The sequence below is a fragment of the Pelmatolapia mariae genome, linkage group LG5, assembly GCF_036321145.2.
Source record: "Pelmatolapia mariae isolate MD_Pm_ZW linkage group LG5, Pm_UMD_F_2, whole genome shotgun sequence".
In the NCBI taxonomy this organism is placed as follows: domain Eukaryota; kingdom Metazoa; phylum Chordata; class Actinopteri; order Cichliformes; family Cichlidae; genus Pelmatolapia; species Pelmatolapia mariae.
This window is the reverse complement of record NC_086231.1, coordinates 19,282,341-19,354,429: the sequence shown is the minus strand read 5'-3', so window position 1 is coordinate 19,354,429 and position 72,089 is coordinate 19,282,341. Positions and strand designations below refer to the sequence as shown.

Here is a 72,089-nt window from a genome sequence, read left to right as displayed (position 1 = left end):
TGTGCTGGATTGTCTCTGGGGCATCTTTACACAGCCTGCACCTGGGGTCTTGCCTGGTGTGATAGACCCCAGCCTCTATGGATCTTGTACTCAGAGCTTGTTCTTGTGTTGCCATGATTAGTGCCTCTGTGCTGTCTTTCAGTCCAGTATATATATATATATATATATATACAAAGTTTTCACCCAGTTATAGTGTTTTCTCTAAAAGTACCTCCTTACTGGTCAGTTCATGTTTTGATCTTTTACTATCTTTTTCCAGTTCAAGAGCCAGTAGTTTACGAGGAGGTACATCAAGTTCCTGTCACAAAGCTAACAATTAAAAACCAGGAGATAGATGTTACAAGGTAAATATTTCATATTTATGTCTTCACTTTCACCATATAAAAAGCTAATTTGTTTAAGATTTCCATAATTACTCCTAAACACAAAGGTGTATCAACTTTTTTGGTGTCTCTTTTGCAGTGACAGCATTGTTGACTATAGCTTTGTCTCTCCTCTCACAATGACCTGCTGGCTTATGTCTGCTGAATCTGCCCTGCAGAGACCACTGACTGATTTTTATGTTGCACAACTTTGATTTGTATGATGGAAAATGTAATTTCATGCGTTCTATCAGTTTTACCAATAATTAAAAAGTCAAAGTGTCTTCATGTATCTTTATCAGCACACTGTGGCTTATCACAAATGAAAAGATTGTTGTGCTAACAAAGTCCTAGTAAATTGCACAGGTTTGACCCGCAATGTCAACATTAAAGCTCACAAAACTGCAGGAAAATTTTTGTGTTGGAGGAGTGTTTTGTGTGTGGGGGTGTTTGTTATTGCTGGCAAAAGAGGACAGAAAGTAGAGTTTGCTCTTTAAATAATAATAAAAAAAATAATAATTACACAGCAATGCTGTCCTTGTTTGAGTTCAAAAGGCAGTTTCAGCTGCCTTGGTTGCACTCTGGTAGGAGGCATAATGGAGAGAACTGTGGTGCAAATCAATCTCTTTGGACTGCTGCTGTCTTTGGCCTCCACACTGCCAAACAAGATAAGATCATAATACTTAAAAAGGGGCACAGAACCACTTCAAGGATCCAAAATCTAAAGTAAAGGTAAAGTCTTTAGCTAGCTAATATACAGTAAGATTGCATAATGTCACATGAATTGAAGGAATTCAATGTCTGTTTGCATATTTACTTTATTCTTGCTCTGGGTCAAAGTCAAAAGTAAATTTGAGCAAACTTTAATATGTTTGTGTGTTGCTAAAACTAGATGAAAAATAAAAAGAATGGGGTGTTGCTGCAGTTAAACCAATTAGATTTCACTGATGTCATCCACCAACACATTCTTTTTCAACTACATCTTACCTTTGGTCAACCAATAAGATCAGCCAAGCCATTTAAAAAAAATGTGCCTCCTGTGTTTGCTCGGGATGACTGGGACATCTACAGTTTTCACATAAACTCCACCGTGACCAGTCGTTATGCCACCACTGTCATCACAAGCCGTGTGGTAAGCCATGACTAGATCTTATATTTACTGTACTTAATACCAGGTGGATGTGCACATTCAAGAGGAAGCCGGCATCAGTTTCATTGATGTGAAAGGAGGCCTGAGCACCAAAGCCCTCGCTAATGCCATCACTAAAACCCATACTCCAACCACACACCCATATTTTGCTCCATTGAGGTTTATTTCACACCTCAAACATTTAGTAAACAATTAAGCAAATACAAGTAATCTGCAATAAATTACAGGTAGTAAGAAAATAAACTGCTAACTCTTTTACGCTACGTCCGCACCATTTTTGAAAACGCAGCTGTTTCGTCCACACGTAAACGACGTTTGGAATCACCGAAAACTGAGATTTTTTTAAAACTCCTTTTTTGCGTTTACGTGTGGACAAGGAATACAGAGTTCGTCACGCAATGTCAAAGGTATGTGCCTTTTTTCACGTCACGCTGTGGCGCACGTTATTGTTTACATGAGATGAATTGCAGAATGGCAGATAGAGACAAAATAGTGTTAATCTGACTATCTTCAGGTTTTACACGCTTACATATACACACGCAGTTACTGTCCCTCTATTTAGAAAGTCAGAGGCGTCATGGTGTAATTATTTTACGTGTAGTTGTTTTTTTCCTGTGTAATAATATTCAACATTGCTATCAATACATTTTTCAAAAAATGCCTCTCTGTGCAAAATGGGTTCAAAAACATAAACAACTGTGGGATACTGTTTATACGTGATTTGAACCGGGGGAACAAATCGTGGCAGGATCAGCCTGATATTATTTGTATCCCACTGTAACTTTACTGTATAAAGAGCTAACATCTCCAAAATGTCAGGAGTAGTTAGTCATTACTAGAAGTGTTTGTGAACTAAAAATCAAGAATGTGGGATACTGTTTGTCCGTGATTTGAAGAGCCCAGCGTGTGCTCCCCACGAAGGGAAAACCAATGCTGCAGGGGAGACCTAACTTGGCACTTGTGCAGGTGAAGCCAAAGGGAAGATATGCTTCACCATATTTTCTATTCTTTGGCTTAGAATGAAGTTGATTTGGAAACATATTCTTCTCCTGCTTTGTGTTTGTGTGGGCGCCCCGAGCTAGCAGTGTCCAAGGGTTTTTTTTTTTGGTTTTTTTTCCCTTTTCATACTGCGCCCCCCCTGCAATGGCTCTGCGCCCCCCCCTAGGGGGCGGGCCCCACACTTTGGGAAGCTCTGCATTAAGTGAACCTAAGTCCTGTCACAACAGACAATAAAATAGATACTATCAGGATAGGATGGTAGGTTGTAGGATGCCTTTGAAAATCAGGAAGAGGAAGCGAGGGAAGGAAGAGGCAAGGATTAAATGGTGGAAGCTACACAGAAATATACAAACATACAAGTTATCCATGTCATGTGTACATGACAGTTGCATTTCTTATCACTTCAGTCCACATTTAATAAGTTTAGGCCTAAAGGAATAAGTGTTTCACAATCCTCTTGATGTTTCTTTTTCTTTTCTTTTTTTTTTGTGTATACAACAACAAACCATATTAGCTGACAATGGTTTTCTCAAGTGTTCCTGAGCTCATGCAGTGATTGCTACTACAAAGTCTCGTCTATTTTAGATGTGGTGCCAATTGAATGGACAATGATAAAATATTGATTCAAACATTTGGTCCTTGAGTAAAAACATATGTCTCTATATTCTGAATCTTTTAATATGTCATATTATAACTGTCTAGTTTCCTAGACAGTCTTTGAGAAAGTGGTGAGACCATCTTTACTGCTGAAATTCCCCGCTTCTCTTTTTATGCCCAGTCAGACCTATTGCAAATATTTTTTAGTGTAATTAGTCTTGACTGAGGCATTTTTAACGTGCCTGACATGCTTAAGAAAATAAAGAAACAAAAACTGAATTTTAAGCTGGTGACTTTTATTCTTTAATAAGGAGTTTAAGTTCTTTGAAAGTTTTGTTTATATTAAGATCTTACACATTGTGCAGAATATTTTTGAAATTGAGCTTGTACATTCTTGCCTTTCAGATTAATGCAATCAAAGGTTTGGAAGCAAAGGACACAATTTTCTGATCAAGTAAACAGAAATTAAAATCACTGACCTCTCTGTCTCTCATGAGTCTAAAGAATTAAATTCATTCTGTTTCCAGGCGTGGGTGTATTTCTATCCAACGGTTGACCAATAGAAGATGTGTGACAGCTGTAGTGATCAGGGTATGAATGGAGATCTAGTTATTGTTTATGATGTCAACAGGGACAATGAACTAGGACACATCAAGGTAAAACCTGGTCAATTATCAGTGTACACACAAGCAGATACTGTATGTGCCAAAAAAGTTTGTTGAAAAAAGATTATATCCTTTAATTATCGTTTGACCAAAGAACCTTCTTCTCACTGCTCCTTAGAAATCTGACGGATTCATCACTTTGCTCCATCTGATCTTCCTCGAGTGCCAAAAAATGTCCTCTTTGTTATTGATCAGAGTGGCTCAATGGGGGGCAGAAAAATAATCCAGGTAAATTCTTTGAAGGGTCTATATTTGCCCTCCCCCCTGATTTTTGCATCTTTATCACACCAACATGCTTTAGATTGATCAGATTTTAATATTAGATAATGATAACCCAAGTAAATACAAAATACTGTTTTTAAAATGATGATGATTTTATTTATTATGGGAAAAAGTTTTAACAAACCTACCACCTGTTAGGGTACCTGGGTGGTTGACCCAGTGTTTTGTTTTTACTGTGTTTTGAAGTCTTGTTTTATCTTCTCTGAATCATATATTTCCTAGTTTAATATGCTTATGCTCCTGAGTTTATTTAGTATTTCTAGTTTTGGTTGTCTGTTTGTGTGTGTGTGTGTGTGTGTGTGTGTGTGTGTGTGTGTGTGTGTGTGTGTGTGTGTGTGCTTCTCTCCTGTCTTGTCTGCTAGTTGCCAGCTGTGTTTCTCAGGTGTTTCCTCTTTGCCCTTTTTCTCTCTTGTATTTAGTGTCTGTGTTTCCCTCTGTTCAGTGTCACATTCTCCCTCCTTTCTTGCTGTGTGTTCGAACTGCCTGCTTAGTTCATGTTGTTTTCCAGTTTGTTTTGTTATCCTGGATTCCAGCAATTAAGCTGAGGGTTTGAGTTTAGTTTTGTCTGTCGAGTCTGCACACAGCATATGACACTGGCTGTATGTGAAAAAAACTGGCAATGAGTCTTTAACATTGCTGGGGACCATTCTTCTTTGCAGAATTCTTTCAGCCACACTCGAGTGTTTACAGCGGGCGGTTTAAGGCCATGCCAAAGTGTCTTAACAAGATTAAAGTCCTGACTTGGATTGTTTATTTATTTTACTTATTTATTTCTATCTTTAGTCATTCAAAGGTGAACTTGCTGCATAATTTTAGTATGCTTGAGCTTCAATATATATATACATATATATATATATATATACATATATATATATATATATATATATATATATATATATATATACATAATGTCACAAGAAAAACAATGGTGTGCTTGGTTTCAACGTAACTTTATTCTTTCATGAGTTATTTACAAGTTTCTCTTTGTTCACAGCCATTGGCATGTCGAAGAGGTTAACACGTGAGGAACGGATTGAAATTGTGTTGATATCTGGTGAACGCAGTAACCGGGTCACTGCAGCAGATTTCAATGCAAGACACCCTACGAGACCACCCATCTCCCATGCTACAGTTAGCAAACTGCTTGCTAAGTTTCGTGAAACTGGTTCAGTGTTGGATTTGCCAAAATGTGGACGCAAGAAAACTGTCACTAATAAAGAAACATCAGTGGCCATCCTAGCTTCATTCAGCAAGAGCCCACAGCGTAGCACTCGCCGCATGTCACTGGAGAGCGGCATTAGTCAAACATCCCTTAGGCGGATATTAGCTACTCACAAATGGCACCCTTACAAACTCCAGCTACTGCAGCATACTACCGGGGCACTCGGGCCCCGAGTGCCCTGGAGGGACTTTCCCTGCCGGATACACGATGGACGGGTGGCAGAAATGGAGGATCGTGTGCCTGGCGGGACTGTCGATCGAGGACGCTGAAGATATCTACCTATTCGGAACCATGATAACAGGGTTCTTGCTGATCGGAGCTGGCTTGGCCCTGGCTTATCGGAGAATTAAGAAAGCGGAACCGGCTGTTCAAACCCCCCCCAAGGCTGCCCGCTGGGATTCAAATGATGGGACGAGGCGCGAGTCCTCAGAAAGGGCTCATGGAGTGCAGCGTGGTTAACACCTTGGACAAGCTGACGGCTGCTGTGAATACTCAGAATACCACCTCTGAGCGTATATTGGGATACATCAAGGAGAGGTCTGCTCAGTATAACAGCTCTGAGCGAAAGTTGGATCACATCGTGGAACAGCTCACAGCAGTCGCGAGTTCTCAGAATCGACTCTCTGAGCAAAAGAATGACAAGACCATGGATCGAAAGTTTGACAACATCATAGAGAGGCTCGCAGTTCTCCAACAGGAGATTGAGAGACCAGTGTCGGAGTGTTAAAGAACGGCTTTGAAATTCTCATGAGCTGCTCGCATAAAAGAAAAATCAACGATATCAACATCATAATGTGGATACCTCCTCGGCGCCAGCTGAGGGCTCAAGGCTGGAGCCGAACAAAAACTCCCTGATAATGACTGTGTGTTGACTGTTCTCCCCATTCCATGCAAGGCCACCTGGGTTGGCTGGCAGACTGTTTACTTAGCCTGGCGGGGCGAAGGACACTGTCTCAGCTGAACTCTGGACACACACACACACACACACATACACTGATATGCACTTACTCATCCCCCCTCCCTTTCCAAACGCCTTCGATGCTTGTCCCCTGCCGGAGAACACGACGGGTCTGGGCCCGCACTGGAATGGTAGCGCTGGGCAGGATGACTGCTGTGTTTCCCTCGGCCTACTCCTCACCCCCTACCCAACCCTGTGGCTTGTCACGTGCTCCATAATGTTGTACTGTGGACATTTATGTGCTCTCTGTGCAGAGGAGTTTTTTTGTTTCCTGTTCTCATGCTGTCCTCCCACAGGAGCCCAGCGCGAGTAGAGGTCTCTTTTTCCTCTTCTACTTTCCCATTGTCGTGTACTTTTCCACTGTTTTTCTGTAATGCTGCCGATCTCCGACTTGTATTCCCATGTGATGTCTGTGTTGTGTGTGTAAGGTCGGGGGGGGGGGGTTCTATTCCACTGCAGGGTAACCTGCATGTGGCCAATAAAGCCTTCATTCATTCATTCATCTCAACGAGGATGACCCAGATCGGCGCACAGAATTTGCAGAATGGGCAAAACTAAAATTGGAACAGGACCCTCAGTTCACGCAGAAGATTTTGTTCAGTGATGAGGCAAACTTTTATGTGAATGGTGAAGTTAACAAACAAAACCACCGCTATTGGTCTGACACTAACCCACATTGGATAGATCCCTCCAAGACTGTTGGAACAACAAAAGTGATGGTTTGGTGTGCTATATGGGGTACAACGATAGTGGGTCCATTCTTCATTAATGGAAACCTCAAGGCCACTGGATATTTGAAATTGCTACATGATGATGTGTTTCCCTCTTTGTGCACTGAAGCTGGCACGTTCCCTGAGTTTTTCCAGCAAGATGGTGCACCACCACATTATGGGTGCCAGGTCCAAGCATTCCTAGATGAACAGTTTCCTGGAAAGTGGATTGGTCGTCATGGGCCAGTTGAATGGCCCCCAAGGTCTCCCGACCTGACCCCCTTAGACTTTTATCTTTGGGGTCATCTGAAGGCAATTGTCTATGGTGTGGAGATACGAGATGTGCAGCACCTGAAACTACGGATACTGGATGCCTGTGCTGGCATTTTTCCTGCGGTGTTGCTATCAGTGTGTGAAGAGTGAGAGAAGAGGGTTGCATTGACAATCCAACACAATGGGCAGCACATTGAACACATTTTATGAGTGGTCAGAAACGTGTAAATAACTCATGAAAGAATAAAGTTACGTTGAAACCAAGCACACCATTGTTTTTCTTGTGACATTACCAATAAGTTTGATGTGTCACATGGCCCTCTTCCTATTGAAAAAACAAAAGTTGTATCCAGGATGGCCGACTTCTAAATGGCCACCATGGTCACCACCCATCTTGAGGAGTTTGCCCCCTCACATATACTAATGTGCCACAAACAGGACTTTAATATCACCAACCATTCCCATGTTATTACGGTGTATCCATATAAATGGCCCACCCTGTACTTCCAGGTCATACTTTCTTTTGTTAATACCCGAAACAGTGGCAGATGTTACATTATTTGTAAAATCATTTGTACATATATATTCTAATTGACTTGTCATGATCCAATGGTATCTATATACCATTAAATCCTTCTAAAGAGTTTGAAATGTAGCCGATACATTAGACACACATCCTGACTTTTCAGGTCCCCACGCAACTATTCCCCTCCCCCACTCCAACCATCTCTCTCAGGTAGAGTAGGCTCTGTAGTTTGCACACATCTGCCACCATGTTAATGCTAGCTAAAAAGATTCTTCTTCCTAAGTATGATGGAAATTAACTAAGGTAACCCCACAGAACCTGACATTTCAGGTCCCCACGATGACTACGTCTCCTCCTAAACAGTGGCGTGTCTAGAAAATTTTTGTTGGGGGGGCCAGGTAGGGGCACAGATTTAGAGAAGGGTGGCAGATGTAACTGGCAGATAATGTTAAAAAAAAATTCTACCAACCATTAACCATAATTCAATAACCCTATAAACCTAATAACCGAATGCGCTTTTAACTCTTATTAGAATGAGATTTTAACCACTACGGTGCAAAGTTTTTAGATGCTGCGTTGATAAAGTACAAGAGATACAATCAGTGCTTTGTCAGCGTTTATTCAGCATTCAAGGACAGCAATATTTGCATAGTATTTTTACTGACATATAGTGCACATATGTTTTGGGCAAAAACATTTTTGAATACTAAAATACGAACATTTTTAACATACAATTGGCAAATTAGCCAATGCCAATGCAAAACTTTATCTGCCTATTAATTAAAAAAAGAAGATAATCTTCTCACAAACTGGTGTTTGATTTTGAAACAGGAAAAAAGTGGGGAAACAAATGAAAAGACTAACATTTGAATGAAACCTGAAAGCAAGTAAATACTTTCTATGCTGCCTTATGGTAAACTTTGGTAATATTGATGTATAAAGAACAACACTGGCTGATGATGAAATACAGTCAGCTGGCATGGTGACACTGCCAGTATTAACCTGCAGGGCTGGACTGGGACAAAAAATCGGGCATTTTGACTACAGACCAGCCCACCAGGTATTAAAGCCATAAAGCCTTTGAATGAAAACAAACGCTGTTGTGACAGTGATGTACACTGTCTTGTTGGTATATGTATGATTTCTATACATTTTACATCAGATAAAAACTTTGTTCGCAAGATTCAGATAATTATTTAATAAAAGCTAGATATTTTAAATGAGAATAAGAAAGAAAAGTATTTCTTTGTGCCCCCCTCTCCCTGTTAATGCCCTACCTGCCCCCCCTAGCAAAACTTTGCTAGACCCGCCCCTGCACAGTTACCATCTGTCAGCTACTTAGAAAAGGATCCTGGTGTTATTTGTCTTTCAGAAACAGTTCATAACTTCCCTTCAACTCATTCATGTCACCTAAAAGGTAAACCTGTTTCTCCATCACCTGTTCAACTCTGATGATTCAGTAAGGACATCTCCTGGTTTCATCTGCATGTTTCCCTCTCACCACATATCCAAACCGATATCATGACCAGTAGCTTTTACAGCTGTGGCTCCAGCAAACATCAGCTGATACTAGAAATTAATATTAAATAAATTCTAACAACAGCTGATCAAGCTTAAACGTGCTGCTGTTGTTTAGCGCGACATCCGCTGGTTTCCTCTTTCTGGCGCAAAGTGGGCGATAAATAAACAAGAGAGAAAAGCCGATCAGCTGATTATTGATCAGTTTCATGATTGAAGTAGGAACAGGAGAGGGAGGGGAGAGAATGAGAGAAGAAGAGGCAGCTGACAGCATAAAGACACAGAATAACTCCAGCTTTGTGTCTTTTTTTCATTATAGCTAAAGTACGGGACAAACTCCGTCTCTTCTCAGCTCAATACGAAACGTGTAATATTTTCTCTGAATGAGGGTCTATTCCATTTTTTAAGGAGCCGTTGGCAACTCTACTAACTAACCTTATGAATAAAATAAAGTTCACTATCAGTAACATCAAAGCACCCACCCAGCTGTATAGAAACTCCGTCATGCTAGCTAGTACACAGTACGAGTTATTGTAACTGACTGTAAAAAGTCAGCACAACGAAAATAAACTCCACCTAAACTTGGTTTATATCTGACCCAGATAGACTGCAGGTCATAACTTCTTACCTGAAGTTCAGTTCACCTGACACTCAGACCGGCGGCCGCCTCGGGTCTCTCCTCCTCCTGCCTCCCCTTCCCTCATCCACCTGCTGGCCTCTGTGGAAGCTCCGCCATAGCCACCAGCAAACAACTGAGTTATTCTTACACATCGGCCAGCATCTGGCTAATCCACCACCTCTCACTGTTCATGCCGTTACAAAAAAAAAAAAAAAAAAAAGTCATCTGCCCACCGGGCAAATGCCCGGTATGCCCGATAGCCAGTTCAGCTATGTTAACCTGCAACCAAATCTGCAGCTCCATACAGCAATGTTATGACTTGGATTATATCTTATAACTCATAACTCTTATGTTAGCGCCCCCCAGTAGCCTACTGTCTGAAATATTCGACGGTTGCAATAATTCTTTAAGTGTTATTTTTTCCTTGGTATTAATTTCACCGAAGTTTACTAAACTCAACAAACTTAATATTACTTACCGGGACATTTATTCTCTCCTCATTTTCTTTCGCCAAAAAATTGTTTTCTGTGGTGCCGTCTTTCGTGCTTGGCTCTCCTTCCTTTGCTAACGTGATGCTCATAGTAGTGATGTGCGGATCGATACTGAAATATCGATTCCTCCGATACCAGTCATTTATGTTCTAGAATCGATTCTCATATTAAAATATCAATATTTTAGTAATTATGGGTAAATTTGTAGTTTATCATTAACAGGAACACAGTGGAAAGAAACTATATCATTCAGATTGTCTACATTGGAAGGAACTACTTCCTCTTCCGCCTTTCATAGTCATATGCGAACACGGCTGTATAAATGTGTTGCAGCCCCTTGGCCTGCGCACTCACAGCAATGACTGATCGTAAATCGAGTCATGTGCGGACGTATTTTACCTCCACAAACAGCCGAGACATGGCTTGCGATACATGTGGCAAGACAGTGAGGTGTTGTGGCAACACCACTAACCTCACAGTAAATCATATCACAGAATATGACGAGCATTTGTTGAGGTGAACTGAAGAGGAGGAGACGGACAGGTGCTGCTAGGGCGAGACAGACGTCTCTCACGGAGTCCTTAAGTGCTGCAGGCAGGAAACGTGTTCAAATTGCGCACAACTTCAGTTTTTTTATTTCTATATGATAATTCTGCATTGTCAAGCGATAAGAACAAGTAGTCTAATGTCCTGTAATCATTATGAAGCTACAATTTGAGATACAAGAAACGATACAATAAATAAAATATGTTTTGTACAAAGTATCGGTATCAGATCAGTATCGTCGATACCACCCTGAATTTTACTTGGCATCGGATCGGAAAGGAAATCAGTGGTATCGCACATCACTAGCTCATAGTGCACAAGCCGATGCTGCATTCACTTACACTCGGATATCTGACCTTCACTGTCAAAACATAATCGTACATTTGATATTTGATTGACTTTTATTGTTTTAGCTTCGGGGTGGCACTTGGGCTGGCCAGTCTGGTTGGGGGGGTGGCCTGTGCCCCCCCAGGCCACCCCGCTGGACACACCACTGACCCAGAGAAAGTGAGAATATGGTGGTGAGACGTCTCACTCTTTAGCAACAGGAAAGAAAAAGAATCCAACAAAATCAGTTCTGGATGCAACAGCAACCCTTCAATATTGGAATATTGTAAGGCAAATATACCAGGATAAAAGAGGTTTTGGATGGGAAAAGCTAGGAACAACTTGCAGAAAGGCCAAAAATTTGATTCCGTTCATCCAATTCAATTCAGTTTTATTTATACAGCGCCAAATTGTAAGGTAGACCCTACAATAGATACTTTTCATCATCAGCGTTTTCAGTGGCAGAAACGTTTTTCACTCGTCTAAGTCACTTTTTCAGTCTCAGTTGACTGCAGGTATCCCAAACCCCATAAACAGTACATTTGCACAATGACTGAAACTAGCACCACTGAATGAACAATGGGCTGTGAGGTCAGTTTCTTGATCTTAATATGATCTTGATCTTGATATGCAAATTGTCCTGACAATTGATCAACAGCCACCGATCGAAGCATCACCTTAAAATGGCCTGCGGAGACAAATGGGATCAGCTTCTTTAGCCATACAACACATGATATCCTTCCATCACCTGTCCCATCCTGTCCCCACGGTTCAGTTCCAGTCAGTCTCAAGCACATACTAGCTGTTTCCCAATTCAGAGACTGCATCCTCCGACGCACTCAGCCTTCGCTGTCCATGTAGGCCGGGTCCTTCGAAGACCGAGAAGTCCAGAGGTCTGAGGCTGTTAAATGGGATTGTTCAGCCTTAGTCACACTGCTCAGGTTGCCCAGCAACCATGCTTCTAGCCGCTAGAAACATTTTATAGAGGAATGTTTTAAATGAAGGCGAATAATTATCTTTTTTTGTTTGTTTGTTTTTTCATGAGGTTTTTTATTTGTTAAGTATCTCAGGTAGGGACCACAGGACTGTAAAAACATGATTGTTGGGCTTCATTTCTATACTGAACAATAATCTTAACATTAGGTAATAAATAACAATTTGTAACAATTTGTAATAACAACTAATGTTGTTCATGAGACTATTTTCATCTCACTTTGGTCATGTAAATATAATATAGTCAATATTAAATTTATTGTATTTAATTAAAAACTTACAGCACTGAACTTAAACTCAGTTTCAAATACTGAGCTTCAATAAAAATTCAAGTTGCATTAATTTATATTTCCTATCACTCTATATCTTCATCTCAAACAAAATACATCTTTTATAGTGTGAATATAGATGTATATAAGAGAGATGAACATTGTTTTTAACATATGTTGGCATTATTAAATTTGTTTGAATGCTTACATATATGGGTAAAAAGAAAATTTACGAGCTGGGATAACTGTCTGTTTGTGATAAAATGAAGAATAGACTGATATATTAAATATTCCCTAATGTAAAAAGGTTTAACTGCCTTTCATAGTTTTTAACTTGAAGGCCCTGAGTAATCTTTCTGACACTGAAAACACTTAAATGATAAAATCATTTTATTATGTAATATTCATATTCCAGGTATTCCTCATAAAATATGTTTGTAACATGAGGCCATTTGCATTTTTATTTATTTTTTCATTAATTAAAAAAAAAAATGCAGTTTTTGTATCACTACCCCACTCTTCCACAAGTGGGGTCAAAAATGACCCCAAGCAGTTCCTATGGAATCTTCTATGAAACTTTCATTCTTAGCAACTCTGACTGTCTCACTTACACTTCTGATGGATCAGGAATTAATTTTTACACAGTAACATACATGATTTATAGTCAGGGCTACACATAAGTGGTCTGCAGGTGCGCATTAGTTGTCAAAATAAACGTATTCCCAGAAATTCAGAGAATATGCGCTTCTTTTGCAGTGGAGGAACACTAAAGTAATTGCTTACGGCGCTTGCTTCTTCGACATCTTTAAGAGTTCTGATCAAATGTCTGTCCTCCTCCAGATTATCTTATGTACGCAAACACACGTTCCAACTTCTTATCTGGTGCGTGTCTTTTATTTTGACAGTGAATGCGCACCTGCAGACCATTTATGTGCAGCCCTGTTTATAGTTTTCTGTGCATTTCAAACATTGTACTTTCTGATGTTTTTTTTAAATATCTAAAGTAACATCGCTGCTATGAGGCCAGCTAGGATCCCTGTGGACCTTGACCTACAAATGATCCAGGATGGATGGGATGAAGAGCCTATCGGAGGCATTGACTCAGAATCGGACATCTGAGATATAGAGGACCCAGACTATTGTCCCGTCTGTCCCTCACAAAGAGGGAACACTCGCTCTCAGCTGGTGCTGGCTCTTCCTCCTCCTCTTCCTCAGACACTGCTTAGTTTGTCCTGGTGGACCATCAGGGGTGCAAAACCTCACAGATGATGCTGCAGTGGGGTCCGTCTATCCTGACTCTAAAACTTGGAAATCAAATATGCAATAAGCTGTAGGATTCAAACACAAGTGTAACTTATGCTTATACTTTTATTTAACAATCAGAGAGAAAGAAAAAGAGAGAGAAGGGAAAATTGCAGGACAGACACAAAGGTGAATGTCTCAGGTGGCAAACACTATTAAAGAAAAGTAACAGAGAATGAGTATTTTCTGTTTGTTATATAAGGAGTACTAAATAAGATGAGTTCCCAGTTGGTACATTGGTCACATGTTAGACTCCTATGATTAAAGCACCTTTTTTTAGCTTAATGAGTGAACCGTCGGCACTAACATCACTAATGTCACGTGACATTGCCAACATGTGGCCAACAGTAATGTTTTAATGTTCTTCGTTGTTAAAACATTTGCATAAATAAGTGATATAAAACTCAGTACCTACTACTTACTTCGGTCACCCCACTTGAGCCGTCTGCCATTTTTTCAAAAAAACTATCCACAGCAGTGCTATGAATCCTGGGATATGTTGGGCCACGAAGGATCCACCTGGCCCATCCTTCAAATCCGGGGAAAAGGAGGACGCATTTGTGGGCCGCATTTGGAGCAGCCTTCCATTTGGGACAGCCTTCGTCACCAGGGTTGTGATCTAATTGTCCTTTAAATGCGGCCTCCGAGGGATGCAGCCCCTGTATTTGGACACGGCTACTGATTCCTTGTAATACACGTCTAACACATAGCAGATACAACTTGATACACCACCAAGTATTGAGATGCCGTGCAGCTGTAGAGCACTAGAGCACATGCACATGCAGATTTCCCAGAGGTTTAGAGAACAGGCCTGTAGAACAATCATCAGTCAGGGATGCATGCATGTATGCAGATCTATACAGAAGCACCCAGGTAAAGATACATAAGTGAAGATTATCAATATTCCATTGAGTAGCAGGAAATCCAAAAGTGTGTGCTGATATTTTGGGATTGTGATATGTATAAAGTTGTCACTAATTTCATGAAATTCTTTTTACAACCAATTTTTGAATAAAAGGCCCTGCACACCCATGGTAAGCTTTCTCAAGTTTAGAAAAGTGTCAATTACGGGTATTATATATTGCATTCTATATTAAATTCTCATTTTCTTTTGTCAAGCTTTGTTGAACCTTCCAGGTAGAAGCAAGTTTGTTGGATTACATGGAGTTGTGACATCGTGAAATGTCTATTACAGCCCTCAGTCGGACAGTAGTCAGCCAAGACTAGTAAAATGATCTGTGAAGGTCATTAAAATATTCAAAGAGCTTTAAAATATTCATATAAAGTCCATATTTTTCCAGTGTGACAGTGACTGTGCGCGACACTGAAATTCACATTGCAGCTGAAGACATTCTCCTGGTCATCTCACAACATGAGAAAAATGGCCAAAGACTCCTTTGGCCTGTTTAAAGACAGCAACCCTCAACCAACAACACCGAAGGACTTTTAGGTGAGTGAAAAGACATGCGTGCACATACTTTGTTCATTGCTTAAGAAATAAATGAATTTGTCAGTGTCATGTTAAGAATATAAACAAAGTTTGCACCGAGCATAGGTGGTTTCTGTAAAAGTATCTTGTTGCTGTGTCTGTTTTAGTATCTGGTTTTCAGTGTCCGCTTTTGTTTCATTGTTTACTTACTTTTTTCCAGCTGTAAAGCCAGCAGTGTATGAGGTGGTGCAGCAGGTTCCTGTCACATATGGCGTTATTTGAGTGCCACTATTCTGAGCGCACGTAAAAAAAAATTGAGCGCATGTAAAAATAAAATTGCAGGTGCAAGTGTTGCATTTTGAGGAGAAATTTATTTTGAGCGTACAAAAGCTGAATTTGAGTGAACAAAATTCATTGCTGCGTGCAAAAAATGTATTTCAGTGTTTGCGCTTATCCATATACACACACAATAGCACCCCCTCTCGCTCAGTTTTTTCATTTGCGCTTGCTCGCAATGTGTTGCTTGCGCTCACAACATTCTCTGCTGCGTGCGCTCAACTCTCTGTACACCGTTATAAGTGTGCCACAAAACCAACCAATCACAGACTTGGTTTCAAAAATTCTGATTGGCTCTTACGGTCTCCAATCAGCTCGCTAGCTACTGCCTTCTGGAAACACTGTCCACTCAGACTCGCTTCTTGCAGATAGAGGGATTTTTGATTTACTCTGCAGCCAAAGAAGAGATGGCAGAATCAAACAATGGCTCCAATAATACTACACCACAGTATCAGGTGAGTTTAATTTTTTTTTGTGAATTTAGTAATTTGCTGTCCTTTCTGTTTAATATGCTGTGAAACTGTAGTTACAGATGCAGCTGTAGAGTTTAAGCTAGCCTTATGGGTAATTACCAGCGTAGTTGTCTTACTGTGGCAGTGTATCCTAATCATGTTTTTTAGGGTAATGGTGCAGTTGAGTCAGCAGTAAGAAATCTGGTGTCTTTGCTGCTTAACAACATATCCACAAATCCTTCAGGGAGGCCAATCTGACTATCCAGCAAGAGAGGACAAGGTTTTTGCTTTTTTTGTGTGGTTTTTTTTTCTTCTAAACTTTTTGCAATCTTTTCTGTTAAAGTTATTTGGTTTGTCGATTTATCAACATTGATTTTTAAATTAAAATGTGCTATTAAGGACTGATGTCATATTTAATAACTTTATTAAACAATAACCCTTATGTTATGCAACACTGTATTTTTTAAACTCATGCATTTTCATCCCACAGATCATTTCCAGGATATTTCAAATCAAACTTGAGCCGTGGTAAAAAGAGATGTTTAACATCTACTAACATCTACTAACTACTGCTGAACACTTCATAGACACCTCACCCTCACTACTGGAACTTCAACATTATGCACTCCATACTGTATATAAATACCACTGTTTTGCACATACCAACCTCTGTATATTTTATATATCTTATTTTATTGTTTACTTTATTTCATTTGTAAAACATGTATATACATACTATATACACACTCAAACACACACACGTAGAAAAACATATTTAGTATACACATTCAGTAATGTATATACCTTTACATATTGTACATATATTTATTACTTTTTAGATTAGCCATTTTTATATTTTGCTTGTTTTACATTATTGTATTTTGCACAACTCTGTTGCTTGTGAAGCTCGCACACAAGAATTTCACTCACATGTACTGTACCAGTGTACCTGCACATGTGATGTGACAATAAAAGTGATTTGATTTGATTTGATTTGATTTGAGCAGCTTGTTAAGGCAGGCAGTAAGACCACAGGCCTCAGTTTTTATTTGCTGTCCAAAAACACATCCTACACACCTTTGCCAGCTGAGGAGCTTGAATTCCTACAAGCTGGCATGGGGAGACAAACAGTGTCTCTTCCAGAAGATGGTGACCATGCAGAGGTAAGTTTGTATAGTCAGTATTAAAATAAGTCATTGGCAGACGCATTTAGCCTGAATCATATGCCACAGTCCATTTAGTGTTCCATTCTGCTTAACTGTGTTTTTAACTAAGATTTCTAGACTTCTGGAAGAAACCTTTCCAAAAATGGAATATCTTTGTGGAGGATGGCTCTTGCATAAGGCAACCGGTTTGTTGTTAATTCAGTTTTTATGTGTGTTTTTGGCATTCTTGCATGCTCATACTGCATTATGATTATGTAGTTGATACTTTTGCTGCTTGATCGTTTGTGCTATCTTTCTGTCAATAAAGGTGGCAGTGGTCGACGAAAGCTCACTGTAATTCCACCTGAAACAGAAGGATAATCTGTCAAAACACTGAAAGCTGTGTCAGGAGGTGGCAAATCCACTTTTTACATTGTACCTCTTTAGGAAACATTAGACACATCTCCTCTACCTCCCGAATCACAGCACTTTTCAAAGATGCCAAAGAAGATATGCTACCAGTTAGAGCTGGGCGATATAAGATTTTTTCATATCACGATATGTTTTTTCATTTCTGGCGATAACGATATATATCACGATATAAGCCAAATAACTATATTTGTAAGATTTAAATGTGCTGTTGCTCACAAGTAAAATGTGAAATAATTAGCAGCTTGTTTTAATTTAAATATTTATTTCCCATAATAAGTTCAACAGGGTAGATGTACTTAAGGAACATGAGACTTCAGTTTCAGATAAATAAAGGCAAATATTGCAAACTACACAAAACGCAGCCGCTAAAGCGTTTAAGTTTCAAAATAAAACAAACAAAACAGACTACTAAATTGTCAATTCCACTTAGAAACAAAATTTTAATTCTAAAAATAAATCTTAGTTTGTTTTACAGAAGAACAGACAAAATTGACTAACTTTTGTCAATATCAAATAAACTGAGAACTAAAAGGAAATTCTCAATCTCTCCTTTTTGTATAGCTTAGCTTTTCAAACAGTTTTAACCGTTACTTTAGTCTGACAAAAGCCAAATGACGAATTAGCGCTTTCAGTCAGAGATTGAGCATGCACCGGTTTATTGTATTTCCAGACTTGCTTTCGGCACAATTTACAGTGCACGTTACTCTGTTTTTTGTCAGACTTGAAATAGCCGAAATACCTTCACACTACGGAACTTCTATGGCCCTTCCGTTCGACAATCTCTCCGGCATTGGAACCATCATCAGTTTTTTCTTCGGTAACCTTCGCTCACGCTCTCGGTTGATTTTTCTTTAGTCGGCAAACTCATTTCCTTCATTACCTGGGCAGCCCGGCTGGATGCTTCCCAAACAAATACACATGTGCGCCTTGGCACTTGTGCTGTACGTAACAAGTCACGTGACGTGACACTGCGGCTGTGATTGGTTCGGCTCTGCGCTACTTAATTTGGATTGGCTGTTCTTTCTTTTCTTTTTTTTAAGAGGACAAGAGAGATGAGGCCTATCGCAATAGTTTAATTTTTCTATCGAGAAAAAGTTATTTCGCAATACATATCGTTATCGTTCTATCGCCCAGCTCTACTACCAGTGTAATGAAGTTATGCCTCTGCAGATGCTTGCAGTACACATCAATACGTGCAAAGGAAAATTCTCTCCTGATGAGACTGATGATGAGGTGAGACAATTTTGATGAAATCAAAATGAGCAATTTTGATTAAATAATATAGTATCACAATTACTGTTTTTTAATTCTGCAGGAATCTGAGTTATGCATTGTGAAAAGCAAATGCAAGGTAAACCTAGCACATTACTAAAAACCATAGTAACTACAATGAATTTTGTATCGGTAATGATCTTTTTCCCACTATGCATAACATGTACCCTTTTTTTGAAACTGTAGGTTATTTGTCCAATATGCGCTAAGGACTTTCCTGAAGATGAGATCACAGTCTACGCGAGTCTGTGTGGGGATAGGTAATCTTTTTTAAGAATAAGAATAAGAACAACTTTATTAATCCCGAGGGAAATTCTTTTGTCATGTACATGCTCAAAGCAGCAGGAGAGACAGAGGAACAGATGAATAAGATATAAGATATACAATATATACAATAAAAATAGTAGTGTACAGTAATATACAGTAGGATAGTGCAAGACATAGTATCGGATAACTCTAACGAAGTAATATACATAACTATATCCTGGTGAATAAATAACTTAACTATCAGTGCAGGCGATTCTAGAAAGTGACAAAGTATTGTGCAATAGAATAAAGGGAGTAGCAGCGTATGATGGGGGGATGAAACAAATATTCAATAAGTACTCTTGGGTAATATTGCACGGTCTGGGAGGGAACAGAATAACATTGGTAATAGTCTCAGGAAAATCACCTACAGAGTGAGGAAGAGTTAAACAGTCTTATAGCCACCGGTACAAAGGATTTACTGTGGCGGTCAATTCTGCATTTCGGGGCAATGAGTCTTTTGCTGCGTTTGCTCCGATGGTCCATCATGGGGGCGTGCATGGGGTGGGAGGGGTTGTCCATGATAGAAAGAAGCTTTTTTAGCATTCTCCTCTCAGACACCTCCTCCAGGTTCTCAAGTCTGACACCCAGGACAGAACCAGCCTTTCTGATCAGTTTGTTCAGCCTGTTGGCTTCAGCTGTCTTCACCCCACTTCCCCAGCACACAGCTGCAAAGAACACGACGCTCTCCAACACCGAGTGATAGAACATGGTCAGCATTTTCCTACCAACATTGAAGGACCTGAGCCGCCTCAGTAGGAAAAGCCGACTCTGCCCTTTTTTGAAGATAGCATTGGTGTTCTTGGTCCAGGCCAGTTTACAGTCCAAGTGTACCCCCAGGTACCGGTAGTCCTCAACGATCTCCCCATCAGCCCCTCTGATGGTGACAGGGGTAGGAGGAGGAGCCTGCTTCCTAAAGTCCATAATCAGTTCCTTTGTCTTTGTGATGTTAAGTTGTAGATGGTTTAGCTCACACCACTCGACAAAGCTGTCCACCACACTCCTGTATTCCTCCTCCTGTCCATCCCTGATACAGCCCACAATGGCAGAGTCATCCGAGAATTTCTGCAGATGACATGACTGAGACTTGTACCTGAAGTCAGATGTGTAGAGAGTGAAGAGGAAGGGTGATAGGACTGTCCCCTGCGGCGCCCCTGTGCTGCTCAGGATGTTATCTGAGCAGCAGCTCTTCAGTCGGACATGCTGTGGTCGACTTGTTAAATAGTCCGTAATCCAACCTACCAGTGGGGCGTCCACCTGCATTTCCGTGAGCTTATTCCCCAGCAGTGATGGTCTGATCATGTTAAAAGCACTGGAGAAGTCAAAGAACATGACCCTCACAGTGCTCCCAACAATGTCCAGATGAGAATAAGCCTGGTCCAGCAGGTAGATGATGGCATCCTCCACATCGATACGAGGTTGATAAGCAAACTGCAGGGGGTCCAGCCAAGGCTCCACCAGCAGACGCAGATGTTTCAGGATGAGTCTCTCCAGCGTCTTCATGACATGTGAGGTCAGAGCCACTGGCCTGTAGTCACCGAGGGTCGATGGGTTGATCTTTTTAGGGACAGGAACCAGGCAGGATGTCTTCCAGAGTGATGGGACTCTCTGCATTTCCAGGCTCATGTTGTAGATCCGTTGTAGAACTCCAGACAGCTGGGAAGCACAGCACCTGAGGGCCCTGGGACTGACACCATCAGGGCCAGCAGCTTTACTGGAGTGGAGTCTGCCCAATTCTTTTTTGATGTCATCTGCTGAGAGGGACAGGGTGAGACAGTCTGAGGGGGCAGGAGAGGGGGGAGGCGAAAGGAGAAGATGGGAAGAGCTGGGTGTGGAGACAGGAGACGCAGGGCAGTCAAACCTATTGAAGTGCAGATTAAGGTTGTTAGCACTTTCGACATCCCCATCCATCCCAACACCCAACACATTTTTTCAGCCGTTTATGAAAAAATTGTTAATCAGTAACAGTCCACGCAAACATATGTAGTTTTTTTTTTTTTTTAAACTTTGTTTCGTCAACAGCTTTCAATGCATGGTGCCTGAAGAAAATGACCAAACTACAGGGACACCAGCTCAAACTTCAGTATGCACAACAGACAGGTACTTTTTGCTCTATTATAGTTCATATACACACTATTATGCAGAACCATTTGTTAAAATTATGTGTAAGATCTTTTACACAATAGCTGGGGTTTAATTTCATATAAAACATTTAATGATCACACTACTTTAAATTATTGTTAAAGATTGTTGCACAGAACATGCTGCAATAATTTCTAATCACGCTTAATGTGGTAGCCTCTTTTAATCTAAAGATGATTATTTTTCTTTGAGAACTTAGGATGTTTTCTACCCTGTTTTTGTTAAGCGTGGAAGATGTATTGCGTTGCCTTGAACAACAAGTCGACACCACAACAGAATTTAAGTTGTGTGTGGACAGAGAAGACCTTCCAGACAGAGGCATTCTCCAGTGGCATAGAAAAAAATCTGCATCTCCCACCAGTGTTCTTAGGGTGGTTTTCATTGGAGAGGCAGGCGTGGATACAGGAGCACTTAGGAAAGAGTTTTTGAGTGGTGAGTTGCCTATTACCTGTTTTGTCCTAGTGTCAATAAATAATGGATAACTTAAAAATGCGGATATTTTTTGTATGAAAGACATGATTTCAAGTATTGAATGCAGATTCTTTGAAGGACCTGAGAACAAGGGCAAAAACCCCCAAGTATTCTCTAACCGATCTTGATAATGAAAACTTCAGGTTGGTTACATACGAGCTTTGTGTGTTACATTTAATACGCATCCGATATTTTTGTTAATGTTACCTGAAAATGAATTATAATCATTTGTCTACACAGAACTGTTGGTGAAATAATTGCAGTCAGCCTCGCCCAAGGAGGCCCATCTCCTGCCTTTTTCAAAGAATGGTGCTACAATTTCCTCTGCTCAGGAGAGGTTGATTTCAGCTGTCTAAGGAGGATGTTGCAGATGTGGAATCTTCCCTGCTCATCAGCAAAGTGAGCACCTGGTTTAGCTCTGGCACATGATATATTATGAGTATGGTGTTTTTAAACACTTTTAACCTTCTGTATTTCCTCTTTCATATTATACATTTCCAGGTTGAAGATGCAGCAGACATAGATTCTCTGATGATGTGGGCTGATGAAATTGTCAGCTGTGGATACACAAACCAGATAAAGATGGATAGTAAGGAAAGCATGATCCGGTAAGGGAGAAAAAGTCAGAGAGATCATTAACCCATCCCCCCATCCCCAACTAGTTTTTCATTTTGTTTTTTTTAAGTGCCATTGTCTTACACTCTACAACAAGACTGATTCCAATGCTACAGCAGCTCAGAAAGGGCATGGAACTGTATGGTCTTGTGAACCTGATGGCTGTAAATCCTGAAGCTTGCCACAGTTTGTTTGTTCCTGGGAAAATCCTCAAAGTAAGTATTAACATAGCAGCTTCAGTCTGATCCGAAGACAGTCCACTTATCTGTACTGTAGTTATCCTGTATTTATTTATTAGTTTTGAATGAACAATATATCTATAATATAATCTACTTTATTTCCTTATTTACAGCCAGACGCTGATTTCATTATGATGAGCTGCCAACCACATTTCAGTGAAAAGGGGACATCTAGGGAGAGAACTGAGAGGAAGATCATAAATTTTTTGCAAGATTTCTTGCAGGAGATTGAAGCATCAGGTACTATATAGTATTAGCTGTATATACCTATAGTATTGTATATATACCGTATGCATCTGTTAAATATTTTTGCTTTAACATGCAGGGCACTAGGAAGTATTCTTAGTTGTTAATTTAAAACATTGTAATCCAGATTGCTTTTTTTTTTAGAAAAGACTTCAGAAACATTTTCAAACATCACAGATGCAGGTGGTGAAAAATCAGAGTCTCTTGCTGTCCAGCATGTGCTCCAGTGGATGACCGGCCAGTCCCATGTTCCCATTGTGGAATCGAAGAAATTATTTTACGGCTATAATATATCCTGCATCGTTACCAATATAATTTACAGCATTGATACTGCATTGAGATGTTCATTAAAAACCTGTTGGTCTCACATTAACCTTTGTATTACAGGAGCAGCCGTGATCATTGTATACACACATTACATTAAGGTTAACACAGCATACATGCTTACAAAACACATATAATACATATAATCTAGGAACAGGCCTGAGCAAAGGCCCGAATCTATTCAGCTTCTTGTTGCAACCTGTCGCAGTGGGGTTTGCTTGGTAACAGGTGACAGAAGATGTGCTAAAGAGGAAGTCGAGTCCAGGGGGACTTTCAGGGCCCAAAGTCATCGCCATATTTGGAAAGAAGATGCCAGAAAGAGGAACTTCTGTGTCTGCAATTAGCTCTAAAAATATTGATCATTGTCTGTACAAGATGCAAATGATGTTCTTAGAAATACAAATTATGTTCTTAGAACGCAAGAGGAGGCGTTATACTCCGACGCTATAAAAACCATTCTCTGTGTATTTTTGGGGAAGAACCCCGCAGATGTGATGCTGTGTGCTTCTTCCCACGCGTGTGTTCAATAAACCCATCTGTTTGATTGCATCTTTCTGGGCCTCTGGTATTTTGTTTTGGTTCTCAATATCTTGAATCAGGACACCATCCTTCCTGATGAAAAGAGACATTTCAAAATAACGTGCAAGTTTGACCACGAATGTAAGGAGCGGCTGGGAGATCACTCAATTTGTTACCCAGTTGTGAGTGCATGCACTTGTACTGTGACTTTTCCAGTGCAGCATCTGGACACTTACACAGTGTTTAAAACCATAATGACTGCAGCAGTTAGATATGGTGGTGAATTCCACAGAGTTTAACACATTGTTGTCTTGTAATTTGGAAACTAAATGAGTAAAAATGTTTCTAAACATTAGCTGTTAAGATGTTCGTAGCTGTTTCATGAAAATGACAAGACTTCAAAACTTTGTGTAGGGTCCTACGTTGATAGATAATAAGCAAGTGCTTTGTTTGCTTGTCTACTTGTAATCTGAATGTTTTAGCAAAGAAATCCAGTATTTGAGAACTTAAAAGAGCGTTGACTTTCACGTCCATGTTAAGTGTCACTGTTGGTTTGACACATGTAGCAAGAATTGTATGTACAGGTCACGACCGTGTGACTCAGAATGTTCCAAGGGATTAATTGTTCTCTGAAGTCCCTCCAGGGTTTCCTCATCCAGTGGCCATTCAACTTCAGGAACCACAACTGTGCTGTTAGATTCTTCTTGCAGTACAGCACTCTCCCAGTCAATGCCTGGATCCTGAAGCTCCTTCAAATCCACAAACATATATAATAGTCATTATTCCAGAATAGGTACTTTTGGGAGTAATGTTATTTTATGTAAGCGTTTTTTCCATTAAATACAACAATTTAAAAAGAATGCCTTTGTTTTCATGTTCTTCTTGCTGTAATTTAGATTAGTGGTAATTAATAAGCAAGAATGTATAAAATCACCAGAAGCATCTCCCGGATGTGCTACAAGTGTTTAATTTGTTAATTTCAGAAGAGCAGAGTTAACTGCTAACTAAAATTTTGTTACTGTGTTACACAGTTACTGTGAATTTACAGCAGTTACACAGTGATTGGTAATAAACAGTCCCCAAAACTTGCATATGATCTTCAATTTGGAATCCATCTACTGACTATCACATAGCAGCTGGAGCAGTCTCCAATGGAGGTGAGTCCACTGCTGCCACCTGTGGCCAAGAACCATAGCCTACTACTAGATTAACTTGTGACACACATCTGCACGTGCTTCTATGATCACATTGAGTAGAGGCTGAGTGGCTGCACTTACACCTGGTGCATTCAAATCCACCTACAAACATGTTGAAAGATGCAATGCCAGCAATGTGGATTGACAACACTAAAAACAATCATTAAGCAAAGACAACAGGGATCTCTTTTTTCATGTTTATTTGGCATGCACAACATTTGTAGTCGCCTTCTTTACAGGTGAAGTCCACGAACACTGTATGGTACCAATTTGCACAGAAGGTACATTCAATCTGCAGGAAAAATTAGATCAGAGTCAGAATCATTCATCTGACGTCAGGCTGTTGAGTGAAGCAATTAAACATGTTCAGATGTGCAGGTACTGTAGATTTCTGTGCAAAAGCCTTATCTGTGAGTCTGTCAATGTTTTCATGTGTCCTTTAGGTGCTCCAGTCTCTTTAAAGTGCAAAGGCATGCAGGTTACGTGAACTACAAGTTTTCTGTTGGTGCATCAAAGTGACATTTCACCCAGTGATGTTTAAGTAACCCATTCAAGGTGTTTCCGTCTTAGGTATCGATTTGGTGATCTTACACACTGATCAGTTTCTGCACCTGAGCTTCTCTCACCACTGGCACAACATACCTGGGAAAGGTCATTGAAAATATATTCCACAATAGGGATAGACATGCTGACTGTGCTGACAGAATGTGTTGTGAGAACAGTAGTCAAACATTAATGTGTAATATATTTGTTGAATACATAAGTCTTTGCTGTGAAATGATATAAACAAAAGGAGCGCTGATTTCAGAATCTTCAAGTGTATGATAAGCTCAAAATAAGCAAAACTGCATGTCATGTAGTTGAACGTTTTTTTGGAAAGGATGGAAAACAATGACAGTTACAAATGTATTGTGCATAAAACGAATTCAAATGTGGTGATAGAGCCAGCTACAGATGTGTGTCACAAGTTAATCTGGCTGGATAATAAACAGAAACAATTGATCCCTGTTCTCTTTGCTTACTGATTGTTTTTAGTGTTGACAATCCACATTGCTGGCATGTTGTCTTTCAACATGTTGGTGGGTAGATTTGGATGCACCAGGTGTAAGTGCAGCCACTCAGCCTCTACTCAATGTGATCATAGAAGCACGTGCAGATGTGTGTCACAAGTTAATCTAGTAGTAGCCTTAAACATAATTAATACTAATCACTAAATCTCCTAATTTTAATAATTCTGATTTTATAAATAATTTATTTGTATGTTCTCTATATTTAACGTTATGTAACTGCTGTAAATTCACAGTAACTGCCATCTCCTTACAAATGTTTATTGGATTAACCACACTTATACAGACTGTATATAACTACCACCTCTAAAATGTTTGTTTGCAGAGAAAAGACACAGACAGACTCTGCTTACAGGATGTGATGTGACAACACTAATGAAATATTGATGTGTCATTTTTGTTCAAGACGTTTTTCTTATGGGCAAAAATATTAAGATCATGATGAACAGGGGTGGTGATTCCTATGACTTTGTGTATACAATTTGGAATTTTTTACAAATGTGGTCCAAAATAGATACATGATATCATTTCCTTCATTTCAAAGGTTTATTTGCATGACGCACAAACAGACACAATTGAAAAGGTACAAATGTGTTGTGCATGAAACGAATTCAAACGTGGTGCAGATTGTTGATCTGGCTGTAGGCTGTGGCACTTGGCCAGAGGTGGCGCTGGTTGATTCGAGTCCATGTTAGTGCACACAAAGTAAACTGCACGCTTTAGTTGTGAAACAAAAACGCTGAAACCGGAGAAATAAAACGTGCGAGGGGGACGATAACGACGGCAAGAGGCTCCCGATCGTTTACTCTTGCTGTCCTGTGAACAACATCGGCGTGGTGTTAATTGTTTGCTGTTTTCGCGATCGCGTTGCGCATGAGGATATCACCAGGTAAACTCGCGACATTTTTAAACATTTTGTTGTTCAACAGCATCAAGACTGACGGAGTGTGTTTGAGATAACCTCACAAGTGTCACAAATGACACATTTGGCGGGTTTTTTTGCTGGTTTGTCGGCAGCAGCTTTGAAACGCAAGTCTGCCACACATCTGTTCGACCAACGCCAGTTGATCTAAACGCCAGTTGATCTGGAACACCGGCTACCGGTGAAAATAACGGAGGAAATCTGGACAGTAAGCCAATTTCTGTCTTAGCGCATTAGCGCCGCTGTGTGCTTTTGTGGTCTTCTTTTGCGGCTCATTCAGTGAATTTTGGTCAGAGTGTGGTGAAACTTGGTGTTTGGAATTGGTGATAGCTCTGGAAGATAACCAGCTTTTCTTTAGCCGGTTACATGAAGTCTGGAGAATTTCTGGTTCGCCTTGTTTGTTTAGCGGACTTGTGCGCATTTACATAACTGCTCGTTTAATCATGGCTTGTTTTCGTTGAGTTTGGTGGTTGTAGAAATTGTTTATATGACATTTTAGCTGAGATTCAGAGGTTTCTGTGGATACCACACATGTTTGGACCAGAGGCGGAGCTAGACATTTGAAACACCTGGGGCTTAGCCCTAAAGGGTAGTATGCACGTGGGACTTTTTTTTTTTTTTGGGGGGGGGGGGGGGGGGAGTTAGAAATGACTGAAAGATTAATAGGCTCTGTTTTGAGTTTTGTTCAAAAAAGAATGACTTCATATAGGGAAAAATATATATGACATATGCAGGACACCTTAAACTACTTTTTTAATTAAGCAGCAAGGCAGAACAAAATCAGTGCTGTATCAAGACACGAGGACTAAACCCCAATTCAACCAGACCCAGAACTGATCCGGAATTAAACCAGGACTACAACAGTTCAAAATCAGGACTACTTAGGACTTAACCAAGACAGAACAAGAATCAGAACTAGATGATAGTAGCACTAAAAATCATCATAGACCTGCACTACACTGCACTACTAATTCTACCAAAGTCCACTATTTAGATTCAGAAAAGTTTATATAATTACTTAGCCTTGTTGTGCAAACAAGCCTGCATAACTTAATAAATATATAACTTGAAAAATAACAAACCTAAAAAGAAACACTAGGTATGAGATACATGAGTACCTATGATACGGTGATACTTTTGGTAAACAACCATTTGACTAACATGTGAGTCTCACCTGCTCTTGTTCCATCTCTGTTCTGTCCTCATTCTCTCTCTCCCTCTCTGTTCCTCTCGCTCCCTCTGTGCTGACAATCATCAAATATGCAGTTGAAACCAGATATTTAAACACTCTTCAGATAAAAACACAAACACTTTTTTAATTGTAACATCAAATCAGACTAAATGTTTATTTTTTTAGATTGATAAATATAAAAAACATATTTGTTAACTTTAAGAGTAAAGAGAGAAACTACCTGTATTTCTTAATTGTAAATGGCACCAAATTGTATTCAAAACTGAGCCACACTTATGGAGCTCCACAGTTCTTTTCCTGGTGTTTTGGTTGACATCTCTTGATTTTCCCATTTCAAAGAAACAGGCTCTGTGTTTTGCCTTATATGCATCCACAGGTGTGCCACCAATTTACTCACATGGACTCTACTAACCTATCAGAAGCTTCTTAAGCTCAGAATGGAATCGTCTGGAGTTCTCTTATTAATTAACAATAAACTTAGTGTATATGTACTCCTAAATTTGATGAATGTGATTTAAAAAAAATAGACAGCTCTCTCTCTCTTTATTCTGACATTTAACTAATTCAAAATATATTTCAATATTTATCTAAAACAAAAGTTTACTCTAAATTGATGTTGTACAGTAAAAATGTTTTATGTTTTCTCCCTAAAGTGTATGTAAATATCTGGTTACAAATGTGAATATACTGCTGTGTATTGAAATTCCTCTTGTTTTGCATAGAAATATACTGAACAACATACAAAGCATAATATATAAAATAACATTTACCTGACTTTTTTCTTTGAAAGAACCCTCTGATGTCCATTCTTATATTTCAGTACATAACTGAAACCGATTTAGTCGGGGAGGGTAACAACTGAAAATATGAAATAAACACACGTAAGCTAAGACTCTAAAAAAATAGCATTTGTTCGGCTTTTCATTTCGCCATTTGTTGATTCACTTGAAGAGCAAGTAACGTAATATTGGTCAAGTGATCAGTTTGATATCAATCTTTCGTGATACACCGTCATATTTACATTATTTGTACAGTACGAATGATTTGCTTTGGTACCTGGTCGAACTTAAGCTCTCCTTGGTATGGCTGGCTCCGTTTCTCCAACAGCGCACTCACAGGCAGCAGCTGCCCCGCCCCCTCGCTCAGTCGCTTAGTGCCTGAGCTCGGATCATACCAATATCAGGGGGGATTCACGCACAGTCGTAAGTTCCCACAGTGTGCACTATGTGCTTCGAATATTGTGTGTACTTTTTGTTTTATACAGTTGTCAGCCAGGCATCTAACTATGAAAAAAATTTCACTCCAAAAGACCCCGGGCTTCTGACAAAACAACCCGGGCTTAAGCCCAGTAAGCCACCCCCACGCTCCGCCCCTGGTTTGGACTTATATTTCTCACCCCGTGTTATAACCGATTAAACGTGATCTCCTCCTTTTTGCTCGCGGTACCGGGGACGTGGGGCTTAAAGCACTCGTTGCAGGCTGCTGAGTTTGCATCTTTTGCTGTGAAGTACAGCCAGACGTTTGACCGCTTCGCCTTGGGCATTTTTATCTGTAGCTCTGCTGTAAAAGAACGTACGTACCTGGGCCCGCCTACTATCCTTGTAAAGGTAAAATGATTGGCTAGAATCCAAAGTGTATGACATCTCAAGAAAAAAAAAAGCACCGAAATAAAGCACCGAAATGTGCGCTGCTTTTCGGTCTGGTTACTACCGTTTATGTCGCCGGTACCATCCCTAATCAGAACTGCTACAACAATCTACCCATGCAGTCAATAATAATATAAAAAACATCAAAAGACTAACCTCTGATTGTGGACACTCTTTCCAGATATGAAACTCGCTCTCCCTGTTCCTCTTGTGGCAAACATGAAATGTGCAATGTCCAGGTTTTCTACTCCTTGATCTGCCCTAACCCTATGATAAAAATAAATTTTTAAGGAATTTTTAAAGTTTTCTTTAATGAAACTTGTTGCTAGCATATAAATTTAATCAGGGCATAAAACCTTGATGGTAAGCCGTGAAGCTGGGCTGATCTCAGGAAAAATGAGAATGCAGTTTTTGCCCTGTTGTTAGTTGCTGCATCCAAGTACAGGACCTGCAGTAAAGACAAATGGAAAATTAAAGATCTGGTTTCAGATCATGTGTAGTTTTTCAGTTAATAATGCAGTTTCATAATAAGTGTTCAAGGAATATTGTATGGTTCTATGTTCATAACCATAATTCAAAGCTTGAGTAGTCTATACATCAATATTGGTAGTACTTATCAAAAAATAAAAACGGCCTTTTAGTTGAACCTTTTTTTTTGTAAAGAACTGATTATAAATTTTTTTTAAAAATTGCAAATCGTCCACTATGTTGGCTTGCTGAATAATTGATGTTCATAAAAAAATAACCTAATACAGCTCTCATTTCAAAACTACCAAATATTCTACATAACAGTTAAAATTTTACCTTCCTTGAGTAGCCATCCACTCCACCAAAGATCACAACATTGTACCTGTTTCAGAGGGAAAACAAACAGACCAACTTCTGTTTCCAGTTCAATAATGGCCACAGAGCTGATGTTAATTTCACACTGAACCAGATGATGAATGTTTTGTAGAGCCTCTGTAATCTCTGACAGACCGCCTATTTGCTGAGAGAAAGATTCAAACAGAACAAGCTCATGACGAGTCAAGAACTCCAAATAATCCAGATTTAGTGGTTGTTGGTTTAAAGCAGCTTCCAGTTTAGAGAGGAGTCTATGCATCATTTGCTGTCTCAGTATGTCCTGTTAAAAGCAGCAAAGAACATGGGCAAGTAGTTAGAAAAATACAATGAAATGATGTATCTCAGAAAAAAATAAACAACCCATAAAACGAACTACATGAGGTACATCATTTTTCAAGTTTGCATAGTTTGCAAATTAGCTAACGTCAGTTATCAAGCGAATAATAATGTACAAAATGATTTTATATTACTTACATGTGGCCGGGACATGCTGTTTTCGTGCTGCTGTTCAGTATTCGACGACATAAAAGAGAGCTACTCAAATATAATTTGGAGAAATGAGTCAGTTGGCATGGTTGTATGATGCAACTACATTATACTACACCAACGATAGTCTTAAAAAATAATATATTTTAAAATAAAATAATTAAAGATATTATCTGCAAATTGGGGTTTAATTGAGTTTAGCTGGATTTAGTTACATTTCCCTCCCCAACTCAGACTCAATGACCACCATCACCCTCTCCAATCCAGACTCAACGACCTCCATCACACCTCTCACCCCCCTTTCCTCCTCCCTGAAACTCAGAATACACACTGAGGACGTGAGCCGACTATTTCAGAAACAGAAGCCCAGGAAAGCCCCCGGACCAGACGGTGTCTCACCCTCCTGCCTCAAGACCTGTGCTGAACAGCTGGCTCCCATCTTTACTCGCATCTTCAACAGATCCCTGGAGCTGTGTGAAGTTCCATCCTGCTTCAAATGCTCCACCATCATCCCTGTTCCCAAGAAACCCACCATCACAGGACTGAATGACTACAGACCTGTCGCCTTGACGTCTGTGGTCATGAAATCCTTCGAACGACTGGTGTTAGCCCATCTGAAGGACATTACAGGCCACCAGCTGGACCCTCTGCAGTTTGCCTACCCTACCAGGCAAACAGGTCGGTGGATGATGCAGTGAATATGGGGCTGCACTACATCCTGCAACACCTCGACCGCCCGGGAACTTATGCCAGGATCCTGTTTGTGGACTTTAGTTCGGCTTTTAACACCATCGTGCCTGAACTTCTCTCTTCCAAACTCTCCCAGCTCAGCGTGTCTCCAGCTACCTGTCAGTGGATCACCAGCTTCCTGACAGACAGAAAGCAACAAGTGAGGCTGGGGGAGATCACCTCTGAAACTCGGTCCCTCAGTATTGGTGCCCCTCAAGGATGTGTCCTCTCACCACTACTGTTCTCCCTCTACACTAATGACTGCACCTCCAAGAACTCGGCTGTTAAACTCCTAAAGTTTGCAGATGACACCACTGTCATTGGCCTCATTCAGGATGGTGATGAGTCTGCATACCGGCAGGAAGTTGAGCGGCTGGTACTCTGGTGCAGTCAGCACAATCTGGAGCTGAACATGCTTAAGACTGTAGAGATGACAGTGGACTTCAGGAGACATCCCTCAACTCTGCCCCCCTACCATATCAGACAGCCATGTGTCCACTGTGAAGATCTTCAAGTTCCTGGGTACCACCATCTCCCAGGACCTGAAGTGGGAGACCAACATCAACTCCATCCTCAAAAAGACCCAGCAGAGGATGTACTTCCTGAGACAACTGGGGAAGTACAGTCTTCCACAGGAGCTGCTGATCCAGTTCTACATTGCAGTCATTGAGTCTGTCCTGTGCTCCTCCATCACAGTCTGGTATGGTGCAGCCACTAAACAGGACAGGAGCAGACTGCAGCGGACTGTACGGGCAGCAGAAAGGATCATCGGCGCCCCCCTGCCCTCCATCCAGGACCTGTACCTCTCAAGAACCAGGAAACGGGCAGGGAAAATCATCACAGACCCCTCACACCCTGGACACAGACTTTTTGATCTGCTGCCCTCTGGCAGACAGTACAGAAGCCTGCAGACCAGGACCACCCGACACAGGAACAGTTTCTTTCCCCTCGCCATCTCCCTTCTAAACAGTTGACCTGTCACACTGCTCCCACTGCCAGACTGCAACTGCACCTTATGTACATTCTGTAGTATTTATTCCACCTCATTTTATTTCTGTATTTTATGTATATAAGTTTAGATTAGTTATTTATAGTTAGTTTATACAGCTTTGTGTATGTATGTGTATGCATGTGTAATGTATATATAGACACGTGTGTGTGTGTGTGTGTGTGATTTACATTGCTGTGCTTGAGAGCCACCATCTACCGGAACCAAATTCCTTGTATTTGTCTGCACATATACTTGGCCAATAAACACGATTCTGATTCTGATCTCGGACAGTGTTTCCGGAATGCAGCAGCTAGCGAGCTGATTGGAGACCGTAAGAGCCAATCAGAATTTTTGAAACCAAGTCTGTGATTGGTTGGTTTTGTGGCACACTTATAACGGTGTACAGAGAGTTGAGCGCACGCAGCAGAGAATGTTGTGAGCGCAAGCAACACATTGCGAGCAAGCGCAAATGAAAAAACTGAGCGAGAGGGGGTGCTATTGTGTGTGTATATGGATAAGCGCAAACACTGAAATACATTTTTTGCACGCAGCAATGAATTTTGTTCACTCAAATTCAGCTTTTGTACGCTCAAAATAAATTTCTCCTCAAAATGCAACACTTGCACCTGCAATTTTATTTTTACGTGTGCTCAATTTTTTTTTACGTGCGCTCAGAATAGTGGCACTGAAATAACGCCATAGTCACACAGCTAAAAATTAAAAACCAAGAGACCGATGTTACAAGGTACATTTTTGTAATGTTTTCAGTTTATTCATTCAAAACATAAAACTGTTTAAGATTCCACCAAGACATGAGCTTTTTTTTGCTTTCGTAGTGACAACGCTATTGACTACAGCGTCGACCCTCCTGTCACAAAGAACTGCTGGCTTATGTCTGCCCTGCAGAGGCCACTGGCAGATTTTTTCGTGGCACAACTTTAAGTGTGAATTATGCTGAATTACTAGAAAATATTTGGTTTAAAAGTAGAGGAATCATCATCATTATTATTATTATTATTATTAATAATAATAAACTTATTGTGGAAAATGTCCTTCCACTTGTTAAAACGAACAAATAAAGTATCCCAGATTGCAGAATGACTCATGTCTACATCATTATATTAAAGAAAGAAAAAATAATAAGGATTTGGAGATTGTTGTGGCAAAATAATACATCCAAGCCATTTGAATTCTACTGAAACAATTGCACAGTAAAAAAATACCACTGTCTTACTTCAGCGTAGCTTCTAATCTGAACCAAATCTAATAATTGACAATAGATAGAGTTGACATTAATAGGCATTTATTCTACACTTTGTTGTTAAACAGAAAGTTAAAACTAATTAGATTATTTTAGTTAAATGAAATATGCTTTCCTGGGTGATTTATCTGAAAAAGAGTTGTGCCATCTCAGGAGATACATTGACTTTTACAATTTGACAGACGGGTTGGGCCAGCACCAGACGCATACATATCAAGCATAAACATAAATAAGGCATTTCAGTCTTAACACTTATGTTTACTTTTAGTGGGAACAGTGTTGCAAACAACATCCTCCGTGTCAGCTTCTAAATGTTTGGACATTTTTCTGGTCTTAAAATTTTTTTAAACTCATCCAGTTTAAGAAAATTGGACAACTCATTGGAGATCAATCAGTTTCAATTGCTACCTTTCATAGTATTTAACTATGAAAGCAACTCCGCCTAATGCGCCAACTGGTGGAATGTCAGGAATTACGGGATGAGAACAAATGAATGTAATCATAATTATGATATTAATTGATTTGGGCAAGTCTGTAGCAATCTTTGGCAGGATGTAAAAACATTGTAAAAAATGTTTGGAATCATGTATGATTTTCATTCCACTTGTCACGTGTACACCACTTTGTATTGGTCTTTCACGTGGAATTCCAATAAAATTGATTCATGTTTGTGGCTGTAATGTGACAAAATGTGGAAAAGTTCAAGGGAGCCGAATACTTTTGCAAGCCCCTGTGTGTGTGTGTGTGTATATATATGTGTGTGTGTATATATATATATATATATATATATATACATATATATATATATGTACACACACACACACACACACACACACACACACACACACACACACACACATATGTATGTATGTGTATATATATATATATATATATATATATATATACACAGATAGATGATTTGACATTTGACTGTACTTGAAATTATTTACATATATACATTTTTCTATTTAAGGAAATGTTTTTTTTTTATGAAAAAAAAAATAATATGTCACATACATACAGTCAAAGCGTTTAGTTGCTTTTTTGACAGATGTTATGAGCAGTAAAAATTCATTTTGAAAGACCTGTGTCTTGTTCTCTTTTGAATATTACAAAATAAGACAAGGACCTGTATATCACATAAATTGCTTCCCTCCTGTTACCAACATGAATAAATAATATGTATCCCACATTGCTGAATGACTCATGTAATCTTTATTTTATTTTAAAAAAGGACTTGCTGGTTTGAAAGTCAGAATATTACAAATCCAATCCTATGACATCCACTCTGGAAAAATAAGTAAATAAATACATAAATAAATGTAATACTGGACTAACTCTCAAGTGACTTCTAAATTTGCAATCACTGTCTCAGGTTTTCTCAGCACTTTCCACACCATGAAATATTTTTTTCTTCTTTAAAAGGTTAGAAATACTTGAAGTATATACATTTTTGCTTGACAACAAACATTATCACATACTTGTTTCTTCTCTAGTGTGAAGTCAGTTTGTCTCTTTCATCTAAATTGACCAAAACAGTATCACAGATTCTCGTGGAATAAAGTCCTTGTTATGTGCACTGGTTTGACCCCCAATGTCAACATTAAAGATTACCGAAACTGCTGGATTTCTGGTAAATTACTGCTTTGGGGGAGTATTTTGTGTGGGTGGGAGGTGAAAGAGGAGGGAGAGAAAGTGAAGTTTGCCCGTTAAAAAAAAATTATGTACACAATAATGTTGTCCTTCTTTGACTTCAAAAGACAGTTTCAGCTGTGTTTGTGCTCTGCTAGGAGGCATCATGGGGAGAACTGTGGTGCATCTCACCCTCATTGGGCTGCAGCTGGCTTTGGCTTCCATACTGCCAAACAAGGTAGGGTCAAAATACATAAATGACCATAGCACCACTTCAAAGATCCATAATTTAAAATCACATATACATAGTTAAATAAAAAGTTTAAAAGCCAAAAGCTAAAGAAAACAAAATTTTACGTACCTCTGCAATTCATATTTCACAGATAATGAGATATCTGAGGTGTGCAATTGACAGCATCTTTCTGTCAGTTCAACACCAGACTCTGTGGGTTGAAGGTTTTTGTGACAATCCTCAGGATTATTTCATTTTTTTCATGTGCTGTGTGTTTGTGTACAAGTCAGCTGACACATTAACACTGGCAGTTGCGCATTAATTTGGAGACAAAAAGAAGGATTGGGGTACGATGAAGTGTTCTGCTGAGCATTATAACATTATGTAATGTCCCATGAAGTGAAAGAATTCTAACTGTATGTGTTTGTATGTCTACCTTATCCTTTCTGTGCATCCACAATCACAGATCTCATTTTAATTGTTCAGGCTTGTTATTTGATGATGGTGTTAATTGGTTAAGGTAAATTTAGCTTGTTTGGTTGTTTGAACAATGGAAACGTGTTGGGTGTTTCTAACAACTCCCCTTCTGATGCATAAAAAGTAAAAGTATAAATGTAAGTGAGTGTCATGCTCTTTTGTGTGTGTGCCCTGAACACTAGATGAAAACTAATTTGAGGGTTTTTGCAGAGAGACCAATGAAATTCCACTGACACCAGTCAATGAGATCGGTTAAGCCTATCGTTTTCTCAGGATGACTGGGACGTCTACAGCTTTCACATCAACTCCACAGTGACCAGTCGTTATGCCACCACTGTCATCACAAGCCGTGTGGCCAATCGTATGAACGAGTCAAAGGAAATTGAATTCCATGTTCGGATTCCCAAGAACGCCTTCATCAGTAAATTTCGAATGTGTGTGAAGTTAAATTAATCTGTAACCATCCAGAGACATTTGCAAATAAAGAATTCTACAGTAAAGAACATATTACAGGATACTCAGCAGTGTGTGCATTTACACAAGGGCTTTTCTTGGTCCTCTTCAGGTTTATCAATGGCCAAGTTTATGATGGTGTTGTGAAAGCTAAGGAGCAAGCTCAGCAGCAGTACACTGAAGCTGTGTCCCGTGGTGAAAGTGCTGGACTTGTCAGGTATTTAAATTAATTAATTAACTTAAAGGTTTATGTGAAAAAATTCTCAGTAACATTTTTCATGTCTTCTTCTGCATCTTCAGTTCTCTAAAATTATTTTTGTTTAACTGTGTGAGGAGGAAAAAACCTTTTAGCAGGGATTAAAGTGAAACAATGACCTCCTGGGTTGCACAGCTCAGAAGGTTAGACTAGAAAGTTAAATGTAACATGTCATATCTTCATTTATTGTAGATATTTTAAATCAGATATTGAAGCAATTCATGACGTTTTGCTGAATTCTGTTTTTCAGAAGGAGTGTACAACAATTTAAGTGTACTAAATTAGCCACAGGCTATAGCTTACATAAGTTTGTACACTTTTGAATGCAGTTGTCAAAATCCACAAAGAGCAGTGAAACTGGAATAGTAGTGCCAGTTAGCTAAGCACACTCTTTACACAAAGAAAATGTAAAAAAAAACAAAGGGAAAAAAGGGATTAGTATGTGACTTATTACAAAATAATTCTTTTCCCCACACTACACTGCATACCACCTGATCTTAGGGGTCCCTCCCACCTGCCAAATATCACTTTAATCCTTGCGTTTTAGTCAGTTTACTCAAAAATCATGTTTGGTCTTCAGGAATAACTGATTTTTAATTGCATTTATATTAAATAATTATTGTTTCTGCTGTAGTTCTGTAGGAAGGACTCTGGAGGAATTTAAGACCTCTGTAACTGTGGCTGCTCACAAAAAGGTCACGTTTGAACTCACATATGAGGAACTGATGAAACGCACACATGGCAAGTACGAGCTGCAAATTCATGCTCAACCCATGCAGCCTGTCAGAGACTTCAAGGTGACTCCCATCTTGGTATCTGTTCAGTGATTGTTTAGGAAAACAATGCTGAGATAAGACCACACGTGTTTTATTTTATTATACTTGATCCCAGGTGGATGTGTACATTCATGAAGAAGCCGGCATCAGTTTCATTGATGTGAAAGGAGGCCTGAGCACCAAAGGCTTCGCTAATGCCATCACCAAAACACATGTTAATAAACAGGTACAGTTATAACACAAATGTCAGTTTTATTGACACTAAGAGTCACAACAGTTTGCAATAAGAGGAAGCCTAGAAAAAAAATCTATGCATACAGCAAAGACATGTGGGTTGTATATGTGAGGTTGGACACTAAGAAAGGAGAAAAGGACTGGAGACTGAGACTGAGATATCAAACTGAAGAGAATGTGCAGCAGGTTAACGTAATAGGTAATCGTAATGTATTAACAAATGAAGAGAGTTTGTTGAAAAAAATGGAATGAATAATTTCAGGAACTGAAGAAAATGAGACAGAGAGAAGGACAGGCGGAGGAATGACAGTGAATCATGAAGTGCAGAGGATTATTAAGGAGGAAGTGAGGGCAGTTACGAAGAGGATAAAGAGTAAAAAGCCAGTTGATTCACATGACGTATGATAGATTGCCAAGTAGAACTGTGGGACTGCAGAAACAGTGGTGATGTGTGTCGCTGAAGTGACAGATTTGTAGTGAGGAAAGGTGGAGGTATGCTCTAGAGAGAAGAGGAATGAGCGTCAGTAGAAACAAGAAACATGACAGAATGCATGAGTGTGAATAAGAGATAGAAGAAAATAGTGATTACAACTACAAATTTTGTTAATGCAGTACCAATTGAATGCCCAATGATCACATCTGTTAAATACTGATTTTAACTGTCCCTGTATATCTCTGGTATTATGTGACATAATGTAATCGAATCGTACAGTATTTGCATTGTTGTTTTGGGTGATGTTAGTCTTGAACTATTGAAGTCTTCCTGCACTATATCTGTCAGAATGTTGAGCAATTCCCCATTTTTACTCATAATAATGAATTCTGATTTTCTTTTAATATTTTATGCATTACACACATTACAAGACTTTTATTAAACCTCAGACAAAAAACTCAGATCCTTAGTTGTTCGGGTTTTTTTCAATGTGGAGTTTAAATTGTTTAAAAATCACTGCATTTTTTCTTTATTTCTAATCTACAGTGTACAAACCTTTTGGTAACAGTGACTTGTATATGCACCTCTTAGATTTATCAAGCCAAAATCAATGAGAAGCAGAGGACATTGGTTTGACAGAAATTAAAATCACTGACCTCTCACTCGATCAAGAGTCTAAAGCAGGGGTGTCAAACGTACAGCCCGTGGGCCGGATCAGGTCCGCAAACGGGTTTAATCCGGCCCATGAGATGATTTTGTAAAGTATAATAATGAGCTGCAATTTTTCAAAAAAGAAACTGCTGTTCCAATTCTGTCCATTGGATGGCGCAATAGCAATTGTGAGCTTCTTTGTTTTGCCCGCAAAATTTAAACCTGATGTGCTTTGGTACCTTCATTGCCCTAATATTTCTCTGTCAAAAAAGAGAAAAGCGGATGCAGAGTGCAGAGTGTTCCAAGAAAAATGCTCATCCTCCTATTTATTCACGGAAGTCCATGGGAAAGCTGTATGTTTGGTGTGTTCCTTGCATGTTGCCGTCCTGAAAGAATATAACCTCCGTCGCCACTATGTGAGTCTTCATGCTGACAAATATGACAACTTTCAAGAACAGTGGAGAAGAGAGAAGGTGAATGAACTGTTGGCGGGTCTGAAGAAACAGCAGTCTGTGTTTACTCACAGCTGAGACATCAGTGACGCTGCGCGCTAACTCATTGCTAACGAAATTGTACTAGCTTCAAAACCATTTAGTAAGGGTGAATTTGTAAAATCATGTATGATGAAGGCATCGGAGACTGTGTGCCCTGAAAAGCGCCAGGCCTTTGCAAATACGTTGAGAATCTGTGGCAAGATCTGAAAACTGCTGTTCACAAACGCTGTCCATCTAATCTGACTGAGCTGGAGCTGTTTTGCAGAGAAGAATGGGCAAGGATTTCAGTCTCTAGATGTGCAAAGCTGGTAGAGACATACCCTAAAAGACTGGCAGCTGTAATTGCAGCAAAAGGTGGTTCTACAAAGTATTGACTCAGGGGGCTGAATAATTACGCACACCCCACTTTTCAGTTATTTATTTGTAAAAAATGTTTGGAGTCATGTATGATTTTCGTTCCACTTCTCACGTGTACACCACTTTGTATTGGTCTTTCACGTGGAATTCCAATAAAATTGATTCATGTTTGTGGCTGTAATGTGATAAAATGTGGGAAAGTTCAAGGGGGCGGAATACTTTTGCAAGCCACTGTATCAGCCTGACAAGAAACACAATTGGTGACAGGATTTCTGATCTTTCAGCGGATTTGGACGGCCAGTTGAAGCAAAAAGTCATTTATTGCGTTTTCAGTTGCAATTAATGAAGGCACGGACATCACAGATGTTGCACAACTGCCAATTTTCATCCGCTGAGTTGATGGCACATTGACCATCACCGAGGAGTTCGTGGAGTTGGTGCCAATGACAGATACAACGACCGCAGCTGATATTTTCACTGCACTCGTCGGCGCGCTGGACAGGGTCAGAGTGAACTGGTCCCGTGCTGTCAACCTGACTACAGATGGTGTGCCCTCAATGATCGGGAAAAAAGCTGGCGTTGTAAAAAAATTCAGAGATAAAGTGCAATCTGCAAATGGAGGACCTGATTTTTTGACTTTTCACTGTACAAAGCCAGGAGGCTTTGCGTTGCAAGTCAGTGAAAATGGATAATGTCATGAAGGTGGTCATCCAAACTGTTAATTTCATCCGTTCCAGAAGCCTCAATCACTGTAATTTCGACGGTCTTCTCAGAGAGAAAGACCACATCTATGGCCTGCCATACCACACTGAGGTAAGATGGTTGAGCCGAGGTGCTGTGCTGAGGCGTTTCTTTGATTTACGAGAAGAAACTGAACAGTTTATGGAAGAAAAGGGCAAACCAGTGTTAGAATTTCATTCTGCAGAATGGATGCAGGACTTACAGAGCATGTTACAGAGCACCTGAATAAACAGCTGCAAGGATGCAACAAAGTTGTCACGCAGTATTATGACAGCATACGTTCTTTCAAGATGAAGCTGTTATTGTGGGAGACGCAGCTCGCTGGTGGTGATGCAGCTCACTTCCCCTGTCTGAAAAATGTGTGCTCGATCCAAAGTGTGGCAGATATGAAGCGGTTCAAAGATAAAATAACGGGACTGTTACTAGAGTTTGAGCAACCATTTCAGATTTTTGGTGAACTGGAGAAAGACTTCAAAGTTTTTTGCTCGCCGTTCACCGTGAATCCCTTTGATCTGCCCGTCAGCATCCAACTTGAAATAATAGACTTGCAGTGTGACTTGGATTTGAAGGGCAAATTTGCCGCAGCTGGCTTGAACACATTCTATCAGAATCTCTTGCAACCCAACTTGACAGCCCTCACTGCAAAACTGTTGCACATGTTCGGAACCACATATCTTCGTGAGCAAGTTTTCTCTGTAATGAGCATAAATAAAACAAAACTGCGCTCAAGGCTCACGCACAAGCACTCGAATCACATCCTGAAGTTAGCTGCTGCTCAGGATGTGACGCCTGATGAGCTGGTGAAAGCTAAAAGATGCCAGGTATCAGGAGTCAAATAAACTGTCCTCGGGCTCCAGCTTTATCTTTTTATGTTGATGTGGTACTGTTTCTAATTGATTATATTTGATTTATATATTTAACCTATTCTGTGGTTCTTGTACTTGTTTGGGGAACAGGATTTCATTATTTTTATCTACATTGCTGCCTGAGAAATGACACCCTGATATAGTTCTGTGATCTGTGAAACAGTTCTGTAAATCACTGAGGCACTGTGTGTTTGCGTGTTCTTTGTCCTCAGAATTTTCAAATAACTTGAGGTGTTTTATGATTAATAGCTATGTTGTGCCTGTACTATTTTGAACATACTGTCCACAGGCTCTAGCTTTATTTTTATGTTGATCGTGTTAAAACAAAGAAAACAATCTGAAGTTTTTGTTTTTAACTTATATATACAATGATTTTACCAGTCCGGCCCACTTGAGAATAGACTTTTCTCCATGTGGCCCCTGAACTAAAACGAGTTTGACACCCGTGGTCTAAAGAATGTAATTCTTTCTGTTTCCAGGCATGGGTGTATTTCTATCCAACAGTGGATCAACAGACAATGTGTGACAACTGTGGAGAGCAGGGTATGAATGGAGATCTGGTTATTGTTTATGATGTCAACAGGAACAATGGATTGGGAGACATCTCGGTAAACCCTGAACAATTAGCAATTTACACACAACATAAACTGCATGGGCCAGAAAAGGTTTTGCAAATCAGTACCATATCCTTTGTCTGGCTATTAAATAAAAATTTGACTAAAGCAATCTTTTTTCCTGCTCTTTAGAAATCTCCTGGGTACTTTGTTCATCACTTTGCTCCATCCAATCTTCCCCGAATTTCCAAAAATGTCGTCTTTGTTATCGACAAAAGTGGCTCAATGCAAGGCAGAAAAATAGCGCAGGTAAATTGTTTAAAGGGTCTGCTATGTCTATCACTTACAAAAACACTTTTTCTTTTCATGTCTTTTTAAATCTTTTATAAAAGTCTGTAATGTGTAAATGTTGTTTTTGCCCAGACTAGGATCGCATTAATCCATATTTTGAATGACCTGGCAGAAGATGACCATTTTGGTGTGATCACTTTTGATGGCAACATTTTTCCCTGGAAATTGGAACTTGTTCAGGCCAACAGTAAAAACGTGGAAAGCGCCAAAAACTTTGCACGCAACATTCAAGCTGGAGGATGTGAGGAGTTGCAGAAATCAGTATATATCTTTTCATATCAAACAGTTAACAGAAAACTTATAGTACTGAAACTTTGTTGTTGACTTTCAGACACAGACATAAATCAAGCACTGCTGCAAGGAGCAAATATGCTGAACACACATGACAGAGACGGTTCAGCATCAATCCTAATACTCCTCACAGATGGACAGCCAACCAAAGGTTGTAACAAATGAGACCTGCACAAAAATGTGCACCAATACATCTGGATTTAATGACTTTAGTCAATGTGTTTATTGTGATTACAATAAGGAGAGATCATTTGAAAGACCTTAACATGGGTTATTGAAGAACAGTTTTAGATTTGGCGATAAGACTTTGACCAATCAACATGGCAGAGTGATGGCAGAGAGTCCAGTAATGGTAGGACAGGACTCCTCAGAATTTAGATGCAGAGGTAGAGATGTAGGATCTCCAACTAGGTACAAACGGGGAGGTTGTACAAATGAGTCTGAAAGGCAGACTGATAGAAGAGCACTTAGATTTTTAGCACTTGTAGATGGCAGGCAAGGCTGGAGTGATGGTGACAGCATGGAGTTTGGACAGCATGTGTGATGTAAAGAATACATTTGCAGCACAACACTCAAGAATGCAGCGAGATTACAGATCAGTTATTAAATAGTTTTCTTTTTAGCTTTCTGTTTTATCAAGTGTGGGATTCCATTGTTTCTGAGCTGAACTGACTATGTCTTGTGTCTTTTCAGGGGTGAAAAATCTGGAGAAAATCCAGTCAAATGTAAGAGGAGCTGTTGCAGGCAAATTCCCACTGTACTGTCTTGGTTTTGGTTTTGATGTTGATTTTAAGTTCCTTGAGAAAATGTCGCTGCAAAATAACGGTGTGGCACGACGGATTTATGAGGACTCTGATGCTGATTTACAGCTGAAGGTATTTAAATTATATATACTCTTCTTTGATGTGATTTGAAACCACTGAGAATTGAAAGAAAAAAAGGAACATTATTTGTATCACTTCCACACTGTATGTCAACAGGGTTTCTATGAAGAGGTGGCAACTCCTCTGCTGACAGATGTGACAATGATCTATGTGGGTGGGACCAATCTAACCCAGACTAACTTCAGTCAGTATTATAATGGCTCTGAGATTGTGGTGGCCGGACAGATCACAGACAATGACATTGAAACCTTCACACCTCAAGTTGTGGCCATTTCGGTAATGTTTGATCTAAGATATTTATCAGCTGTAATCTTGTGAAAGTTTTTTCCCTGCATGTTGACATTACAATATATTTTAATTATGACAGAGTAATAGAAGGTTAGTATTTTCTGACCAAAATCGCATTGTGGAATCCGGTGGAAGTGTGTCTGATGACCTTATCCAGAAAGTTTGGGCGTACCTCACAGTTAAACAGCTTTTGGAAAAAGAGTAAGTACCATATATGCCATCTTTCTTCTTGTGTTATTTCCCAATCAGTTAGTTTTTAAAGGGTAGTAACACAAATTTTTCTCTTCATTAACTGTTGAGTGCACAACTAATCTGGGATATTGGATAAGGCCCAACATATTCATATTCATTTCCCTGAACCCAATGTGATGTCTGTAAATCATTTGATGTGACTTGCAGTCCAAAAGGCACAAGTTTGTTTGGTCAAAAGTAACATTAATGGTTACAGTGTAGCATGATTTTATGGGCAAGGAGAAAGAAGTTTCCTTTCCTTCGATCCAAGTTTGATCATGTTTGAAGACCTCAGTGACCATTTTAATATGTTTTCCCTGGCAAGAAACAATTTGTCTACTAAAAGATTTTTGAAGTTGTCGGAAGTTGTGTGCCTATTCATAACATAGATGGCATCCCATGGTCTCAACAACTAAGCTGCAATTTACAAAACAAGTTAAAAATCTACAGCTGCAACAAACACAGGTGATTACATTTATAACAGCAGCAGAATACAGTTAAAATTCAGCATCTTGGCTCTAAGGTCAACTGTCCCACAAATATGTCAAATAAAAAGGAGGGGGGATGTTGACATAACAATGAGTTTATCTATTTTTTCCCATGTTTCTTTGTCCATATTAGATTCCACTAGAATGTTTTTTCATTTTCCAAAGATGGCACTCAAACAGAAATTTTTAAATGCCAGGGAATACCTGGGGACATGGAAGAATTAAAGATACAAAAATATGTGTAAATTATTTTATCATATATTATTACTAAATCAATCATTATATTTACTTAATACTTTATGACACAGGCTCCAGTTATCTGGACCTGAGAAAGAGCAAGTAAAGAAGGAGGCTTTGAGGCTCTCACTGAAGTTCAGCTTTGTGACGCCGCTCACATCTATGGTTGTCACAAAGCCTCTGGGAGAGACCATACATGTGCTTCATAAACCTAAGGAATGTGAAACACCACAGAGAAGGAAGTCCCCTGGATGTCAGTCCATTTCAAGACACCGTGGTACTTCTACTCGTCACAGGAGTGATAATGTTGGTGAGCAGCACATATACAGACAATGCAAAATGAGTAGTATTCATCATTACGTTTGTTTTTAAATCGTTAGCGATTAAGAGATTAAGATTATTTTTACCCTTCCTAAATGCAGATATTTACGTTTCTTACTGAAAACATTAAATACTTAAAAAACTCTACACCAAAATTATAATAAATATAGCATGAGTTTGCTTTTTTTGTAATTTTGACTCTGTACACCACCAAAAGGTTTTAGCTTTAATTCAAGAGGTTTAACAAAAACACTTTGTTTAAGACTCTCTTTTTTTCTAAATTTCATCTTTTTGTTTATGCAGAGAAATATGCCTCAAATGTGTTACAAATGTGTATAATATGATCACAAGTGTAAACACAATGACATTTTCTTTGCCTATATTGTGTGTGACACATTCACACACTCACAAAATTGGATTTTTTCTCTCTATAATCTCAGAAAACTATAAACATTTTACTGTATAAAAATGATTCCATACTGCACAGGGACAGCTTTACTACATCAAGATAAACAAACAGTGAGGGTGACTACACTTTGATAACAAACATTTGGATGTCAGAAATTATTACGACCACTCTGAGCAACTGCATTAGACACAGAGCAGCTGCTATCTCAGATACAGTACATCGTGGCCTATTAAAGAAGATGCCCATGTGTTTATGAGCCATCTCCCTTCAACTTTGTCAGCCAGCCTCTTTACCTTCAACGTTTTAGCTGCACAAGAGGCAAGCTACAGACCAAGTCCACCAGTAGCAAGAAGTCTAGTTATTCTGATTATGCATTTTTTAATAATTATAAAAGCATACCTTTATTGCACTTAAATTCTGAAGGTTTTTTTTTTGTCAGTCTAAACACTTCACCATCTCAAAGGTTATCTAATGTGATATTAGCTGAGAGCAGAAATATTCAGGATTGTTCTGTAAGCTAACAATAATGTCAGCCTGCTGTTAAGGTTTAAGTACATAAAAGTGATTGTATGTGTACTTTTAGAGATTTGTGTGCACAGGAAGGTTTTTCTAAAAAGAGAAAATGATCAGAATAGTTATGTTCAAATTGAAAAAATGTATGTAAATGATCAATATTCAGGTTTCGTATTTAGGTTGGTGTGCATTTCTAAAATAGTTTTACATTTGATTGAAATACTGACATGTTTTTTCCACATTAATTAAAACATTTTTCTTTTCAGCACCAACTATAGACCCTGCTGTTGAGAGAGCCTTTGAGCGCTGGTTTTCCACAGCTGATCCAGGTACTCTGTTAGGATAGAATTAAATACAATGCATCTTTCTTTTTATAGAGATAAAAATGTCAAAAAAACCCCAATTACTATAGTTAAGTATTTGTTTTGACAGAATGCAACAGTTTAACAACTGACTCTTACATACTGTACCTACATGCACATTCTCAACCTCTACTTTTTAATATAGTTTTTTCTACTTTAAATATGAAGACATTATACTAAATATGAGAACCTTAACCTAGTTTTAAATACATTTTCAAGGCAATGAAACAAAAATAAATATATATCCAACCATCTTGTACTACTGAATATATTATACAATTTGATGGTATATCATTAAACCGCAATACCATACAGTTAATACTTAATGCTTACTTACAAATTGGATTAAACACATTTTCATTATCTGACTCACCAGTTAAATTTCAAACATTTTCCATAAATTTATCTGAAACTGAAGTTCTCAATAGTATTACAAAAATGTTTACAATTTTGTGTTCAAACCTTCCATGCAAACCCTCTCTTACATCTGTCATTGTTGAAAGTGTTTTTTGGAGTTACATTAGTTTAATTTTGAATCTTAATTTCTTTTAAATGTTCTAATCCAAATTTCTTCACATAATAATAATAATAATGATAATAATAATAATAATAATACCTTCTATCATCATCATCATTTTGCTCAAAAGAAGCAGTTCCTGCTTTAATTTGTTTTATGAAAAAAATGTTTGGATTGATAAGAGGAAGGCACTTAGTTTATGACTTAATTCATTCATGAAACCTTTAGGCCATTTGAATAGTTCATTATTATACAGATAGCTGGTTATCTGATTGTTCGGGCTTTCTCTGAATTATTGTAGTGTCTTCACCTTACAATACAAAGTGCCCTGACGTTGATGTGATTTGGTGTTAAATAAATTAAATTAATTTGATTTGATTATAAATGTAAATGTGATGCTTATTTCTTGCTTTCACATGATCTTTTTGCTGTTCTTGTTACAGGAGAAATGATAGATATTTTACAATTTTTTGCTGAAGGTATGATATGGCACATGCTGCATACTATATTCTGATGTAACTACTGAAAAGATTTATACTGAATATTAAACTAACTGAAGCACAAATAAACCTTTGAACTAAAGCTACACTGAAATGAGCAAGTACAGCTAGGAAAGTAACTAAATGAATTGAAAAACTTTTTTTTTAATGGAGCTGCTAGCGTGTGTGTGTGTGTGTGTGTGTGTATCTCACAATATTTCAGTGCAGCAGTATGATGAATTCGTGGAGATAGGAGGTAACACACTTGTTAACTGGTAATTCTACAGTGTGATTCCATAGTGGGAAGCAGATAAAGTACTACATGAATGTGGCCAGTAAGACCAGAAAAATCACTGTAAATGTCAGTTCATTTTTTTATACATCACAGAAATGCTAAACATTTTTGCACAATTTTAGTATTAGTCTAATGTGGTTTTTTTTTTATTACTACGACTAATTTGAAATTGCAAAGTAAATTAATCACTGTTTGTTTAATCTTTTTTTCAGAGAGAGGGTTTTACTTTTGTGAGTATTTGGGATTTATATGCTTTTCAGTCTTTTGTGATTTAAAAAAAATAACCTTATGAGAAAACTCTCATACTTGTGCAATCTACTGTTGATAGTATGGAGTTACATATTTATTTTCAATTTAAAATTTATCTGACTTTATTTTCTTTTGTAATCCAGATTTAAATTATGTATTTTGTGACACTTAAACATTGTGCTGCATGTTTTTGCTACATTTAGTTTTGATTTGTTTTTACTTTGCTTTTTCGAGTAAAACATGTTTCTATCATTTGAAAATGCATAAAAAGTAAGTTTAGTTTTTTTTGTGGCAAGATGATATAAATCCTTATTTGACACAACATTTAAAGGATTGTTGTGGTTTATTTTAGAGAGTAATTCTTTTTAGTGAGTATAGTAATAGGGAATAGTGATCCTTGTAATTCAAATACTACACTACCATTAAGAGATTTCCCGCTTAAATTTATTACACCGGCAAAATATCAAATGCTTAGACTAAAAAAAACAGAATATTCCAAAGTAACATGAAAAAAAAATCATATGAATTCAAAAGTAGTAAAGTAGTAAATGTAGTGACAATAGGGAAAGGAGGAAGAGAACCCAGAGCAGTGGAGGTATGCTCTGGAGAAAATTCAGTAAACAACAGAATACATTTGTATAAATGAGAGGTAAAGAGGTGTAACAGTGAAGCTGCCAGGAACAGATGTAATGAAGGTGGATAAGTTTAAATTACATAACTGAAAAGTTGCTTATTAATTGTTTTTCTACCTCACCTGTTTTCATAATACTATTTGGGGTAGTATTTCCATTTTTTAAAATACCTTTAAGAGGTATTTTCCATTAAAATCAGGTTTATGAAATTGAGTGTGTGGATGTGTCTCTGCTTCAGTTTTTTTGCTGGAAAAAAGAGTATTATATGCTATATTTTAGAGTTGTTTTTTTAAAGATTTTCTAAATTTAAAATGGTATTTTTTTTTTTAAAGAAACTAATAAATTTAATTCTAACATTCAGCCTCGCCCCGCGGATCTCAATCCCACAAACAACGACCTACTTTAAGAGGTAAATGTCTTTTTTTGTAGTGTACTGTAGTTCACAGCTGTTATTTTCTGTTTCTATATATGTAACACCAACCAGTGTTCAACTAATAAGGAACTGGATAAGCCTCTTCAGTCACTCTAATAATTGAATTATCTACATTTACATTGTAGGTGGGGTAACAGTTAAAACTTAACATGTCTGTTGAGTGTTTTGCTGTAATGCATCAGAAAATGTTGATGTTTATTATGCAAATATATTCCACAGCCATACAATGAACTTTAACTTTTTTTCTTTTGGCTTTGCAATATTAACGTATGTAACTAGCATTGTGTAAATCTGTTTACAGAAACTTTGCTTGATATATTCATACATCATTATTCACCTCATGGCGATCCTCTGCAACCAACTGATGGTACTGTATTAAATACATATAGTTGGAGTTAAATATATATATAATTATTTTTAATAATAATTTTCTGAAATTTTTAAACATCCGCATTAGGCATTACCCACTTTAACAGAAATCTGAACCTACAATAACATCTGATGTGCCAGGCTCAAAACTCTTATTTAATTCATTTATTTTGTTTTCTTTGACATATTAGAGTAAAAAAATATTTTCAATTACTTTGTTGTTTTTTTGTTTTATTTTAACAATCACATAATACATGAGAAAAACAGCTAGGAAAAAACAAACAAATTTTTAGGAATGAAATACTCCATAAGTCAGGCTCTATATTGTATATGTAATAACAAATCCCTCTTTCAAAATCCTTCAAGATTGTACATGTTAATGAAACTGAAAACGAGTATGCTAGTGCTTGATTTTTGGCTAAGAGAAAAGTCAAATTTATATCTCCATTCTAACTCTGTATCTGTGTCTCTCTAGCTCCTCTTCTCCACAGGTTTTTGTTAAAAGCTGAGAATCAGACTGTTCCACTGTGCTTTGATGTCAGTGGTGCTCTCAGCCTTAAACTTCTTCATCATCCCAGCAGGGGTGAGTAGTCTTCAGTTTTGCTAAGCTAATGAACTCTTGTTTTTGTATTTCCTGTGAGATAAAATTTCATTATTGGTTCTACCTCATCTCCATTGTTATAACAATCCTCCAACTTGTGGTGTGGTTTTGAGTTGCACTTCTCTTTTGTGCTAGAGCTGTTTGTGAATGGTGAGCTTGATTCAGTTGCAAACGGAGGTTTTGAGAGAATTTTCATACACTTCAAAACTGACCAGCATGTTGAGATTGACACCAAAGGAGTCACTGTACGAGATGGACAGACAGAAACACATCTCACTGGACAGGATCTGGTCACTGCTGGAAGGTGATTTTACAGTATAATGATCAAGGCTACTCAATACTACAATGCTCTCAGCATTCTGTACAGATGTGTGTCCATATTCACATGTGGTTAAATGAGACTTGCATGGTATTTAATGGCTTGAATTACTTTCAGTGACTTAACTCACGAATCATAGTATTAGAATATTGGAATTTGATTAACATATTTCCTACTGTATGTTATACTTACCTTTCTAATACAGGGTAACATCAGCAGGGCTAAAATCTGCCAAAATATACTTCAAACCTTTAAAGACTTGACATATATATATATATATTTATATATTTTTCCAGTGTCACAATGATTATGCGCAACAATGAAATAGACATTGCAGCAGGAGACATGCGCCTGGTTATTTTAGTTCATAAGAAGAACAGCATTAAATTCCTTTGGCCAGTTTTAAGACAGCATCCTTCAGCCAACAACACTGATGGACTTTTAGGTGAGCGAAAAGTTCATTTCTTTTTTAAATGTTATATACATTACTTGTGAAGTGTGTGCAGCATGTGCTTGCATCATATTATTATTACAAAAGTTTGCACCCAAAGGTGGTGCTTTCTGTAAAAAGACCTTGTTGTGTGGATATTCAATGTTTGTTTGTTCTCACGTTCTTTTTCCAGCTCTAAAGTCAGCAGTTTATGAGGAGGTACAACAAGTTGCTGCTACAAAACTAAAGATTAAAAACCAGGAGATCAATGTTACTAGGTACATATTGTTTTTTGTTGTTGTTTATGATATTTACCATATTTTACTATGTAAACATAAATGAAAATTTCCCCTCCCTTTCTTTTGTAGCGGCAATGCCAATGACTATAGCATTGCCTCTCCTCTCATGATGAACTGCTGGCTCACATCTGCTGACTCTGCCTTGCAGAGACCACTGGCCGATTTCATTGTTCCACAACTTTAACTGGAAACAGTGAAAAATATTTCATTTAAGAAGAGAATATGGAAAATACTTGCAACACCTGCTTCCAGAATGAACAAATAAAAATATCTTGGATTGTTTAATAACTCACAATTTTCATTTTTTTGAAAAAATGGGTATAAAGACAAAATAATACATCCAACTGTGTGAATTTCATTAAAATAAAGATGAAGAAAAATGACCCAAAATACACACAATTGACAGTTATATTAATAATACACCTTGTACTTAAATACAATCTACAAGTTAAAGTCATTTTATACTGTCATTTTAAACTGTTTTGTCTAAATGAAAACCATTTTGACCTCTGTTAAGCACCACATCATTAGCAAAGAAAATACTTAGAAATGTAAAATTGCTAGAATTCCCCTTTAGAAAGGTTCCATGTTTGTATATTGTCATTGTTTTACTATTTTCTCTTATGCAATAGTTTTCTTTGTGCTTTGTAATATCTGTCGTTAAATCTATTCCTTATAATGACAACTAGATGTATGTTTGCTTTTGCCTTCTGAATTACCTGTTTTCTTAGCACCTTCCTGACCTCATCAGACTTGAATATAGATTCCTTTTTGTTTGACACCATACTGTATAACAGCCACATACTAGTTTCACAATTGGTGCTAGGATCTGTCACTTTAATTTCTCAAAACAGTGTTACCTGTCACAAATTGATAGAAACTGTTAGGTTTCTCATAATTTGGTGCTGTGGGGAGTGTTTTGTATAAGTGGGTCTTTGTTATGTTTGGTGGTGATAGAGGAGAGAAATGAAAGACTTTCCTTTAAAAAAAAATGTGTACATAGTAATACTAGTTTGACTTCAAACAGCAGTTTCCACTGCCTTGCACTAGTAGGAAGAATATCTCGAGAACTTTTACTGACTTTGATGGCCATGCTGGCAAATAAGGTGAGGTAACCTTACGACACCCCTTCAAAGACTCAGACTTTAAAGAAAATCTATATTTTACTGCTGCTATTTTGAGTTCAAAGATAATAAGAGAAATCTGAGGTGTGTACATGAATGTTTTGCCTCTAAGCATCTTTCTCTCAGGTGTAACACATTGAACTTTGCAGATTAAAGGTCCTTCTGACTCTATCTTCAGGGTTATTTCACATTGTTCTTTTAAAGATATAAGTTTGTTTACACATCCAAGTAGGCTCCCGAGTTGTCATCCCGGTCGATATAGTGCACATCAGCTGGCATAGAGCTGCCTTCAGAGAAAAGAGGTTAAAGATATTTAACCAGCTTAAAAAACTACAGGCAGATGTTATTTTATTACAAGAGACTCAGACCTGTTACAGCTACTGTCACGCTGACCTAGTAGGTGATGTTCAAAGTGATGTTCAATGTCTTTTGAACACCTTGCTTTTGCAGAGCCTCCCATTCCTTCCGCCATCTGTAGAACTCACGCTGGCTGCCGGTGAACTTTGGTAAAGCTGTGGCTTTCAGTTTTATGGCTGCGACCGGGGCTGCGTTGCGGACTGTGACAACTGCTTGGTCGGCATCTTTTTTAATTCTCTCTGCTTTGATCAGGGCTGCCTTCCCTGACACCAGCTTTGGAAGGCAGGTTTCGAGCTCCATTAGTCGACGATCACAATCTCACCTCTCAGCAGGTGGAGCCCAGCGGTTCCATGTCTGGTGTGCCTGCTTAGCTTTCTTCACCAGTTCTTCTAGATGGTGGAGCATAAAATCATATGCCTCCAAGGGTGTATCAGGCTGAGTGGATGAGACGTTCTCACACTCCATTTCTGCTGATTTTAGAGCAAGGGTCAGTTCTCTTTCACCATATGATGTCCACAGTGTCTCTCTGATCAGGTGCTTCGCCTCCTTCAACTTCTGCTCACATTCTTTCTCCGTTTTCTCGACGTCTGCTCTCTGTTGGCCCATCAGCTCCGGTATGCCCTCTGCTTCACACTGCGTGATGTAGGCGGCCTCAAGCTCCTCATTCACATCAATCACTTTGGAGCCCTCTGCTGTGAGTCTCTTGAAGGAATCCTGCAGCTCCTCTACAGACATATCCATGTGGGTCCTTATTATATGGTTGGTGAGTCTAGAAAACAGTCTTTTTGCAGTGGTTCGCTCTATTTTCAGCTCTTCGAGTGACTTGGACTCAGCCATGCTGCTTTCTTGATTATTGGTTGGACAAGCAAATGGCAAGTTGCGATTTCCTCCAGGCCCCCAGGTGGAGTCTTCTCCGTCTTTGTGGTGAGCTTTCGTGGAGTCTTCACTGGTCAAGGCCGGTTTCTTTACTGGCCAGGCCGGTTTTTCACTGTCAAGTGTTCTCTGTCTGTGAGGTGCCCACACTTGAAAAAGACGAGACTTTGAACTAGACGGGCTATCGGTTTTTCACTGTCAAGTGTTCTCTGTCTGTGAGGTGCCCACACTTGAAAAAGACCAGACTTTGAATTTCACTCAAATTTATTTTTGACCAGTTTCAGGTTCATGCAGTCAATAAGGTAGTTAGATAGTTTTGAAATCCCCACTTTGTGTGGCTCAACCAAGCAACAGATTATTCGGCGTGATGTAGTCAATGCGATCTTCTCGGCTCTGAATTCTGGCATCAATGGGTCTCTCATTTGCAAGGTTGGCAGCTAGCTGGAGTGCTGTCAGAAACTCACTGAAGGTAAGAGTCTCTGCATTGCCAAGAGTATGAAGGGCTCTCTTGGTAACTCTGACAGCAGCTTCGGCGTCCCCATTTCGGTGAGGTGAGTCAGCGGGAAGAATCTTCCATGCCCAGGTGGTCTCATTTTTGGCAGAGTATTCTTCAAGCGACTCCTTGTTTTGTTGTCTCAGGTAAGCATACATTTCTTCTAATACAGGTTTGGCGCCGACAAAGTTTGTGCCAGGATCTGACCAGATATTTTGGGGATGGCCTCGGACAGAAGTGAACCTCTGGTAGGCAAGCAGGAAGCTCTCTGTTGATAGTGTGCTTGCTAGTTCGACATGAATGGCTCGGCTTGCCATACAGCAAAACACAACTCCCCAAACTTTCATGGTCACTCTTCTCTTGACATCATCCCTCACATGATAGGGTCCAAACAGGTCGACAGATGTGAATTCGAATGGCGCAGCAGGATTTGACCTCTCTTCAGGTAAGTCTCCCATTACTTGCTTCAATTTATCTGAATGATTAACGAAATGTTCTTTATTTTTTGTGTGTTTAAAGGCTTTTCACCTATCTAACTACCTTATTGACTGCATGAACCTGAAACTGGTCAAAAATAAATTTGAGTGAAATTCAAAGTCTGGTCTTTTTCAAGTGTGGGCACCTCACAGACAGAGAACACTTGACAGCTACAAATGAACTTAAAACGCCTTAATATCCTAATGTGTTCTCAGCCTGCTAGAACTCTAGACATAGTAGATAGTACTCAATACATAGTACTCAACTCAATAGTACTCAATACAGTTATAGACCCGTATAGAGGGTAGATTTCTAATCATTAAATTATCAATACTTAACAAAAAATGATGTATTGTAAGTATATATGGCCAAAATGTTGATGACCCCTCATTCTTCCACACTTTTTCTACTACACTCTCTGAACACCTAGCTTGCTCACTTGTTCATGGGGGCAACCTCAACTTTGGACTTATTTTCTAGTCAGCAGCTCACTGTTGAGTAACATTTCAGACACTGAGATGCACCCTACAGCTGTCAGCATAGTTGGACTGGTCATCGGGCATACTGGGCATTTGCCCGGTGGGCCGATGGTGATTTTTCATTTTTATGGGCCAATGGGTTTCTTTTGTTTTTTGTTTCTTTGTAACGGTATAAACAATGAAAGGTGGTGGATTGGCCAGATGCTGGCAGATGTGTAAAAATAACTCAGTTGTTTGGTGGTGACTATGGCGGAGCTTCCGCAGAGGCCAGCAGGTGGATGAGGGAAAGGGGATGCAGGAGGAGGAGAGATCCGAGGCGGCAGCCGGTCCGAGTATCAGGTGAACTGAACCTCAGGTAAGAAGTTATGAACTGCAGTCTATCTGGGTCAGATATAAACCAAGTTTGGGTGTAGTTTATTTTCATTGTGCTTTTTACAGTCAGTTACAGTAACTCGTACTGCGTACCAGCTAGCTTGACGGAGTTTATATACTGCTGGGCAGGTGCTATGATGTTACTGACAGTGAACTTTTCATTCATAAGGTTAGTTATTAGAGTTGCCAACTGGAATCGTCCCGTATTCAGAGAAAATATTACGCATTTCGTATTGAGCTGAAAGGAACACAGTTTGTCCCGTACTTCAGCTAGAATGAAAAAGACACAAAGCTGGAGTCATTCTGTGTCTTTACTCTGTCACCTGCCTCTTCTTCTCTCATTCTCTCCCCCTCCCTCTCCTGTTGCTACTTCAATTATGAAACTGATCAATGATCAGCTGATCGGCTTTCTGACGCAAGTCCCGTCTCTGTTGTTTGTTTATCCCCCACTTTGCGCCAGAAAGAGTAAAACAGCAGATGTCGCGCTACACAACAGCAGCACGTTTAAGCTTGATCAGCTGTTGTTAGAATTTATTTAATATTACTTTCTAGTAGTAAAAGCTGCTGGTCATGATATCGGTTTGAATATGTGGTGAGAGGGAAACATGAAGATGAAACCAGGAGATGTCCTTACTGAATCACCAGAGCTGAACAGGTGATGGAGAAACAGGTTTACCTTTTAGGTGACATGAATGAGTTGAAGGGAAGTTATGAACTGCTTTTGAGAGACAAATAACACCAGGATCCTTTTCTAAGTAGCTGAATGCTGGTAACTGTGCAGGGGTGGGTCTAGCAAAGTTTTGCCAGGGGGCAGGTAGGGCATTAACAGGGAAAGGGGGGCACAAATAAATACTTTTCTTTCTTATTCTCATTTAAAATGTCTCACTTTTAACAAATAATTATCTGAATCTTACAACCAAAGTTTTTATTTGATGTAAAATGTATAGAAATCATACATATACCAACAAGACAGTGTACATCGCTGTCACGACAGCGTTTGTTTTCATTGAAAAGCTTTATGGCTTTTCCTAATACCTGGTGGGCTGGTCTGTAGTCAAAATGCCCGGGCCAATTTTTTGTCCCAGTCCAGCCCTGGCTGTCAGCTATTATGCTCCTGTATCTTTAATACTAATACATAATAAGAACATTCCGCCAAGTAAAAACTGGAGATTTAATACATCGCTGCTTAAAGATGAAGAATTTGTTAAATATTTTTAAAAAGGGTAGACTTTATATTTAGACTATAATGACCTGCCTGGAACATAGGCATCTGTTCTCTGGGAAGCATGGAAAACTGTGATGAGAGGTAAAATAATTTATTTCTCATTACATAAAAAGAAAAGAGAAAACAAAAATATTCAGGAATTTGAAAACAACATAAAATCCTTAGAAGACGCCTACGTGCCCCGCCAGGAACAGGAAATACTGAACAAAATTCATAAAACAAAACTAGAATTAAAAGAAATTATCAATTTAAAAAAAACACAATTCTCAGTACAAAGATTTCGCTTGCAAAATTTTGAACATGGTAACAATTTCTACCCAACCAGTTAAAAATAAAGAAAGACAAACAACTATATGTGATGTTAAAGACTTATCTGGGAATACAGTATATTAACCTGAAAGAATAAAAAACATTTTTAGGGATTTTTATAAAACTTTATATTCACCTTTACATTCATAAACCCATCTAAAAATGAATTTGACCCGTTTCTTGACAATGTAACCCTTCCAAAGTTACCAGACAGTCAAGCAATAGCACTGGATTCACCGCTGGCATCAAGTGAACTCCAGGAAGCCCTGAAAAGTATGCCCAATAATAAGGCTCCAGTTCCAGATGGATTTCCAGCAGAATTCTATAAAGAATTCAGGTCAATTCTGGCACCAGTATTCCACAGAATGCTGCAAGAAATCAAGGAAAATGGCAGTCTGCCACCAAATATGAATTCTGCTGACATTAGTCTCCTGCTAAAACCAGGCAAAGACCCTATATTTTCTTCGAGCTATTGTCCAATATCCCTTATTAATGTAGACCTCAAAATAATCTGCAAAGCGCTCTCAAAGAGATTAGAGAAGATAACCCCCTCATAATTCAACCTGAGCTAACTGGTTTTATAAAAGGGAGGCACTCATAAACAAATACACGTAGATTACATAATTTAATAGACTGTTAATGTAGTAAAAACACTGAAACCTCAATATTGTCTCTAGATGAAGAAAAAGCGTTTGACAGAGTTAACTGGAAATCTTCATTATTTTTTATTATTAAAAATAATATTTATTATTTTTATTATTTATTAATAGAGGAAATTTTTATTTGCCACTTTCCACAAATTTGGTTTTGGAAATTCTTTCATAAACTGGTAAAAAGTATTATACATTATTATACAGCTGGTTTGAGGACGAATGACCAAACATCCTCCACCTTCTGTTTCCAGAAGGGCACTAGGCAGGGATACCCACTCTCCCCTTCACTGTTTGCTTTTTTTATCGAAACCACTAGCAGCAGCAATCAGACAGACTACAGTAATTAAGGGCAGAAAATGCAAGAATGTAGAAATATAAAATCAGTCTTTAGGCGGATCATGTGTTGCTAAGCAATAGACAAGATGGCGCTGGAGTGACGGCAGCCTTTCCAAGTAGCTGTGCAACACCATACTTGTTTCTTAACTGCTAACTGTTTTTAGACTAGTCTTTCAAACTTTTTTTTCCACCTTCCTCTAGTTACTTTACTTTCTACCTCTTAGATATAGTGTGGATAATGCACTTTTTAAAACTTCTGGAACCAGTTCCTTCGTCTATTTGAGAGCAGAGCTGCTGGCACTAAACACAAAGACACAGACCGGTGTCCTGACAAACCATCCTACTTTGGCAAAATGTTACCAAAACTACTTACCCTAAGTAGTTTATGCACATTTCTGCTGTCACAGAGTAATTCAAGCACAAATATAAGTAGGTATGACGGTTTGGCACTTCATTGTACCCGTGAAAGTATGCTTGTAGGTAACATTCACAAAGGTAGCATGGTTTGGCACTTAATTTTACCAGTCAGAGTATGTTTCTAGCTCTTATTAACAAAGGTAGGATGATTTGCCACTGATTTTTAGCTGTTAAAGTATGCTTGTAGGTCACATTCACGAACGTAGGATGGTTTGGCACTTAATTTTACCCTTCAGAGTATTTTTCTAGCTAATATTCAGGACGGTTCGCCACCGAATTTTGTGTTGTGCGCATGCGCAGAAACAACGGGTAGGATGGTTTGTCAGGTAGGATGGAATCCCAGAACACTGGCATGAGACACAACTAGGGTTGCCAACTCCCTGAAAAATAAATAAGGGACACCTCGTGGCCAGGGCCGGGCACCCCAGTTGTCTTCACCCTTCCCAGTGTGGTGAATTTTGTAGCTCTTTTTTTGTGTGTGAAATTATTTTTTTTAACCATTTGACTTGAATTTGACTTAAGTAGATGCATATTCTTTGTGATATGACCATATGGGAAACAAATGATCATTTAGCCATTTATTTTTAGCTCAAAATGACAACATTAACACAATAAAACAGGTCTCTTTCTTAAACAGAAGCCTGTCATGCTTAACTTTTGAGAATATAAGTAAATCTTTCTTTAAAAGAACTCTGTCCTGCTTAACTTAAAATTATATAAATTAATAGAAAACAATAGAACGAAAAACATTCTTGTAACAGTGCACATATAGTGCATTTAGTACAATTGGCTTCAGTTGAGGTATTATTTCAGCTTTTCTAATGCTAATCAGCTGCTCCCGTTTGTAAACCCGCTTGTTCCCATGATTATGCATCATAACTCATCATCATTATTCATCTATGTATTACTTTTATGTATTTGTCATCTATTTGTTGTAATCATCTATCCTTGCAGTTGTTTATTACACAAAATAAATTATATTATCACACTTCTGGCCACATAGCGCTGATATTCACTGCACATGCCCATATTAACCTTAACCAGAGGGTTTAAAAAAACAAACCAGTGTTTACATACCATATCTGCTTCTGCCGTGGCCTGGTGGACAAAAAATTGGTTAAGGGTTCCCCGAGCTTTCACGCCCCTCATGTTCTTCATGTGCCCACCATTAGAAGCATGCCTATGGAAAAAGTGCGCCGGCACACAGTGCAGTGCGCTTTATAGGTGTTATCGTGCACTTTTCCAGCCAGGTGTTTTCCTTTTCCCATTCCTCCCTGTACTTTTGCAGCCTTTTTCTTTCTTTCTCTGAGGGGAACAAACATTGCTGGTCTAATGCTGGGCTTACACTGTGCGATTTTGGCCCATTTTGAGCCGATTTTTGAGTCGTGCGACCGATTTGGTGATCGGCCCGATTTTGGCCTTCATCGTGCATCGTGTAGTGATTGAAGATCACTTTGCTGACAACGACCCCAGAAAAATGTGGCAGGGGATCAATCACATTACCAACTACAGAAGCAATAACCAGGCGACAGCTAGGACTGATGCCTCGCTGGCTGAGGATCTAAATCGTTTCTTCGCCCGCTTTGAGACGACCAGGCCCTCAGCTGTCACACCACTTCCACCCGCCCCCAGCACCGGCACACTAACACTTAGGGAACATCAAGTGAGGTGTGTTCTAAGGTCAGTGAATCCCAGGAAGGCGGCAGGTCCTGATGGAATACATGGAAAGGTTCTCAGAGCATGTGCTGACGAACTGACCGGAGTCTTCACTAAAATCTTCAACCTTTCCTTGTCATTAAACACCGTCCCGCCCTGCCTCAAAACCTCCACCATCATCCCCATCGCCAAGAAGACAGCTGTGGACAGCCCAAATGACTACAGGCCTGTTGCACTTACGCCTGTAGTGATGAAGTGCTTTGAGAGACTGATCTGTCAGCACATCAGGGCCAGTCTGCCTCCCACTTTGGACCCCCACCAATTTGCCTACAGGACTAATCGATCCACCGAGGACGCTATCACCATAGCGCTCCACACTGCGCTGAGTCACCTGGAGCACAGAGGAAGCTATGTAAGAATGCTCTTTCTGGACTTCAGCTCAGCATTCAATCATATCATCCCGGAGATCCTGGTCCAGAAACTGTCTCACCTGGGACTCTCCACCCCCATCTGCCTCTGGATCAAGGACTTCCTGACAAACAGACCTCAGTCTGTCAGACTCGGCCCCCACCTGTCCAGCACCATCACACTCAGCACCGGGTCTCCACAAGGATGTGTTCTGAGTCCCCTCCTGTTTACGCTCTACACATCCGACTGCTCCCCTACCCATCTCTCAAACACCATCATAAAGTTTGCGGATGACACCACTGTGGTTGGACTCATCTCAAGGGGGGATGAGTCAGACTACAGAGATGAGGTCAACAGACTGACTGAGTGGTGTTCAGTTAACAACCTCCAACTGAACACCACAAAAACTAAAGAACTCATCTTGGACTTTAGGCAGGGAAGAGCAGACCCGGCCCCACTTTACATTCACGGGAACTGTGTGGAGAGGGTACACTCCATGAGGTTTCTGGGCGTGCAGATCTCTGATGATCTCTCCTGGACTGCAAATACCACGGCGGTGGTAAAAAAGGCCCAGCAGCGTCTCCACTTTCTGAGAGTGCTCAGGAGGAACAACCTGGAGGAGAGGCTGCTGGTGACATTCTACAGAGCCACCATAGAGAGCATCCTAACGTACAGCATAACAACATGGTATGCAGGGTGCTCAGCTACAGACAGGAAAGCACTGCAGAGGGTCATCAACACAGCCCAGAAGATCACTGGCTGCTCTCTGCCCAGCCTGGAGGTCATTGCAAACTCTCGATACCTCAGCAGAGCTGGCAATATCATCAAGGACCATTCTCACCCCAGCAATCAACTGTTTGAACTATTACCGTCAGGCAGACGGTACAGGTCACATAAAACCAGAACAAACAGATTCAGGGATAGCTTCTTTCCCAGAGCTATCACCATTGCAAATAAGCACAAAAACAATTGAACCTGCTTAGCCATACCATATTGTCACTGCCATTATATTATGCTATTATTATTATGCTGCTATTCATACTGTCATACTGTCATTATATTAATGCTGCTATCCTGTAAATATCATACTTACTTTTGTTTGAGTACTTATGTTTGTTTTATTGTACCTTTTATATCTTACTATTTTTTTATTATATTTATTATTGCATTTTGCACCAAGGGAGTGGCACTCCAATTTCGTTGTACCCTGTACAATGACAATAAAGGCTATTCTATTCTATTCTATTCTATTCTAGTATACGTGGGGTAACGAGAAGCGATTAACACCTCACGACCAGCTCCCGATCATCAATCGCTCATGAGGGTGTCACCGCAGCTGCTCACACTGCTCACGCGCAAACACGTAAACGTCGGTGAAAAAGACGGAGCAGCACGGCTGTGCAGCATGTGATCTGGACACAAGCAATGGAGGCACAACATGTAGAACTTCTGAAAGCTCATCCGAGCCTTTTCGATGTGGCATCACAAAATTATCACGACCACAGCAACCGTGAAAATAGTTGGATTTACATTGCTGCTCAATCACAGCTGCCTGATCAATGTTTTTCATTAGCAATTTAGCAAAGTTGATGGTGGTGGTGTGCGTGTCTGTGTGAGTGAAAGACAGAGGGAGAGTGAGCGACAGATTTCATGTTATAACCTTCATTTTATGGAGGCACAGTGTGAGCACGCAGGTCGCATCAGAGCATCGGGCCGTATAGTGTGAGACCCTGCATCGTGACCTACGAACTTATAACCTCTGCGAGTCAATCGTGCAGTTTGAGCAGGAGCTGAATAACGCGACTGAAAAAAATCGCACAGTGTATGCCCAGCTTTAAGTGTACTGTCGTCCGAGACTTGCACCGCACTGTCGGCGTTTGTTTCCCTGTTGGCCATGCTTCTTGTTGTGGTCATCTGTTGTCTTCCGGTATTTTCTCCGTAAGCGACCTTTCCTCGACCAATGAGATAAGCGGTAATCTGAATTGTCATACTCGAATTGTCATAAGTGTGCTGTCAGCTCATTGGTCACAAAGCAGGAGAGGGGCTGGGAATTATGTTTTCAAACAAAGCGTTAATTCCATTAAAAGTTATAGACTACTTTTGATTCTCACTGTATTACGGGACAAAGTGCGTCCCTTAGCTCAATACGGGACGTGTACTTTTGTTTCTAAATACGGGACGATTCCGTTTTTTAAGGGACGGTTGGCAACCCTAGACACAACCTCCCGGCCCAGCTAAAGAGGAGCTACAGAGGCTGCAAGGCTGGAGCAAGGAAAGCGATTCAAACCATCAATCCCGACAGTGATAATGGGCAACGTGAACTCGCTACAGAATAAGACTGATGAACTGTCTGCTCTGAACAACCACTGACTCTACCGTGAGTGCAGTTTGTTTATCTTCACGGAGACGTGGCTAACCAAGCTAACGCTGCAGGCTAACGTAGACCTATGTGAATTCACATCCGTGAGAGCCGATAGGGACACACAGGCCAGCGGAAAAAACAGAGGTGCGGGAGTCTTTGTCTACGCTAACAACAGATATTGTAACCACGGACACGTCTTCGTTAAAGTATCTGTATGCTGTCCGGACCTGGAGTTGCTAGCCATTAGCTTGCGGCCATATTATCTACCTCAGGAGTTCAGTCTGTGTGTGTGTTTACATCCCTCCGAGGGTCGACACAACAGCTGCCTGTGAGAAAATACCCACAGTTATTATAATAATAATAATGGATTGCATTTATATACAGGGCTCTAGAGTGCGACCAATTTGGTCGCAAATGCGACCAAATTTTTCAGTGGTGCGACTAAAAAAAATATTTGGTCGCACCGGTGCGACCAACTGTTCGGGTAACAAAAAAGAAATAAAAAATCTCTGCAATTCTCCGTGTGGTCAACAACAGGCACACATTATGCCCCTATTGTGGACTAAACCAATCAGAGATAGTCAGGGGTGGGACCTCTCTGATTGGCCGTGGTCCAGTTGAAAGTGCAGTTGGAAGAGGGAGGTGAGTAGCTTGAATAAAGCGATATCGATTCATTAAATCCTGAATTGACTTTTAAATATAACTGTGTTTTGTCAGAAACGCCATATTCTCAGATTAAAGCTCACGCAAACAGCAAATGAGAGCAGGCACACGGATTCCACACAAAGACGTAAACACAGAGCGGACCTGACGCATCAGAATCAGCTTTCTCTTTCTCGGCTTTCTCACCCGATGGCCCGTAGACGGACACGCCGTCGGAGCTGACCGAGCCCACCGTCCACGCTGTGTTTACGTCTTTTTGCGCTGATTCTGAGCTGCAGGTTTTGTCTCTCTCCAACCAAAATTCACCGAGCCAGCAGCCAAAGAAGCAGCAAACTACGCTTCATATTTGATAAATGTCGTCATGAATTCCCTCTGAGTTTTGCTGTTTTGCTTCCACCATGATAAAAATCACACTTCATGCACAGCTCTCTCTGTGTACTTCAAGAACAGTTTCCCATCTCAAATCTGTTTTCTGCATTATCCATTCGCTTATTACCCACCAGTCTACCGTTGTTTACAGCGCTGTCGGCCGCTGTCTTTTTCTTTTCTTTCTTTCTTTTTTTTCACTTAAATGACCTCGGACAAGAAAGCCTATTTTCTGCTGTTCAATACGGAAGAAATTTAAACTTTTTAAAATTGTGCAAAATTACAGAATATTTTTAAGGTTATCTGCTATGAAAAGCCAGACCAGAAAAATCTCCTTCATGTTTTTCTGTGTTTTATTCTCAGTTACTTTGACTTAAAGGCATCTGCTGTGATGTTCACAATTCTGATGAAGTCTCACATGTATCTGTACTGATAAATGATCAGAATTATAATATTTCTGACTGTCTGAGGCTAAGTTGAATCGAATCAGGACTTTGAGAACCGGAATCGAATGGATTATAGAAATCAGTGATGATACCCAGCCCTAGTGAGTAGCCTGGGCCCGACAGAAGTGGATGTAGCTGTGGGTAATAAGAAAAGATAAAAAGAACTATTGATAACTTTTTTGTTAAGTTAAGGCCTGATCCGTCTGAAATTCATAGCCAGTGCTCTGACACAGTGCCATCAATCTTTGAATGCTGAAAAAGCACAGTGTATCCAGAAAACACATTATATGCTGCAATAAATGCACTGCCCAAGTGTCCCCTCTCCCCACTGCCTATCAGCAGCATGCAACAGAAAACAGGTCATCAGAGGAGGCCAAGATGATGATTAAGTTTAACATTTTCTACAATATTGACAAAGCACTTTAAGCACAAGATTGTTAGTTAATAAGTGCACATGTAAAACTGCGGTGTTAAGCGATGCGGTTGAAAACTTGGAGTGTGCCTAACTTTTGTGCTGGTGCGCCCATGTCAAAAAGTTAGTCTAGAGCCCTGATATAGCACTTTTCGAGACCCTCAAAGTGCTTTACATTACAATTCCACTATTCATTCACACACTGGTGGAGGCAAGCTACAGTTGTAGCCACAGCTGCCCTGGGGCAGACTGACAGAAGCGAGGCTGTTACAGCAAGACTACAGACACAACACCCCGAGGCTATCATTATTATATCTGGAGACTTTAATCATGTCACACTGGATTCTACTCTGACTGCTTTTCACCAGTTTGTGAATTGTCCCACACGAAGCAACAGGAGCAACAATTGACCTACTCTATGCTAATGTGAGAGACGCATACAGAGCCACCCCCCTCCCCCCACTAGGGAAGTCAGACCAAAACTTGGTCTACTTACAGCCACAGTACACACCCCTTGTCCAAAGGCAGCCTGTGACAACACGCTCCATTGGGAGATGGACCTCAGAAAAGGAGGAAGCTCTGAGAGACTGCTATGACACCACAGACTGGGATGTGCTTCTGAGCCCACATGGCGAGGACATAGAGGGGGCGACACACTGTCTGACAGACTATCTCTTTGTGTGGACGCGGTCGCCCCTGCTAAGACAGTACAATGTTATCCTAATAACAAACTGTGGGTAAAACAGGAAGTCAAAGCTGTCCTCAACATGAAGAAGAAGGCCTTCAGAAGCAAAGTGAAAGAGGAGATGAAAGCAGCACAGCGGGAGGTGAAACGCTGCCTGAGGGAAGCAAAAGACACCTAGGAAGATGGTGCAGAAGTTGGAGAGGAACAATATAAGGGAGGTCTGGAATGGTGTGAAAACCATCACAGGCCACAACATCAAGAACAGCACAGTGGGGGGGGGGGGGGGGGGGGGGGGGACTGTGGAGAAGGCACACAAACTCAACAACTTCTTCAACAGGTTTGACCAGCACACAACCCCCCCCCCCCCCCCCCCCCCCCCCCCCCCCCCCCCACACACACACACACACACACGTTTACTACAGAGCCTTCTCCCTACTCTGCTATCTCCCTCGCTTCCCCTGCTCCCTGACACGATGACATCCCCCTCCTCCAATCCCTCTCTCCACAGCACGGCAGCCTCCCTCCCCTCCTTCCAAGTCACAGCAGACCAGGTCAGGAGACACCTGAGGAAGCTTGGCCCCAGGAAGGCAGCAGGCCCAGACAAGGTGTGTCCTAGGATGCTAAGGGCATGTGCTGCTGAACCTGGGGAGCCACTACAAAGAGTCTTCAACCTCAGCCTGCAACTGGGGAGAGTGCCCGCGCACTGGAAGACATTCTGCATCATCCCGGTCCTCAAAAAGAACACGGGACAAACTGTGTTCCTTTTCAGCTCAATACGAAACGTGTAATATTTTCTCTGAATATGGGATGGTTCCGTTTTTTACGGGAAGGTTGGCAACTCTAATAACTAACCTTATGAATGAAAAGTTCACTATCAGTAACATCATAGCACCCACCCAGCAGTATATAAACTCCATCATGCTAGCTAGTACACAGTACGAGTTACTGTAACTGACTGTAAAAAAATAGCACAACGAAAATAAACTATACCTAAACTTGGTTTATATCTGACCCAGATAGACTGCAACTCATAACTTCTTACCTGAAGTTCAGTTCACCTGATACTCGGACCGGCGGCTGCCTCGGGTCTCTCCTCCTCCTGCATCCCCTTTCCCTCATCCACCTGCTGGACTCTGTGGAAGCTTCGCCATAGTCACCACCAAACAACTGAGTTATTTTTACATATCTGCCAGCATCTGGCCAATTCACCACCTTTCATTGTTTATACCGTTACAAAGAAACAAAAAAAAAACCCATCGGCCCATAAAAATGAAAAATCACCATCGGCCCCGGTATTCCAGATGGCCAGTCCAGCTATGCCTACAGAGGTGGAGGATGAACTCAACCTGGGTGCCTATTATCTTATGTAGTCTGGGAGTTGATTGGTATTGGGGTGGGTGTAGTTTTCCTCTGTGGTGCGGTCAGGTGGGTATTTGGTGGTCATACCCCCGTCCCCATCTGGGGCAGGGGCTGGGAGAAGGAGCTGGCTGTCTGGTCGGGGTCTGGGATGCTGGGCCTCCCTGCTGCAGCAGGACTGGGGGTGGTCTGCTTGTCTCCACTCCAGAGTAAAGGGAAACATCTCCTGGGTCTGGGGGCGGATTACCCCTCTGGGGGTGATGGTGCATAGACCTAGGGGTATAGAGTATGTTTGGGGAATGTGATTGTGTGTACAGTGTTCATTTCTGTTTGAATCCATGTTGGCCGAGTGCTGAGTATTTATATATGTGTGCAAGAGGGTGGTAATGCATGTTTGTGTCTATGTGTGCCTGTTTGTCTACGTCTATGTGTCAGGTTGGGTCTTAGACTCCACCTCTCTGGAAACATCTCAGGCCCCCGCAGCCCCCTGTGTGCAGTCACAGGGGGCTGCACACTACTGCAGCCCCCTGTGACTTCTGCACTGTGGCTGCTAGGTGATCCCCCAATCTGGCCGCGGAGTTTGGACACCCCTGACTTATAGGCAATCGGACGATTACAGAGAAGGCAGGCAAGCACTGTATATTTCTGTTATTTCATGGTATACTAGTTGTCACCGTTTTAACACCTGGTTCTTATGTTTCTTTTGTAATATTTTGAATTAATGTTCACTGATCCCTAGAAGGTTTGATTCATATTGGGATATACACTTAGTACTTCAAAGTTAAGGTTGTATGGAGTTTCTATGTAGCAGGGGTTTGGGCTAGGAGGTTGAAGTTGTTGGGAATATACTGCGGTCACCTTAGTTCAGAAATGGGACCTAGTGGGTGGGGTGGGGGGGAATGGGGGAATGTTATTGTTCCTGTGTTTGTTTGCTTTGGTTGTATGTGGGTTTGTTTTTGTTTTGTTTTTTGTTTTTTTTTTGGGGGGGGGGGGGGGGTTGTGTTTGTTTTTTCTTCTTTTTTTTTTGTTTTTGTTTTGTTTTGTTTTGTTTTCTCTTGTCCCCTCCCATGTACGGTCATCTTGTCATTGTCACCAGATTTCAGTAAAACATATATATGGCTAGTTATAGCACTAACAATAGTACTATTAGATTTTTGTCTTGGAATGTGAAAGGCTTGAACGGTCCGGTAAAGACATCTCGGGTTCTCAGTCACTTAAAACGTCTCAATGCAGATGTAGCTTTTCTCCAGGAGACTCATTTGCGAGTCAAAGATCATAAAAGACTTAAACCTCCATGGATAGGTCATATGTTTCACTCAAACTTTGATACTAGAGCCAGAGGAGTGGCAATCTTAATTAGAAATAAAATAAATTTTTCTTTCACTAAATTGATTGCTGACAAAAATGGACGATATCTAATTGTTGTAGGGACCCTCATGAATAACCCAGTTGTTTTAGTGAACGTCTATGCCCCAAACTTTGACAACACTCTGTTTGCTAATAATCTTTTGAGGATGATTCCTGACTTAAATACGCACCTCCTGATCTTCGGAGGTGATTTAAACTGCGTTATTGACCCAGCTTTAGACAAATCTGCCACTGGCTCTCAAGCACCATCTGCTATGTCCAGGGCTTTCTCACACTTTATGACCCAAAATGGATACATTGATCCTTGGAGGTTTTTTAATCCCCAAGCCAGAGAATATTCCTTTTTTTCAAATGTTCATCACACATATTCTCGCATCGATTACTTTTTTATAAATTGCTCCATGGCTTCTAAAGTTTGCAACTCTGAATATTTTTCGATTGTTATATCTGATCATGCTCCTTTAGTCCTGGATATGGCTTTGTCTCCTGGCTATAGACCTCAGCATCCATGGAGGTTGAACTCTCTACTCTTGTCTGATTCAGCTTTCTGTGACTATATCTCATCTGCAACTGATAATTTCTTAACTACGAATGAGTCTGAGGCCATCTCTAAGTCTCTACTATGGGAAACACTTAAAGCATACCTCAGGGGCCAAATTATTTCCTATTTATCTCACCTATCTAAATCAAAGAAAGCTAAGCAAAATGAACTTTCTGCCAAAATTCAAGCTCTAGACCGGCAACACGCTCAAACTCCCTCACCTGAAATATATAAGCAGCGTCTTAACCTACAATCTGAGTTCAGTCTCCTGTTGACCCATGATGCAGAGCAATTGTTATTACAGTCCCGTGGCAACTATAATGAACATTGTGATAAAGCCTCTCGTCTGCTAGCCCACCAGCTACGTCACCAATCGGCATCTCGCCAAATTTTGCAAATTAAAAATGAATCGGGAACTTTGACTTCTGATCCAACGGAAATCAACTCCATTTTTAAGTCATTTTATAGTTCTCTGTATACATCAGAGTTCCCCTCTAATTCTATAGATATGAGCCAGTTTCTTAACAAATTGGATACCCCTACAATTACAACCTCAACAGCAGCAGAAATTGATGCACCGCTCACTGTGGATGAGGTTATATCATCAATCACATCCTTACAGTCTGGAAAGTCCCCTGGTCCCGATGGGTTCCCCGCCGAATTTTATAAAAAATTCCACTTAAAACTGGCCCCTTTGCTGCTGTCGGTTTTTGAGGAGTCACTGAAATGCGGCTCTCTCCCTCAGACACTAAGACAGGCTTCTATCTCATTACTGCATAAAGAAGGAAAGGATCCTACTTGTTGTGGCTCCTATCGATCAATAAGCCTTCTTAATGTAGACTTTAAAATCTTATCCAAACTGCTAGCAACCCGTTTGGAAAGAGTTCTCCCTTCTATTATATCAGAGGAACAGACAGGCTTTATTAAAGGAAGACATCCCTTTTTTAATATACGGTCCCTTCTTAATATAATTTATTCCAAAAATCATAGCACCGTCCCTGAGGTGGTGGTCTCACTGGATGCCGAAAAAGCATTCGATCGAGTGGAATGGGGGTATCTTTTTGCAGTCTTGAAGAAATTTGGTTTTGGTGACAGTTTAATATCTTTTATATACCACGCCATTGGCATCTGTTTGTACTAATAATGTGAATTCTGAGTATTTTACTCTATCACGTGGTACACGTCAAGGTTGTCCACTCTCACCTTTACTTTTCACTTTAGCAATAGAGCCTCTCTCTGTGACTCTCAGAACCTCGCCTCTGTTTCAAGGGGTTATTCGTGGTGGTACGGAATATAGGGTTGCTCTATATGCAGATGACTTATTACTATATGTTACAAATCCAACAATTCATTTATCCTCTATAATGAAAATACTTCTAAATTTTGGCTCTTTCTCTGGGTACAAGATTAATATACAAAAAAGTGAATGTTTTCCTATAAACCCAGCTGCACAAGAGCTTAGACAAACAGATTTTAATTTCCACATAGCTTCTTCAGGCTTTAGATATCTAGGAGTGCATATTACCACTTCATTTAAAGCTTTGCGAACAGCAAATTTCAACCCTTTGCTGAACTATGTAAGGTTGGCTTTTCAAAGGTGGGCAAATCTTCCTGTATCACTTCTTGGCAGGATATTATAAAAATGAATATTCTACCCAAATTCCTCTATCTTTTTCAGAGTATCCCATTGTTTCTACCTAAATCCTTTTTCAAATCTGTGAATCAAATGATTTCATCATTTATATGGGCTAATAAGATCCCCAGGATTAGTATGACCTCACTACAACAGGGTAAGCTCAGTGGGGGTCTTGCTCTGCCCAACTTGATGTTTTATTATTGGGCAGCCAACATTCAGAAGTATACCTATTGGTTGAATGATCCTCAAGCTACTTGGTGTTGCCTTGAGGCTCAATCATGTTTCTCTTCCTCACTCTCAGCACTATTATTTTCATCCCTTCCTGTTTCCCTGTTACAATTCACAGACAACCCTGTTCTAATTGGCTCTCTAAAAATATGGTATCAATTCCGGCGTCACTTCAATTCAGTCTCTGCTTCTGCTCTGACCCCAATCTGCAACAACCACCTCTTCCCCCCGTCCCTGGTGGACTCCTCCATCTGTATTTGGGCAAGAAAAGGTATCAAATGTTTTTATGACTTTTTTAAAGATAACATTTTTCTCAGCTTTAGTGACCTTTGTTCTTTGTATGATTTGCCCTCAGATCATTTGTTCCGCTACTTTCAAATAAGACACTGTGCATCTTCTATCTTGCCAGAGTTTCCAAGTCAGCCTCTCAAGCCTAGGTGGGAAGACTTATTCCAGTTGAAGCCTCACAGTAAGGCTCTAATATCACAAATATATACTTTAATTATGGCATCGGGCAATTACTCAACCAATAAAATTGCTTCGAGTTGGGAACAGGAACTGGGTCTTCAGTTTGTTGAAAGTAATTGACAAAATTCATTCCTCAGCCTCATGTGCAAGACTCTCCCTTATTCAGTTTAAGACGGTATACAGATTACACTTCTCAAGATCTAGACTATCTAAAATATACCCCGGCATTCCTGACCTGTGCAACAGATGCAACACCTCCCCCTGTGATTTAACTCATATGTTTTTGCCTGCCCGTCACTTCAATTATACTGGACTTTTGACTTTGAAGTGCTCTCTCATGTTTTGAGCGTTACTCTCAAACCATGCCCACTAGTTGCCATTTTTGGTGTTTCTGAAGATACTACCCTAAACCTTAGTCGTAAGCAACTGGATATTATCGCTTTGGCACGACGTCGAATTTTGCTGTCTTGGAAAGCTCCTCACCCTCCAGCCCGATCACGTTGGCTGGAAGATGTTATGTTCTTTTTAAAAATGGAGAAAATAAAATTCAGACTCAGAGGAAATGTTAATAAGTTCTCACAGGTGTGGCAACCTTTTATCATTTACTTTAACTCATTGAAAACACTTACAACAGACTAAACTTTTGTATCATGGGGTTCCCTTTTGTTCTGGTTTTGGGGGGGAATTGATTTTTTTTTTCTTTTGCTGTTTTCTGTGTGTGGGTTGTTGTTTTTTGTTTTTCTTCCTTTTTCCCTTTTTTTTAATTTTTATTTTATCTGTTTTATTGTTATCATCAGAATTTTAATGGCCTAATCTGTCTTGATATATGTCTTTGTATCGGTTGGTACTTGCTGTATTGGGCCTGATATGTCAAATTACATGTGCAAAACTTTATAAATAAAGAGGGGGGGAAAAAAAAGAAAACAATTGTTTTTATAACTGTGTTCTATAAATATTTTCTGTCAATGATTCTTGGAATACCGTTTAAACTGTGAATTAAAATCACAGCCTCCATAGAGAGGACCCTCTGTGGAGGGTTGGCGAGCTGTTTAAACAATCGCCTTATGTTTCTCTCACTTTAAATCTGGAAAAACAGTTTTGCCTGTCACACTGTATCAATTATGTATCAATGAAAAAAACTGTATTAATAAAGTC

The 72,089-nt window shown here is 39.7% G+C and overlaps 1 protein-coding gene and 1 pseudogene across 1 annotated transcript; both read left to right on the top strand.

The window, feature by feature from the left end:
• The first annotated feature begins 21,213 nt into the window (after nt 1-21,213).
• Nucleotides 21,214-22,967, top strand: LOC134628054 (G2/M phase-specific E3 ubiquitin-protein ligase-like; annotated as a pseudogene).
• A 12,895-nt stretch (nt 22,968-35,862) lies between these two features.
• LOC134628049 (inter-alpha-trypsin inhibitor heavy chain H3-like) lies at nt 35,863-51,408 on the top strand. Its single transcript, XM_063474647.1, has 18 exons — nt 35,863-35,940; nt 36,685-36,845; nt 36,977-37,081; nt 37,755-37,917; nt 38,012-38,122; nt 42,152-42,280; nt 42,419-42,535; nt 42,650-42,818; nt 42,909-43,019; nt 43,562-43,743; nt 43,849-44,028; nt 44,120-44,241; nt 45,068-45,249; nt 50,048-50,158; nt 50,312-50,480; nt 50,792-50,940; nt 51,119-51,203; nt 51,294-51,408. Exons 1-18 carry the CDS (start codon nt 35,869-35,871, stop codon nt 51,406-51,408), a joined length of 2,433 nt encoding a protein of 810 aa, XP_063330717.1. The 5' UTR covers nt 35,863-35,868.
• Nucleotides 51,409-72,089: the final 20,681 nt, after the last annotated feature.

What these genes read in the sequence shown, in the direction of transcription:
- LOC134628049 (XM_063474647.1), top strand. Translation starts at nt 35,869, where the DNA reads ATGGGGAGAACTGTGGTGCATCTCACCCTCATTGGGCTGCAGCTGGCT. An exon ending in AGATGGACAGCCAACCAAAG is followed by an intron (nt 43,020 to 43,561) that starts GTTGTAACAAAT and finishes GTGTCTTTTCAG; the next exon opens with GGGTGAAAAATCTGGAGAAA. An exon ending in CAACACTGATGGACTTTTAG is followed by an intron (nt 50,941 to 51,118) that starts GTGAGCGAAAAG and finishes TTCTTTTTCCAG; the next exon opens with CTCTAAAGTCAGCAGTTTAT.